At 44.2% G+C, this 72,089-nt stretch overlaps 1 protein-coding gene across 1 annotated transcript; it reads left to right on the top strand.

Annotated features, from left to right (window-relative positions):
* Positions 1-17,378: 17,378 nt before the first annotated feature.
* Positions 17,379-49,789, top strand: MTURN (maturin, neural progenitor differentiation regulator homolog). The gene is made up of 3 exons (XM_043463292.1): positions 17,379-17,937; positions 29,589-29,711; positions 44,459-49,789. Exons 1-3 carry the CDS (start codon positions 17,776-17,778, stop codon positions 44,567-44,569), a joined length of 396 nt encoding a protein of 131 aa, XP_043319227.1. The 5' UTR covers positions 17,379-17,775; the 3' UTR covers positions 44,570-49,789.
* The last annotated feature ends 22,300 nt before the right edge of the window (positions 49,790-72,089 follow it).

Here is a 72,089-nt window from a genome sequence, read left to right as displayed (position 1 = left end):
CTATGAGCTGGGAAGACAAGATGATGACTCATTCACTGTGAGGCTTATGCCTTGCTTCTGCCATTTACAAAGTAAGAGGAATAATATCTATAAATCCCTACTTCTAAATGAAGACAAAGAGAACTAACATTATTAAATTTCTCTTCCAGATACTAGACATTGTAGTAAAGTTAACCAGGTTATCCTAACTCATCCTATAAACAACCTAAGATATGGGCATTATAATTTCCATCTTTACAAATAAGGAAATTGGTGTTTACAGAGGTTAAATCTCAGCACTTGTAAGGGGCAGAGCTCAGATCTGAACCCAGACAGAACCAGCGCTGCAGCAGAGGAAAGAGCTATTAAGATTGAGATAATGTCTGAAAGCAGCACATTACATTCTCAGCTATGAATAAATTGCCTGGGACAGGATCTTGCATGGAGCAAATGCTCAGAATTAAAAGTCTCATTAATAAGAGCACCTGATTCTTCAATTACAGTGGCAGTCTTACCATCATGAAGTGTTTGGCTCACATTAATCCACCAAACACCCCTACGAAGTGGGCACCCATCTGCTTTAAGGGGATTCTGCCAAGACACGTTGTATTAAAAATGAAAAAGGAGATTAAAACAGCTGCCTATACTGATTTTAACTGTGATTGACCTTCAGCCATCGTTTGGTATGATGGATCAGAGAGCTTTTAAAGCTTCCTGTGCTGCTTCATGTTGAGGTGTGAATTTGCCAGCTTAGGGGCCTGTTGTCATAGAGTCTTTAGAACCTATCCATGTGCTCTGATCTTCTGACCTTCCAAAGCTAAATATAACTCTTTATGATTGGTGCTGAGCTCACAGAAAGTCCAGACTGTAAATATCTGCCAAATGAAATATTTGTCAACAGGTAATGATTAATCACCTACTGTATTCTCAGCCCTGAGACTATTAAATGTCTAAGATACAATCCATGCCTCTGAGAGGCGATCTTTTCTGTGCAGTCAAAAACCCAAGAGCTTAGTAATTAGGGAAATGCAACTCTAAACCACCTTGAGATCTGTCTTCATACTCACCAGGTTAGCTATAGTCAAAAGACAGAAGGGCAAGATGTGGAGAAATCATAATCCTCGCACATTGCTGGGGAGAACGTGAAATGGTGCAGCCGCTATGGAAACAGCATGGCAGTTTCTTAATAAGTTAAACATAGAATTATCATATGACCCAGCAATTCCATTCCTGGGTGTATACCCAAAAGAATTGAAAACAGGTGTTCAAACAAGAGCTCATACGCAAGTATTCACAGCAGCACTATTCACAATGGCCGAAATGTAGAAACAACCCGAATGTCCATCAGCTGATGAGTGGATGAACAAAATGGGGTATATCTGTGTGTGTGTGGGTGTATGTTCAGTCTTGTCCAACTCTTTGTGACCCCATGGACTGTGGCCCACCAGGCTTCTCTGTCCATGGAATTTTTCAGGCAAGAATACTTGAGTGGGTTGCCATTTCCTCCCCCGGGGAATCTTCCCAAATGAAGGACAGAACCCATGTCTCTTGAGTCTCCTGCACTGGCAGGCAGATTCTTTATCACTGCACCACCTGGGAAGCCTAGCACATCTGTATAATGGAATACTATTTAGTAATAAAAAGTGAGTAAGTGCTGATGAAACATTGGATCAATACTAAATGGAAGAAGCCAGACCTGAAAGACCACACATATCATATGATTCCATATTTATGAAAAGTCTAGGTTTCTCTACATATGTGATATATGTGTGCATGCTAAGTCACTTCAGTCATGTCCAGCTCTTTGCAATCCTATGGACTGTAGCCCTCCAGGCTTCTCTGTCCATGGGATTTTCCAGGCAAGAATACTGGAGTTGATTGCCATTTCCTTATCTAATATGTAATATATATTTACATATAAATAACTGTAAGAGCTATGACCAGAGATGAACATATCAATATGAAATGCCTTGTGAGTCCACCTGGGCATTCTGTCAGATGGCCTTTCTCCTAAGAGGTGGCGTGAAAACATACTAGCCTGGGAGCAGCTATTGGAAATTGGCCCATCTGGTTTCCTAATTGAGTTCAGAAGGCAAATACCACTGGATTCATAAACTGATCTATCAGTATCCTCATTGCTGAGCATATATAAATCATACAAGACCCTAAAACTATATGTATTAAACTTTTGGTTACACTTCCCACTGTTTTTTCCCCCTATTGTGTTTTTAAAATGGTGTTACTGTGACTCATGTTCAGGGTCTTATACTCTGAATCCATCCCCTTCCAAGAAGTTTTGTAAAATCATGTTCATCTATCTAAAAGTCTTATAGTTGTGAAGTTATTTTTACCCATTTAAAAATTATTGAGATATAGTTGACTTGTAACATTATATTAGTTTTCAGTGTACAACATGATTATTTGGGCTTCCCCAGTGGCTCAGCAGTAAAGAATCCATCTTTAATGCAGGAGACATGGGTTCGATCCCTGGGTCAAAAGATCCCATGGAGGCAAAGATCCCATGGCAACCCTTCTTCAGTATTCTTGCCTGGAGAATCCCATAGACAGAGGAGCCTGGTGGGCTACAGTCCATAGGGTCGCAAAGAGTCAGATATGACTGAAGTGACTGAGCATGATGGCAGAGCACATAATTATTTGATTTCTATATATGTAAGTATTATGAAATGACCACCTCAATAAGTCTAGTTAATATCCCTTCACCACACATAGCTACAATTTTTTTGTGTGTAACAAATACTTTTAAGATCTTCTCTCTTGACAACTTCTAAATATACAGTATTGTTAACTGTAGCCCCTGTGCTGTACATCCCCAGGACTTACTTATTTTATAACCAGAAGTTTGTACTTTTGACCACACTTTTACCCATCACACTCACTCCCTGCCCCCCACCCACCTCTGGCAACCACCAATCTGCTCTCAGTATCTAAGAGTCATTTTATTTATTGATTGATTGATTTTATTCTTCATATTAGTGAAGTTCTTTTTACCCCTTTAAAAATTATTGAAATATAATTGACTTGTAACATTATATGAGTGTTCAGTATACAATATAATTATTTGGGCATCCCCAGTGGCTCCATGGGCTTCCCTTATAGCTCAGTTGGTAAAGAATCTGCCTGCAGTGCAGGAGACTTCAGTTCATTTCCTGGGTTGGGAAGATCCCCTAGAGAAGGAAATGGCAACCCACTCCAGTATACTTGCCTGGAGAATCCCATGGATAGCGGAGCATTGCAGGCTACAGTCCGTGGGGTTGCAAGAGTTGGACACAACTTAGCAACCAAACCACCACCACCAGTGGCTCCATAGTGAGATACTATGGAGTTTGCCTTTCTCTGTCTGACTTATTTCACGTAGCATACTGCCCTCAGGGTCTATCCATGTTGTCACAGATGGCAAAGATTCCCTTTTCATGGTTGAATAATATTCCACTGTGTGTATATGTGTATGACATTTTCTTTTCCCATTCATCTGTTGGTGAACACCTTGATTGCCTCCATGTCTTATCTACTACAAATAATGTTACAATGAACATAAGGGTTCATATATCTTTTCAAGTTAGTGTTTTTATTTCCTTCAAATAAATAGCCCCAAATGGAGTTGCAGGATCATATTGATAGTTCTATTTTTAATTTTTTAAGGAACTTGCATGCTGTTTTCCTCAGTGGCTGCACCATTTTACACTTCCACCTACAGAGCACAAAAATTCCTTTTTCTCCACATCTTCTCCAACGTTTGGTTTTTCTTTTTTAACAATAGTACCTTGCACTGATCTGTATTAAAAAATTACCCTAAATGTTGAAATATGTACATTTTGGGGTGTCTTCCCAGTTTAATGGGCTTCTGTGGCAGCTCGGCTGATAAAGAATCCATCTGCAGTGCAGGAGACCCTGGTTCAATTCCTGGGTTGGTAAGATCCCCTGGAGAAGGGATAGGCTACCCACTCCAGTATTCTTGCCTGGAGAATGCCCATGGACAAAGGAGCCTGCAGGCTACAGTCCATGGGGCCCCAAAGAGTCAGACATGACTGAGTGACTCTAAATGTTGAAATAGGTACGTTTTGGGGTGTCTTCCCCGTTTAATACTCCCATTTCATTGAGAGCATCTCTAAGTCCATGAGACAATCATGTTCAGGATTGATGACCCTGCTTTGCTGGTGCCATGAATAGATACCTAACCTGAGGTGAGGCAATTAGACCAGAGTGGGATTTGGAGATGACTGACTATGTCTTTTAGCTGGAAAGAGGATTATGGAAAATGAAGAGCAGAAGCTGCCATCACGGAAAACCATTCTCATCCACATGCCAGGAGAAACAAAGGAAGTAGATATTTATAGAGAAGAACTGATTTTTGAATTGATGTACATAATGAAGGGAAAAGGGGGGAAATAGTCTGGCTAGAGAGAGAGAGAAAGAGGGAGGTAGGCAGGGAGAGAGAAAAAAAAAACAATAGTTCCTGTTAGTTTTCTAGTTCCTTGTTCTTGGTTTTCATGATGTCCATTCCTATCCTTGGGGTTCTATGAGATACCCTGAATTTTTGGACAAAGTTCTCTTGATTTTTTTTTTTTTTGCCTAAGATAGCTTGAATGAGTTTCTGTTATTGACTAAGACTACTAGAACCTACTTCTCCATCTTGTTTTGAGCTCCTGAACAAACAAATAAACTTTGACTCTTTCTGAATTAATTAAATACATTTATAGGCATTTATATCTGTAATCATGTAATCCAAACCATTCATTTTATACAACAAAACATTGGTGTCCAAGGAAGTGAAATCCCCTGCTCAAGGTCTCACAGTTAGGAGATGGCAGAGCCAGAAACAAAACCAAGGTCTTTTGAGTATCAGCCTAGTGTTCTTTCTGCTAAACAAGGCTCCCTTTTCATGAAAACAGTTAGCATCATGCTTGGGACAGAGAACGCCTGCTCCCTATTCTGAATGACCACTGGAGTGGTCAGGTGGTCCAGGCTGAGCATTTGAAGTATCCCAGACCTCTGGAGTCAGCTCTGAGCTCCAGCTATTGGCCCAGAGATGAGCTCCTGCCCCAAGTAGAGATACCTAGGGACTTTTCAGGGAGAATAATCAGATACTTAGAGAAAAAGGGATGATCTGAATCTCCATTTTCTGAGCTCTAATACACTAGGGATCCTGTGAGCTTAGTGCTTTCAGGGATTTTCTTTTTAGCATGAGAAGACATACAGCTCTGAAGAACAAAGCCAGCTCAGAGGAAAACAGAACCAAGAGACGAAAAGAGACAGATGCCCAGTGACTTTATTTGAGCAGCTAGAGTCAACCATGCCAAAGTTTTCAGCTCCTAAATTCTCAGTTACCTGACCCAGTATGTTTCCTCTTAGCTTAAGCTGGTTTGGCTTTCTGGTGCCTACAGCCAAGTTAGAATACCAAAATGTTGACTACTAACCACAATTTAATTTATGTACTTTGCTTCTTATTCTCATATACTACAGAGAGGATACATCTTTGGGTCATTATAAAGGGAAGTTAATTTTTGTGATTTAAAATTTAATTAATATGAGTTATTGAGACTTCCCTGGTAGTCCACTGCTCCCTAGTCAGGGAACTAAAATCCCTCATGCCACACTGCATGGCCAAAATAAAGAAATGAGTTATTGAGGCTACACTAAGAACAATAGTGACAAATAAATACAACTGTATATGTGCTTTTTAAATATTGAGGTACAGTTGATTTATAACAGTACATGTTACAGATGTATAACATAGTGATTCGCAATTTGTAAAGGTTATACTCCATTTAGAGTTATTATAAAATTTTGACTATATTCCCTGTGCTATACAATACATACCTATAGCTTACTTATTTTATACATGGTAAGTTGTACCTCTTAGCCCCCATCTCTATCTTGCCCCTCCACTCTTTCCTCTCCCCAGTGGTGGTAACCACTGGTTTGTCTCTTATCTGTTTCTTTTGTGTTATGTTCACTAGCTTATTTTTTAGCTTCCACATATAAATAATATCATTACAGTATTTGTCTTTGTCTGACTTATCTCACTAAGAATAATACCCACTAGGCCCATCCATGTTGCTGCAAATGGAAAAGTTTCATTCTTTTCTGTGGTTCAGTAGGCTTCCCTGGTGGCTCAGAGGTTAAAGCGTCTGCTTGAAACGTAGGAAACCCGGGTTAGATCCCTGGGTCAGGAAGATCCCCTGGAGAAGGAAATGGCAACCCACTCCAGTATTCTTGCTTGGAGAATCCCATGGACAGAGGAGCCTGGTAGGCTATAGTCCATGGGGTCGCAAAGAGTCGGACACGACTAAGCGACTTCACTCACTCACTCACTCACTCACTCACTCACTCACTCACTCACTCCGTATTCCATCATCTTTATCCGTTCATCTGTTGATGGACACTTAGGTTGCTTCCATATCTTGGCAATTGTAAATAATGCTGCTATGAACATTGGGGTGCTTGTATTTTTTTGAATTAGTGTTTTTGTTCCTTCAGATATATATGCAGGCGTGGAATGCTAGGTCATATGGTAGTTCTGGTTTTAGTTTTTTTTAAGAACTTCCATAATGTCGGTGACTGCACCAATTTACTTTCCTGCCAGCAGTATTCTAGGGTTCCCTTTTCTCCACATCCTCACCAATATTTGTTATTTGTAGACGTTTTAATGGTAACCATTCTGACGGATGTGAGGTGATATCTCATCGTGGTTTTGATTGGCATTCCTCTGATGATATGTGATATTGAGCAGTTTTTCATGTGCCTGTTGGCCATCTGTATGTCTTTCTTAAAATCTTATTTATCCGGCTGTGTTGAGTCTTGTGGTACACGGGCTCTTTGTTGCCGCACATGGGCTCAGTTGCCCCATGGCATGTGGGATCTTAGTTCCCTGTGGGCATGTGCATGCTCAACCATGTCTGACTCTTTGCACTCCAAGGACTGTAGCCCTCCAGGCTCCTCTGTCCATGGGGATTCTCCAGGCAAGAATACTGGAGTGGGTTACCGTTTCCTCCTCCAGGGGATCTTCCTGACCCAGAGATAGAATCTGAACCTCCTGTGTCTCCTGCATTACGGTGGATTCGTCACTGCTGAGCCACCAGGGATGCCCTTATCTCCCTGACCAGAGGTCAGACCCTTCTCCCTGGTCATGTGAGGTGCATTCTTAACCACTGGACCACCGGGAAGTCCCTTTCTGTATGTCATTTGCAAAAATTTCTGTTCAGGTCTTCTGTCCACTTTTAGATCAGGTTGTTTTTCAATGTTAGTTTGTATGAGTTGTTTATATATTTGGGTTATACGTATTGGTCATATCATTTGCAAATACCTTCTCCTACTCAGTAGATTGTCTTTTAATTTTGTCAGTGGAGTCCTTTGCTGTGCAAATGGTTTTAAGTTTAATTAGGTCCCATTTTAAAAATTTCCTTTGCTTAAAAAAAAAAAAAATTTCCTTTGCTTAACGTGACAAGTTGAAAAACATTGCTACAAATTATGTCAAAGAGTGTTATACCTATGTTTCCTTCTAGGAACTTCATGGTTTCTGGTCTCACATTTAGCTCTGTAACCCATTTTTAGTTTATTTTTGTATATGTTGTTAGAAACTATTCTAATTTTGTTCTTTTATGTGTAGAAGTCCAGTTTTTCCAGCACCACTTATTGAAGAGACTGCTTTTTCCCCACTGTGTGTTCTTGCCTCCTTTCTTATAGCTTAATTGACCAAAAGTATGTGGGTTGAACACAGTATATCTTTCCATCTGCTTGCGTCATCTTCAGTTTCTTTCATTAGTGTCTTACAGTTTTCCAAATACAGATCTTTTACCTCCTTAGGCAGGTTTATTCTTAGATATTTTATTCTTTTTGATGCAGTTGTAAATGAGATTGTTTCCTTAACTTCTCTTTTTGATAATTCTCTGTTAGTGTATAGAAACGCAACAGATTTCTGTATATTGATTTTGTATCCTGAAACTCTATTCAATTCATTGGTGAGCTCTAGTAGATTTTTTGGTGGAGTATTTAGGATTTTCCATGTATAGTCTCATGTAATCTGCTTTTTGCAATTTGTATTCCTTTTACTTCTTTCTTATCTCATTGTTGTAACTGGGACTTCCTAATACTATGTTGAATAAAAATGGTAGGAGTGGGTATCCTTGTCTTGTTCCTGATCTTAGAAGAAATGCTTTCAGCTTTTCACCATTGAGTATGTATGATGTTAGCTGTGGGCTTGGCATACATGACCTTTATTGTGCTGAGGTATGTTCCCTCTGGGGCTCCCAGGTGGCTCAGTGGTGAAGAACATGCCTGCCAATGCAGGAGACATGGGTTCAGTCACTGGGTCAGGAAGATCCCCTGGAGAAGGAAATGGCAACCTACTCTAGTATTCTTGCCTGGGAAATCCCATGGACAGAGGAGCCTGGAGGACTACAGTCCACGGGGTCACAAAAGAGTCAGACACGACTTAGTGACTAAAACAACAATGATTTTCCCTCTCTGCCCACTTTCTAGAGAGTTTCTATCATAAATAGATGTACAACTGTAAGTGTGCTTTTGTTTTCCAAAGAAAATGAATAAATTTAAATTTATCCTAAGGTAATACTTCTTGGAGTTTTTTATTAGGTTCTGGACCCCTTTACACTCACAATTTACTGAAGACTCCAAAGACATTCTGTTTATGTGGGGTATAATTATGAACATTTACTGTATTAAAAGTGGAAGTGAAAATTACTCAGTCATGTCCAACTCTTTGTGACCCCATGGACTGTAGCCCACCAGGCTCCTCTGTCTGTGGTTTTCTTCAGGCAAGAATACTGGAGTGGATTCCCATTTCCTTCTACAGGGGATCTTCCACACCCAGAGATCAAACCTGGGTCTCCAGCATTGCAGGCAGATTCTTTACTGTCTGAGCTCCCAGGGAAACCCATTAAAAGTGGAAACTAAGAATTTTTTTTTTAATTAAAAGTGAAAACTGAGAACTTTCAAAAATATATACGGATTCATTTGCCAATAGCCATGATTAATGCATTGTATGTTAATATAGATAACATCTTAGTGTTATAATAAAAATAGTTTTGACCCTGCAACCCCTGAAGATGTGTTCTAAAGTAAAATGTTAGATTGCTTCAGAATAGGAAAAAGGATAGTCAAGGACAAAACTTGGCAAGTACATTTTATTTGCCTTAGTTTATAATACTTGAGTCTGAAAAGTAGCTCTGAAATGTGTTAAAATCTTAGTAAAGTTTGCCCAATTTTGGTAAGCTTGCTGCCTTGATTTACTGAGTAATGCCTCAGCCTACAGCCTAAAAGGTTATCATTATCTGCTATGTAATCTGCCTGGGTAGCAAAGATTCTGGGTTTTACTAGAATAATTTCCTGTGCTTTATGTTGACTTTTCTATATCCTTGATTATATAAAGAAGAAAAAGAATCAAGGTTCCTCACTTGTGGAAGAGCATAGACTTTTAAAAAAAATCTATGTTTATTTTTCAGTGCTTTATTTTGACTGTAATTAAATAGGTAATCAATTGTTGTTTCTTAGGCATCCATGATCCCATCTTAAGTATCAAAATATCTTCTGACAAGTTTCTTTTATTTTCACTTTCCCAAAAAAAATTACCTGTATATGACAGAGACTTAAAATGGCTATGTTTAATAAATAAATAAATAAATAAAATGGCTATGTTTAATTTATAACTAGTAATCTTCAAATGCTAAAGTTCTGATGAGGGGGTGCCTACTACTAATACAACCCACAAGGAAATTTGGTTGTCCATTTACATTGATTATGATTACGCATACTCTGGAATCATTTACTCCATCTTATTTAGTGTATATCATTCTTTAGAATGATTTTTCTTGGCTTCTGTTTTTTCCATTCCTGCTGTCTATTGATTGGTGGGCTTTCTTTGGTCTCCATTTTCCTGTCTACCTGTTTGGAAGTTTCTCCTCCTTTCGCTAGTATTTAGTAGTTAACTTTATGGCAGAACCTGCTAGATGTCTCTGCCATAGCCATTTTCCCTTTTTTTCCCTTAGCAATAAAACTGCATTTCTGAGTTTCTCTCATAGACAGAAGGGACACAGTATCTGAGAAGTTGGTTGGTTGGAACATCTGGGAAGGCTCATTGAAAGGGTAACGACAGGGGCTTCCCTGGTGGTCCAGTAGTTGGGAATCTGCCTGCCAATGCAGCAGACATGGGTTTGATCCCTGGTCCGGGAAGATCCCACATGCCACAGGGCAACTGAGTCCATGCACCACAACTACTGAAGTCCCCATGCCCTAGAGCCCATGTTCTGCAACAAGAGAAGTCTCTGCAATGAGAAGTCCACACACCATAACTAGAGAAAGCCAGAACAGCAATGAAGACCCAGCACAGCCGAAAATAATTAATAAATTTAAAAAGGAAAAGAGTAATGACAGTTGGCCTGTGTTCCTTTATTCTTTCTTCCTTTATCCTGCTTGGAATGTGGGTATGATAATTGGAACTCCAGAAAGCATCATGCACCCTGAGGCAACTTAAAGGATGGAAGCTACACCCTCAGGATAGTAGGGCAGAAAGAACCTGAGCCCCAGTGACCAAGGAGTGGCCAAATCTGCCCTGAACTGCCCACTTCCAGATTTTATTCATATGAAATAAAGACCAATTCTGATCTTGGTCTAGTCACTTTAGTCAAGATTTTTATTATTTAGCTGAATGCAATTTCTAACTGATTCACCTGGAATTTTTAAACATGGATACTTAATGTAACAAGATCTAAGCTTAATCAGGACCTCTACACACATTGTAGACCAAGGACCACTACTATCAGAGCTTTGGATATGTTGTCATTTCTCACTTTTTAAAAAGCTTTCTGCTGATCTTTGCACCATCTTCCCCTACTACACACACACTCACATATTTATTTTCTCAGATTCTTACAAGTTCAACAAGGTGTGTACCCTTACCCCATTTTCACAGATGAAGAAATTGTGGTTCGCAGGCATTGGGTAACCTTTCCAAGGTCACACAGTTAATAAGTGGCAAAGTCTTTCTAACACCCAAACTTTTCTATCCTGTCTTAAGTCTTGAAAAGTAAAAGTGTTAGCCGCTCAGTTGTGTCCGACTTTGTGATCCCACACACCCACCAGGCTCCTCTGTCCATGGGATTCTCCAGGCAAGAATACTGGAATGGGTAGCCATTCCCTTCTCCAGGGTATCTTCCCAACCCAGGGATCAAACCTGGGTCTCCTGCATTGCAGGCAGATTATTTGCCATCTGAGCCTCCAGGGAAGTCACAAATCTTAGTTGTACTCTTTCATCAACTACTTTGCTGGCATTGTAGCTGAGGACAAGCACACCCTCAGACTGGGGCAAGGCTGGAGTAAAGCAAGCTATGCTATTACCCAGATCATCATATTTTACTAAATGGACATATATAAGAGATCAGCCTGCTAATTTAAGGACAGCAGCTTCTGGTTTAGCCAATTTCTGGAATACAGGACTTTTCCCAGAGGGAAATCTACATCCTTGTAGGAGTTCTCTAGTAATGCTCTTGGGACACCTTGCTAGAGAATGAGCTAATACAACTAGGTCCTAATAAGCCTCAGCAGACAAACAAAATAAAGGCAAAACTATAATCATGATCAGAAAGGGAAAAGAAAATAATATTAAAACAACCATTTTGTCACCATAAAATCTGTATTTCTCTTTCAGAGCCACCAAAGAGATATCACTGAAAAGGACGTTTTGTGTGTTGTAAGGGAAGAAGGCAATGAAAATGTTTAGAAGCAAGGAATTGAGAAACTATTTTAGTTGAGAGTAAGGGCAAGGATGGGGAGTGACAAAACAGAATACTGAGGTGTATTAAATGAATTTTAAAAAATAAAATAGAAATAATTTATTTTCCTTTGACATATGTAAAAGGAAAATGCTTATCTGATGAATCTGATCAGATAGACATGCTTTGAAGACAAATGTAGCCAAATTATGTAACCCAGAGCTTCCTCAAGTTCTAGATGCAAAGCTTTTAGAGGAATAACAAAAAAGAAAAGATTTTGTAGAAATTCAGATCGACAGATTCAGACACACAATTTGGAATGAATTTTTCTGGCCAGAGGGCAAGAATGCAGAAGAAAATCCTTCTCAGGTTTACGGAGTATTTGGGTCACAATGACCCATTTATGTAGATTTTAAATTTTTGCTGATCTTCCAATTTAATTTTTTTCCAAGCTCCAGTTACAATGAAACATGAACTTTAGCATGGGCTGAACTCAAGAGACTACCCTCTATTTATCTTCCCCATCCCACTGCCCAGGTGTCACCTCTCTTGACTGTATTGGGAAGGCACACACATGGCTCTCATCCCTCTTTTATTTTTAATTGGAAGACAATTGCTTTACAATTGTTTTGTTGGTTTCTGCCTCACAACACTGTGAATCAGCCATAAGTATACACATATCCCCTCCCTCCTGAGCCTCCCTCCCTCTCACCCCTCTTATGTTGACGTCTTGGGGGTTTTGTCTCCAGATCCTGGGGTCCTCTCACCTCTCCCATCATTGCTGTGACAAATCACATACCCCTCTACTGACCATCACCTCCTGGAGCTTGACGTCTGCTGTGCCTCTTGATAAAATGCAACTACCTTGAGTTCACAGGGTGAATGCAGAACCAGCCACACTTCCCGTTCTGCCTCATTCCTCATACAGCATAACCAGGAGGCTGTGTGGATGAAGCAGATTTACCAGATGGTAGGGTTAGTTAAATGGACTTACAATGTGGGAGTAAATAAAAGGTACAATTATATATTCAAGTCAGCATTGCTCACACTAGAATAAAAGCCACAGAGGACCTGGGAACAGGGGTGGGTGGAAGAGTTGGCTGGAGTAGGAGAATCTAGGGTGGGTTTTGCAGTTCTGAATTGGGTTCCTGAGAACTCCCAGCCAACGTGGGGTTTGAAGATGCCTTCTCTCCTTAACAACATCTCCAAAAGATGGCGGTTCAACAGGAGAAAAGTCTAGATTCATATACAAGAAGAGAAAGATTGCTCTAAATGCAATGAATCCTGCACAACTCTCTGCCCACTAATGGAGCTATGTTTAATTTTCCTTCTACTTCTGAATAATGGCCAGAGGCAAAACAGGAAAGGGGATTCAGCAGTCCCTGATGTCCCTTCACTCCTGGGCTACACAAAAGACCTGGCTGAAGTTCTGGAATGACCACTGCCCTGTACCTGGAGCCCGTATACATCTCTACATGGGATGCCTCACAGGACTCTCCAAGCAGGAGGGAAGCAGAGTGACTTGTCTTCCTATCTAAGAAACTGACTTAGTTGCCTTAAAGAAATCAAGGCCCAAGCAACTCCTGAAGATTCACATTGCAGGACTAATTTCCACTGCTTTTATGTGATAACCCTTTCCCTTAAAGGTGCAAGACTTCTTTCTCTAAATCTGTGGTTCTCAAGTAGGGGTGATTTTGGCTTCCAGGGAACATTTAACAATGTCTGGAGACATTTTGGGGGCTTCCCTGATGGCTCAGCGGGTAAAGAATCCTCCTGCAATGCAGGAAAACACAGGTTCAATTCCTGGGTCGGGAGGATTCTCTGGAGGAAGAAATGGCAGCCCATTCCAGTATTCTTGCCTGGAGAATCCCATGGACAGAGGAGCCTGGCGGGCTACGGTCCGAAGTGTCACAAAGAGTCAGACACAACTGAGCAATGAAGACATCTTTGGTTGTCACAACGTCAGAGAGGAGTGGGGGAAATGCTGCTGGGCATCTAGTGGGTAGATGCCAGGGATGCCACTAAACATCCTACGGTGCAAAAGATAACTCCCTACAAGAAAGAAATACCCAGCTCCAAATACCAGTAGTGCTGCTATTGAGAAACTCTGCTCCAAAGGCTTAGGAAAAAAATGAGACTTCACGTCATCTGTGACCAGTACCCATCATGCTACCATTCTCACGTCACTCATGAATTTTACTTTTAAAATTCACCAGCTGATCTTCCTACAAATCACTCCCAAGAAGTAGATTAACAATAATCATGGCATTTACTGAGTTCATACTATGTGCCAGGTTCTGGGAAAAGGACTTTATATACTTTATCTCATTTTTTGTCACCATTTTTCAGAAGAGAAAACTGAGGTTCAGGGCAATTACAGTTGGAGATTGGAGTACAGTTGGAGATGTACACGAAGCTTAAATTCACTGAGGTGGGAATCAGTGCAGAGCTCAAGTTTCTGATCTTTAACTCAATGCCTTTCTATGAAAAACAACAGTGTACATTCAATTTATTGAACAATTCCTTTATACTCAGAATTCTATTTTTCATCTTAAGAATTTTTCATCTTCTGACAAAAAGTATTTGTTAAATACCTAAAACTCTGTACTTATGGCCATCCATCACTTGGAGCAAACTTGATAGATGGATTTTGAAACACATGTATTTGTAAAACTCCCTCCTTTCCCCAAAGAAGAAAAGCTATGTCTTTTATATATTTTAGTCTCAAATTTAAAGACTCTATCTTGGGGTGTCTGTATTTAAAAGAAAGAAAGAAAAAAGCAACATTTTGTAACATTCACAACAGCAGATTGAATTTTCTTATTCATGTGCCAGTTTCCTTCTCTGTTCTCTGTATTCCTTTTCTACTGCTGTAGAACAAATTAAAGCAAACTTAGCAACTTAAGACAATACCTATTAATTATCTCACAGTTCTGTAAGTTAGAAGTTCTGTAAATCCAAAATCAGTTATGCATAGCCGAGGCATAACTGACTTCTCTGCTCAGGCTCTCCCAAGGCTGAAATCATGGAATCAAGTCAGGCTAAGTTCTCCTCTGCAGAAAATTTACTTTCAAGCTCATTGAGGCTGCTGCAGTTGTAAGACTAAAGTCTCACTTGCTGGCTGATGGTCAGGGATTGACCATCTACACTCCTCTCCAATGAAGCAGCTCCCTCCATCATCAAAGCTGTTAGGAACAAATCTCACTTGATGATGAATCTGCTTCATGGTTTGAATCTCCAAGAAAAGCCCAGTCCCCTGTAAGGGCCCATGTGATTACGTGAGGCCCACCAAGGACAAGCTCCCCATCTTGAGGTCTATTGATTTGACTCCTTAGTTACATGAGCAGAATCCCTCACAGCAGTACCTAGATTCATGTTTGTTTGAATAACTGGGAGAACGTCTATGTATAGCAAGAATCTTGGTTTACAAGGAATCTTGAAGGTCATCTTAGAACCCTTCCTAGTTCTGTCTGTAAACTCGTTGATGGCAAAATCTGGGTCTTGTGCATCTTTGTCTGGTACTCAAGAGATGCTCCATGAATGTTCACTGAACTGAATTGTTTTAAAGGGATTGAGAAATTACTGAAGTCATGAAATTGTTACATATAAGGGTTAATTTCCAGGTAAGGACAACTCCCATCAGGAAAAAGATCAAATAAGATGCAATGCCCCGGTAGCCTTTAGGGTGATCTCTATCATGACCTCTTCCTCTATCAAAAGATTAAGTGGACTTTCCACTTTCACTATGGGAATGCAGCTTTGATTTCATTAAGGGAAGTCAGGGGGAAAAGAATTCCTATCCCAGAAATGGGCAAGAGAAACAACTTTCCAGAACTGAATCAATTCTGTTGAGTAAAAGGTGTTTTCAGTGAGTTCAAGGTGTCATGAGCTTCCCTTGCCTAGTCTGCTAGCTCTTTGAGAGTGGAATTACATAATATTTATATTAAAAAAACTAAGATCGTGGCATCTGGTCCCGTGACTTCACAGCAGATAGATAGGGAAACAATGGAAACAGTGGCAGATTTTATTTTCTTGGGTTCCAGAATCACTGCAGATGGTGACTGCAGCCATGAAATTCAAAGATGCTTGTTCCTTGAAAAATAAGCTATGACAAACCTAGACAGCATATTAAAAAGCAGAGACATCACTTTCCCAACAAAGGTCTGTATAAGTTAAAGCTATGGTTTTTCCAGTAGTCATGTATGGATGTGAGAGTTGGACCAAAAAGAAAGCTGAGTGCCAAAGAATTGATGCTTTCAAACTGTGGTGCTGAGGAAGACTATTGAGAGTCCCTTGGACTGCCAGGAGATCAAACCAGTTAATCCTACAGAAACTCAACCCTGAATCTTCATTGGAAAGACTGATGCTAAAGCTGAAACTCCAATACTTTGGCCACCTGATGTGAAGAGCTGACTCATTAGAAAAGACCCTGCTGCTGGGAAAGATTGAGGGCAGGAGGAGAAGAGGGCGATAGAGGATGAGATGGTTGGATAGCATCACAGAATCAATGGACCTGAGTTTGAGCAAACTCCCGGAGATAGTGCAGGCCAGGGAAGCCTGACATGCTGCAGTCCATGGGGTTACAAAGAGATACTAGCGACTGAACAACAATACATTTATAGCCCTAGAACTAGCATGAGGCTTGCTTCGGAAGACCAACTTTAAAGATAAAAGCTGACTGAATGTTTGTATTATGGAATGAATGCTATTTGCCCTGTCTCTGCTAGTACTTAGTCACTTCCTGTGGGTCAGGGCTCTGTCCAATGCATTTTCTGCAATCCAGCAATGCCTGTCTGGTCCGGGCAGCCATCGAACATTCAACAGGTGCAATGGTTGGACCTTGTACTCTTGTTTTAAAATGTAATTTCTCCTCTCCTAAATTAGCAGTTGGTCACTTTCGGTTTTACAGTATGAATTTAAGGTGATTACTATTCAATCTAGATTTGTGGTTGTTCAGTCGCTCAGTCGTGTCCGACTCATTGCGACCGGATTGCAGCACACCAGGCTTCCCTGTCTTTTACCACCTCCCGGAGCTTGCTCAAACTCATGTCCATTGAATCGGGGATCCCATCCAACCATCTCGTCCTCTGTTGTCCCCTTCTCCTCATGCCTTCAGTCTAGACTTATGAGGCTTATTTTTAGAAATACTCAGCTTTATGTTAATGCCAAAAAACCCCTCTCAAATCCATAAACTTTCATCTTCCTTTTCAAACGGACATTCATTTCAGTGCCTAGTAAATGTATTTATGGAAAACATTTCTTTACATCATTCAGATGACAGAGCTGTGATTTCTGAAAAAGATAAGCTCTGTTTCCCTTTGGTTTTCTCAGCTCCTCCATTCCTAGTCTCAGACAAGGTACACGGTATCTGCAGTTCTGTGAATTTCTCTACACTTCAGTCTCATTGGGAAAAATGCTTTCCCGGCCTTCAAACTCCAGATAAACGCGATCCAGATAACTCCGCTTCACTTAACCTGCGAGCTGCCGTTTTCGGGCCCGCGCTGTGACGTCACCCGGCTCACAGGTCTCGGCGTTGGCCTCAGACTCCGGTGATTGGCTGGATCCCATGACGTCACGGGCCGGGGCGGCCCTAGGTTCCTGAGGGCCCCGGGATGCTCCGGGTTCGTTTTCTAAAAAAGGGGCAGGTGGAGACAGGAGAGTCCGCGGAGCACCCGGTGCCTTCAGCCGTGCTCCGTCCCGCCCCGCCACGCCCACTGTCAACCTCGCCCGGCCGGGCCGCGCCAGCCTCCGGGGCTGCCCGAAAAGGGGCGGGCGGAGAGGCGGAGCTGGGAGGAGCCGGGCGCGGCGCCGCGCAGTCCCTGGCCACCGCCCACCCGGTTACACACAGCATGTAAACAGTCCCCGCCGGGAGGAGCCCCGGGACCGGAGGGAGCCCGAGCCGCCCGGCCCCGCCGCCTGCCCGAGAGCCACAGAGCCGCGCGCTGCCCGTCCCGGAGGAGGGCGCCGGAGGAGAGGAGGGCGGGCGGCGGAGGGAGCGGGAGGCGGGCGGCGCGTGAGGAGGCTGAGGGAGCGGCGGGCGCGGCGGGCCAGGATGGATTTCCAGCAGCTGGCTGACGTTGCGGAGAAATGGTGCTCCAACACGCCCTTCGAGCTCATCGCCACCGAGGAGACCGAGCGCAGGATGGATTTCTACGCCGATCCCGGCGTCTCCTTCTACGTGTTGTGTCCGGACAACGGCTGCGGGGACAATTTTGTGAGTGCTCGGGGGAGGGACCGCCGCAGCGCGCGGGAGTGTGGACGCGCGGCCGCTACCCTGAGCCCCGGCTCACGCTCGCCGGGGAGGCGGTGGGGCGTGAGGTGGGGGGGCGTAACCGCTCGCAGGCACCCCCAAGGCTCCGCGCTCCGCCAAGCGAGCCCCTGAGCTTGGCGCGTTGGGGTCAGCACTCCGGGTGAGGCCAGTAGGAGGCAGGCAGGGGCATCCTTAGAATCCGGGAAGCTGGGCTAGGGAGGGCAGTTTCCGGGACGCGACCCCGCGGCTCGAGCGCAGTTCTCGGCTAGAGCATCTCCGAGGATGTCTCCGCCTAGCGCCAGTCCGGGCCGGGGCGCACGGACCCTTCACTCCCGCAGGATCCGGAGTCCGGAGCTTCCTCCACCCAGGCGTCCCGTCCGGGTGAGGAATCCCGTTACCCTCTCAATGCGCAGACACAACTCCTCGAGTTTCCCCGCCCGAGAGAACCCTCATCCCGACCCCTCTCCCCAGGTTATTCTCAGTGGTATTAAGACACAAAGCCTCTGTCCACACTAGCGATGCCCCATCTCCTGGACCATCTTTGCGGAATTACACCCCGGATCTTAAAAAGGCACACGCGCGTGCGCGCGCGCGTGCACACACACACACACACACACACACACTCACTCACACACAGAGGCACGCCTAGCCCCCTTTCCTCTCGTGCTTCCATTGCTCCTCTCTGAGCTTCCAACGAGATGTGTGGAGCCCGAAAGGTTCTGTCCAGCTGAGGCAGCGGCTTGGGCCCTGCCAGAGCCTTTCGATTTTTCCAGATGGGGGTGAAATTCCGCCTCCCTATCCCACCTCCCCGCCCCGCCCCGCCCCGGGCTCGGAGGGACTTGGACCTGAAACTGCGGTGACCAAATTCTCGACTTCGTATCCTGCCCTCACTTGGGATCTTAGCGCTGGCAGTTGAGGAAGGGGAGGTAGAGGGCCGGGGAATTGGGGTGGGAGGTGTGGAGACTGGGCGAGGATGGCGTTCCATGAAGTATTTGTAAGGACGGGGGAAAAAATAATGGTCCCTACATGTAAGATGGAGGCGGCTATGGGCTTAGGTTACCGGCCTGAGTTGCCGGCCTGAGCCTGGAGCTGGCGCTGCTGCCGCCCCTGGGGACGGAGGTGGGGCAGTGCAGAGGCGCGGCCTGGCGCTGGCTCTTCAGGTGGGGTAAGACGAAGCTGGTTCAAAGTCCAGGCTGTCGTGCACCCCAACTGCCACAGAAAGTTCGACAAGGAGTTAGTGTGATTGTCTTTCTTGGCCCCAGAGAGATGAAGTCCTCTATGTGACTTAACATGAAGCATGCCCCTCCCACCACTCCACTCCACTCCACAAAGGTGAGAGACTCACCAGGCCCCAGCCTCCTGACCCTCTAGAAGAGGGATAGCCTTGAGTGACGGTCAAATTTGACTTGTGACAGCAGTGACTCTGGTCAAACGCATTTTAATGTTTTAAAATGCTCAGTGTACACATCTGAAAAATGGGTATAACACCAAGCCCCAGGTGATCGGATAGATAATGCGCCTGACAGTCTCACCTGCACAGCACGGGCCCCACAAATTTGGGTCAGAGATCTGGGGTTCCCCAGAGTTTAGAACGTGTCTCTTTAAGAGCCTCAATTTCTTACCTGTAAAATGTGGTTAATCAGAATGCCTCCATCGGAGGTATTTGTAAACTGCAAGAAAGGTATAAATGTATGTAAGAACACTGTTAACTGTAGTTAAAATAAGTAAGTGTTGTTTGTCAATGTGGAAGATCATTAAAAAAGGGGATTTACTCCATAGTAAAAGCATGAATAAGTGCCAGGGATGTAGTGGAAAGGGCACCAGGATCCAAATAATTGCAGTGTTAGGGTTTGACTAGGATTCCCTTCCACCCTTGGGCTTCCTTGGTCTGCCAGTGACCTTTCACCCTCCTTACTGTGTGAGATGGGGCAGGAGTCACTCATGGCTCCAGAACTCACGGTTCCACACAGCCATCCTGTTGTCACTGCAGGAGACATTTCATAGACAATAAGTGGGTGAAGAAAAGCAAGGCTGTTCTCTTGATTTGAATATGTTTAGCAAACCATCATTCAGAAACATGAAGTCTATCTGGCCTTTTTCAAGGCCACTCATATTACATTTTAAATCTCCATCTGTATGCGTGAAATACTTAGAATTATTTCTTTTGAAAGTATTGGTTCACTGACAATTAAATGAAATAAATAGGAAAGAAAGAAAGTGGTGGTGGGGGGGGAGGGTGCGGGGAGTAACTCATTGGGCAGACTGGACCTTTTCAGTTTCTAGAGGCCATAATAAACAAGATGCCAAACACTGGAGTTTTCTTAGCCCAAAACCTTGCCTCAGATTTGCAGACCAGGTTTGTCAAGATGCTGTTTGCCTCTAGTTAAAGAAACTCAGACATGAAGAAAATGTCCTACCTCTGTTCATTTCTTTTTCCCAGGAAAATCTGCTAAGTATTAGAAGAAATTTGAGATGAATGGAATCCTTGTAATCTGAAGGATTTGTTAACAATAAGAATATTTACATAGCATTTCTCAGTTTACAAAGTGTTTTTATATCATTCATTCATTTAACAAACATTTATTGAGTGCTCACTCTGTACCTGGCCAGGGCTACGTAGAATGGGGCCATTCTCTTCATCTAAGAAACTGTGGTATAATGCCTAGGGGCACAGGCTCTAGGGCAGGCTACTCGAACTTTCATCCCAGCTCCCCACATCTAACTTTGTGCCTTGGAGGAAGTTGTTTAACCCCTCTCTGTCATGACTTCCACATCTGTAAAATAGAGATGATATTAGTACCTCCCTAGCGGACTTGTTTGAGAACAGTACCTAAAGTGGGGATGATGTTAACAACTCTCAGGCAGAGTTTCCACATAGCAGTCGCTCTGGGTCTATTTAAAATGTTGATAAAACGGCAGGTTGTGTTCTTACCACTCCCTCCCTCTCCTAAACTGACTTCCCATCACTTTTGCAATAAAACCTAAGCTTTCCCAGCTTCAAGCCCCCACATGATCTGTCTCCCGCCGCCTCTCTGACCTCATCCTGGCCCATTCTTCCCCCTTGCTGAGTGTGTTCCTGCCACACTGGCCTTTCTGGTCCTAAGAGAAACCAAGCTCATTCTTGCCTTAGGGCCTTTACGCCTGCTGTTCCCTCTGCCTAAAGCACTCTTCCCCCACATCCTTACCTAGCTCCTTTCTTTATACCATTGCAGCCTGGGAGAAACCTTTATACTCCCTTACTTCACCCTCTTTTATTCTTACCATAGCACTCACTAATACTTGATAGTCCATTGCTTATTTTCTGCCTGGCCCACTAGCCTGTAAGCTTCATTAGCACTTGTCTTACTCATCCCTGTATGGCAGCACTCGGAACATGCCAGACATGTGATAGATATTCAACCCATGTTTGTTAAGAATGAATGAATGAATAATAGCCTAGTATAGAAGACATGTTAAATTTCAAGAGTGACAGCTTCAAAGACAGCTACCACTTAAGTGTGAATTACCATGTATCAGATTTTGTATGTATGAACCCATTTAATTTTCGTAATCTCAGAAGCCACTCTCTATAATTATCTCCACTTTACAGGTGAGAAAACTGAAGCCAAGCGAGGTTTACTAACTTCCCTACATCTAATAAATGGTAGCCCTGTACTGAATACCTGGCACCACAAGGATGACAACAGGGGACCCGATTCAGACTTGGGTTCAAGGGCTACTTCTTATTGAGCCTCACAAAAATTCTGTAAGGTGGGAATTAATATACCCCTATTTTATAGGCGAGGAAACCGAGGCTAGTAACTGTAAGGACTCAGCCAGGACTATGCCAGTAAGAAGTGACAGAGTCAGGACTTGAGCCAAAGCCCAGAGGGCTGTCCCTTCCACCATGCAGAAGGTCTCCTGGACAGGATCAGGCTGGGGCCTAGGAACAAGGACTTCTTTTTGTCTGTCCTCTCTTTGGCAGCTCCTGGGCCCCTTGTGAACTCCTTCCCCTGCTTGCTTTACAGGCCATGTGGTCCCTTTGCAAACTGCTGCTCATTCAAGTCTGTCTCTACGGATGGCTGAGGAGTTCAGGTCCTGGGCTGAAATGCTGCCAGTGCTCTGTGTGCTGGGGGTTCAGGGACACGGCTGCCCTGCCTGGCTCTTCGGGTGTCACAGGGAGGGTGCTGAGAGCTTAGACAGGCGGCACGCCCCATCCTCTGCCCGCTCGAAAGGTCCCCAGGGCTCGGTCAGGCTTGAGGAATGGGGCGTTGGCAGCCACTAACATGCCAGACGGACAGAGGGGCACGTGCTCTTGGGCATGGCAGCACCAGCTGCTTTCCCTCCTCGCCTCGTCCTGGAGAAAAGAGCTCTCTGGAAACAAAGCCCACTGCCCAGCCTCTCCCTGCTGCTGACGGTGGGGGTGGGGATGGGGGCGCTCCCTTATTGTCCTGCCAACCATTCACAACATGTTTGGTTCTGCATGTATAGTTTAATCCCTCCTCAATGCAAAACAAAGATAGCCGTTGTCATAATATTAAAGAAAACTGTTTTATTTATAGAAGAACTATGTGATTTAATTTTGTGTGTGCCCCTATAACTGTGACTTTATATGTATATATATATATATAATCCCCATTTTCATTCTAGGCCTGTCTCTATTATTAACTGTGTGACTAAATAACAACCTTTTTATTTTGGAGAAAGAGGATACAACTTGTTTGAATGAGGTCGCATCATCATGTTTCCATGGTGGTATAGTGGAGAGAAGGCCCTGTCTTGTTCAATTTAAACCCTATTCTCAGTTTCCTCTTCTGTCTAATGGGTATAATCATACCTATATCACTTTATTTGCAGGTTAAATGAGCAGTAGTGGTAGACTGTAAAGCTTCCTATGGTGGCCATGTATTATTCATCTAGAGAGATTACATCAGGGAAAAAGATACGTCCTTTATCATTCATGGAGTGGTAATCCCAAGGAGAGTAAATTTCTGCTCATATAAACTCAAGTAAGGGGGAGAAGACATAAGCACTCATCGGCCTCTGCTAAATGAGAGGCAGTTTATCTCTGGGACCTTTTTTTTTTAAGATTTTTTTTTTTATGTAGACCATTTTTAAAGTCTTTATTGACTTTGTTACAATATTGCTTCTGTTTTATGTTTTGGTGTTTTGGCCAGTGTGGCATGTGGAATCTTAGGATCTTAGTTCCCCTACAGGGGATCAGACCCACACCTCCTCCCTGCATTGGAAGGCAAAGTCTTAACCACAGGACTGCCAGGGAAGTCCCTCTCTTGAAATCTGAAATCTTTATATCCACCCTGCTGTGCTTAGTAGCTCAGTCATGTCTGACTCTTTGCAACCCTGTGGACTGTAGCCCACTAGGCCCCTCTATCCATGGAATTCTCCAGGCAAGAATACTGGAGTGGGTTCCCATGCCCTCTTCCAGGGGATCTTCCCAACCCAGGGATGGAACCTGCGTCTCCTGCAGCTCCTGTTTTAGCGGTGTATTCTTTCCCACTGCGCCACCTGGGAAACCCATGTCCACCCTGGGGGTATTATTATTTTCTTTGACTTACAAAGGAAGGAGCTAAGGCTCAGGTTGAAAGCGTGACATCTCTCTTGATATCCTGGCTTTGCCCATTACTTCTTGTGTGACCACAGACAAGTTGCTTAAACTCTCTGAGTCTCAGATTCCTCCTTGATAAACCAGATCAATGTTTGACACCAAGCGCAGATTGGAGGTTTGGTCAGACATGTTCGGAAATAATGCTGGCTGTCATGAGATGGCTCGTCACTCTTACCCCACCTCTTATGTGGGTAGCAGTCAGTTTGGGGTTAAGCCGTACCAACTTAAAACGGACTCCCCAGTACTGCTGGCAGCAGAAAACCCACGTGGTGAGACTGAGGCGCTTCACAATGGCCCTTTGACACAGATAACTGAGTCCTGAGAGGACAGCGCGTGTGTTCTTAGCTCACGGCCATCCCCAACTCTGCCTAAGCACCAGAAAGTCAAGCTCCATCCCCACAAGTGTTAGAACAGTAGGGGCATACAGACTGTGATCAAAAAGGTGTTTGTCATTTTAATTACTTTAATAATCTAATTCCATTCTTGGTTAAGCTAGATATTCTTATCTCTGCTACAGAAAACAGAAAGGTGCTCATTTTCCTATTTGCAGTTGACATTGTTTTATTGTCTTAAACCAGACGAGCTTTGATAATAAACTCTGACCCAGCTTACTGACAGAAAGAAGGGCCACAGATGACATGTGCTGAAATCAGAGTTCTCACTGGGGATTTTCAGCTCCAAATGGGCAGGAATCTATAAAGAGTAGGCTGCTCAGGGCAGGCACAAGTTGGGGCTGCTTCACTGCAACCCACGCTGTCCTGAGAATCGGAAGTGGTTTTAGTCAATAATGGCATTTAGTTTTTTGTGTGTTTTTTTTAATGTAATGAGTGCATGCTATGTTGCTTCAGTTGTATCCAACTCTTTGTGATCCCATGGACTGTAACCCTCCAGGCTTCTCTGTCCATGAGATTTTGCAGACAAGAATACTGGGGTGGCTTGCCATGCCTTCCTCCAGAGGATCTTCCTGACCCAGGGGTTGAACCTGTATCTCTTGTGTCTCCTCCATTGCAGGTAGATTCTTTACTGCTGCGCCACCCGGGAAGCCCTTTTAATGTAATGTTGTTCAGTTGCTCAGTCATGTTTGACTCTTCGCGACCCATGGACTGCAGCACGCTAGGCTTCCCTGTCCTTCACCATCTCCCAGAGTTTGCTCAGACTCATGTCTATCGAGTCAGTGATGCCAGGCAACCATCTCAGCCTCTGTTGTCCCGTTCTCCTCCTGCCTTTCCCAGCATCAGGGTCTTTTTTAATGAGTCGGCTCTTTGCATCAGGTGGCCAAAGTATTGGAGCTTCAGTTTCAGCATCAGTCCTTCTAATGAATATTTAGGATTGATTTCCTTTAGGATTGACCAGTTTGATCTCCTTACAGTCCAAGGCACTCTCAGTCGTCTTTTCCAACACCACAGTTCGAAAGCATCAGTTCTTCAGTGTTCGGCCCTCTTTATGGTCCAACTCTCACATCCATTCATGACTACTGGAAAAACCATAGCTTTGACTAGACGGACCTTTGTCAGCAAAGTAACGTAATGCCCATCCTCAAATATGTGGTTAGTCACAGTTCTGCTCTGTCCTCAAATGGTGGTCCCAGAACCAGCAACATAAGCATCACCTGGAACTTGTTGGAAATGCAGTGTCAGAAACTCCCATGTGGAACCCAGTTATGGTGTTTTGATAAGCCTCCAGGTGACTGAGAGGGCTTCCCTGGTGGCTCAGACGGTAAATAATCTGCCTGCAAAGCGGGAGACCTGGGTTAGATCCCTGGGTCGGTAAGATCCCCTAGAGGAGGGCATGACAACCCACTCCTGTATTCTTACCTGAAGAATCCTATGGATAGAGGAACCTGGTGGGCTACAGTCCATGGGGCCGTAAAGAGTCAGAAGTGACTAAGCAGAGCACAGCACAGGTGACTGAGATGGACTCTAATGCTTAAGAATCACCCTTTCCCCTCCTTTGTGAAGCCTTTTCTTGGCATTTCTAATATTGTAACAGTCCATGTCTGTGATCTGCCTTGGCTCTAACTACCAGATTGGAAGTTCAGTACATTCTGTTCCCAGATGTGTGTTTGCCAAGGAGTTAACATTGTTCAGAGCCACAGGTTCTCTAATCCCTTGCTATAGTTTTTCTATGGCCAGAGCGGGTGTTTGGCTTCTCATGCTTAAGATATTTTCCAAGTGGAAGGCCTGTGGCCATGCCCCGCGGTGCTGGACTCTGGGTCAAGTTCCCGTTTGTCTTTGTACAAGGCTAGACCCCAGATATTGCTTTCAGGTGCTTTAGCCCAGCCACCACATAGTCTCTCTGCCCTCCCCTGGTTTTGGAATAGGCCTCTCTAATTTTCTAAGAGTAACCCTCCTGCCCCTGGAGAAGGAAATGGCAACCCACTCAGGTGTTCTAGCCTAGGGAATCCCAGGGACGGAGGAGCCTGACAGAGGAGTCCATGAGGTCGCAGAGTCGGACACGACTTAGCGACTGAACAACTACAGTGCTCCTGCCCCTAGTCCCATTCCTGTTAGTTCTGAAGAGTTGGTCTGTTTTGTATGTGGGCACTGTCTCGGGTTACTGGTTGCTTGTCTTTCTTTGCATAGGCCTCTGCAAAGCAGTGGCAGCCAATCTGTGTTCCATCCGTGGCATGTGCCAGGCTTGTTTACCTTGCACTGTTGTCCTGATCTCACTGGTTTTTATATGATTCTCCTGTTGTTTTCCCTTTGTCTGTTTTTTCCCAACTACAGACTTATTTTTTGGTTCATCTTACCTTGTATTCTGTAGATTTTCACTGACTGCCATGATTAGTCTTAGAAGGGGGCAGTTTCAGTAAGTAAAACTGAATAGCTTTTGTTATGAGATACAATGGATATGAAATAATTAGCATTTAGTAAGTGATGTCTTATAAGCGGCTGTGTACACCTGGTTTTGTCTCATTCCAAACCCCCTGCTCCGTCAGGTTATCATATGGGCCGGGATTCAGTTAAAACTTTTCTAAAACAAGAAAACCAACACCGCTGGAAATTTGGGATAAGTTAGAAAGCCACGGCAAGGAAATTTAGGGAGAATGGACAGAAAGTCCTTTTGTGGGTGTTAAGTCTTTCTTCTCTAGGGCTTCCCTGGTTGCTCAGCAGTGAAGAATCTGCCTGCAGTGCAGGAGCTGCAGGAGACGCAGGTTCCATCCCCGGGTCAGAAAGATCCCCTGGAGGGAGGGCATGGCAACCCACTCCAGTATTCTTGCCTAAAGAATCCCACGGACAGAGGAGCCTAGTGGGTTACAGTCCATGGTGTCACATAAGAGTCAGACATGACTGAAGTGAGTTAGGAGACATGCTTGCAAGTCTTTCTTCTCCAATGTATTCATAGATCAACAACTCCAAAAGTGGAGTAATGAAAATGGTGGCATGAAGAACCTCCCCTGCATGAGGCTGTAGATGCCCTAGAAACAGTTAAACTGAAGAAACTGATTGCCAGGCAGTGGTGGATACACTGTGATTTCTGTTACAGTTTGAGTGATACTGGAGAAGGAAATGGCAACCCACTCCACTATTCTTGGCTGGAGAATCCCATGGACAGAGGTGCCTGATGGGCTACAATCGATGGAATTGCAAAGAGTTGGATACGACTGAGCGACTAACACTTAGAGTGATATACTTTTATTAATTTATTTCCTTAATTTATAACTTAAAATATTTTTTTAAAAAAAGGATAGTTAAAAAATAAGCTATATTTGTAAAAAATACAAGGTTTTCATAGAGACACCTGCTTCTGAATTAATTCTAACCCTAGTTGCCTTGGATAGTGGTCTCAGTGAAGTCACATAGGCTGTTTGATTTCGCGTCACTGCAGGTGGAAATCCCCCACACCATGCTCCTGCAAATGCAAAAGGGTAAATAGGGGACTTAGAGTCACCATTTACTGACTATCAACTGTACTATCTGCCAGCCAGGCACTGTACTAGGTACTTAATTGACTTTTTACTTTCTCTGTAATCTTCATAACAAGTCTAGGGAAGAAGGCAGGCTTAAGATTTTCCATTGTGTGGTGCTAGGTGTTAATCCCATCTCTGACTTGGATAAGAACTTGAAATATGCCAGAACTTCTTAAAATTTGATTTTGAAATAGGTGTTGAGCCAAACTTGTATTAAAGCGGACTTTATTGTTCTTGCTGAATCCCTACTAAGAATCAAGTGCAATAATGGATTTAAAGGCACTTCCTACTATTATGCTTTTTGTACAATGCAAAAGACTATTACATGACTGTCATTTCAGTGACTGGACAACTTTAAGGGCCTCCACTTAATAGGGAATCATATTTGAGCTGTTCTCTAAAGTTAGAGACTCTAGAATGTATCTTTATTAGGTCAAGGAGGAAGCTACTCTAGAAGTCTGCTGGAAGTAGAGCAGCTTATATCAGAATTGGACTTTCACATCTGTGAAACACAGATAATTGGGCTGTAAAGATGGCATATTAGCACCATGTTATTCTCTCTTGAGTCTGAGCAGCGTTTTCAGTTCTTTCCAGTTCCTGAAGATCCTGCAGTAAAAAGGAAGACGGGGAAATTTGTTTATTGCATGTTGGGCATGTGACTTTCTGGGGTGATGCTCTAATCATTTGTATTAATAGCAGGGGTAAGTATGTGCGTGACATCGACCATTTCTCCCAATTGATCTTGTCCCTTGCTCTCATCTGCCAGACATCTTCCTCTCCTCTCCACTTTTTTCACCAGTGTTGAGCTGTCATTGATCCAGCCCCTGTAAACAGTGATGCTCGGTACCTGACTGACACCCTGATGTTATCCTGGTCTTCAGTAACCCCTACCCCCATCCTGCTGCTCAGATATGCAGAGCAGGGGGCTTCTGCATCTTCATCTCTCAAACCAGTTTCTTGGGCTTATTCCAGATCCTTGAACATTTATGGGAGAAACTAGCCAAGTCTTAAAGATGTGCTAAAATGGATATCCTCATGTGGGAAAGAAAAAAAAAAAACAACTTGTCTAGCCTAAGAAAAAATAAAGCCTAAATCAGTTTCCCCCTGGTGCATGTTAACATCACAAAGTGTTGCTTGGGTACATTGCCCTCTTTTATATATATATATATATGTATATATATATAATTTTTACTTTATTTATTTTTATTTTTTTGGCTCTGCTGGGTCTTTATTGCTACATGGGCTTTTCTCTAGTTGAGGCAAGTGGGGCTGCTCTCTAGTTGCACAGGCTTCCCTTATTGCAGAGCACAGACTCTAGGTGCAGGGGCTTTGATAGTTGCTGCACATGGGCTCTAGAGTTGCAGCTTCTGGGCTCTGGAAGATAGGTTTATTAGTTGTGGCACTGCTCCACAGCATGTGGGATCTTCCTGACCCAGGAATTGAACCCACATCTCCTGCATTGGCAGGTGGATTCTTTACCATTGCGCCTCCAGGGAAGCCCTGCGATGTCCTCTTAAAGCATTTTAAAGGAAGGTGAGATTTCAGAGAGCCTTTGTTTCCTGGTGACTAGGGATGACTTTTCCATATGTCCTCCTAAATTTTCATTTTGAAGTAAATTGACCATCGCCCCCACTCTCAGGCTAATCTGGGTGAAGAATGTTTCCGAGTAAGCAGTTACAAACTCTGCCTACTTAATCCTTCAGCCATTGCTGAAGGCAATGGTAAGGATTATGCAAGCTCTTGGTTTCTCCTCCCTCCCACTTTAAAGCCACCCTTTGCCAGCATCAGGAGAGGGACATTGGAAATCACGGGTGGGGAAATATTGATCCCCCTGCCCTTTTACTATGTATGGGCAGATCTGATGGAAAATTGAGCAGGTGAGATATGGACCAGGAGCATGGGGGGTTTCTGCAGGGTATTCATCTTCTGCCTTTGATACAAACAAATCAAGAATAACTGTATGGATTTTTACTCTGGAATGGAGGCCTTCTTCAAATTCACATAACTGAAAAAAAAATCTTCTTGGTTTTGTGTATTTCAGACTGAGTATAATAACTGTGTGTCTTTGTTTTTTCCTTTCCCTTACCGGTGGGCACGCAGCACGTGTGGAGTGAGAGTGAAGACTGCCTGCCTTTCTTGCAGCTAGCACAGGATTACATCTCCTCCTGCGGCAAGAAGACGCTCCATGAAGTCTTGGAAAAAGTCTTCAAGTCTTTCAGACCTGTAGGTGCCTGCTTGGCTTCCAAAGCTGTCTTATTGTCTCCAGTGACTGTGCTCTGAATAACACGGATTGTGGGGAAAGTGGGCAAAACCTGGAATGACTAATTGTTTTTCTCTTGTCTGCCCTGTGGCTTAAAGATAGCAGTTCGTGGAGGGAGGCTGAAGGCGGAGAGGGAGGGGGAACGGGATGTGACACAGCTGTTTGTTGCAAGGATGATGGTTATTTCTAGCATCCCTTGAGTTAAGAGTCTCTGATTGGGTGGGAAGCACACAGTCTTTTATGAGACAACCGAGTATTCCGGTTCTCATCCAGTAGACTTAAAACCAAAATGCTTGCAAGTACTATGGAGGTTCTCTTGTAATAGGAAATTGCCGGAAGGCAGTATAAAGGATGTACCCTCATGTGGATGGATGTGGAGACGAAGAAACTAGATAGTTGTTCTTTTCTCTTTTGATAAAGTCTCTTGTAGAGAGCTTGCTTCCCCACCCCCCACCCCCGCCCCCCAGCCTCCTTAGGATTTAGGAATCTGGATGTCTGTGATTAGCTGACGGCTTGTTTCATTCTAGCTGAAAAACATGTGAAATGAATACTCACCCCTAGTTTATAAACTACTTCTGTCTCTTTATTGGAAGGCAAAGTCAGATTATGTGACATTTCCCCCAAGTTCAGTTCCCTGCCCACTGTAAGCACTCTACACATTCAAGGTTATTTGCTCTAGAATTTCCATTTTTTTCCCAAATCTTTTAATATAGTCTCTACTTCTTTTTTTTTAAATTTTATTTTTGGCTGTGCTGGGTCTTTGTTGCTGCTCTGGCTTTTCTCTAGTTGCAGTAAGCAGGGGCTATTCCTCTAGTTGTGGGAGGAACTAGTCTAGCTCGGGCTTCCCATTGTGGTGGTCTCTCTTGTTGCGGAGCACAGGCTCTAGCGTGTGTGGGCTTTGGTACTTGCAGCACATGGGTTCAGTACTTGTGGTTCCCAAGCTTTAGAGCACAGGCTCAATCCTACACAGACTTAGTTGCTCTGAGGCCTGTGATTAGGCCTGAGGATCTTCCCTGATCAGGGATTGAACTCGTGTCTCCTACATTGGCAGGGGGATTCTTTACCACTGACCCATGACCCACCAGGGAAACCCCTAGTATCCATTCCTTTCTTGGAATCTTCAAACTTGTTTTTTGTTTCTCTGAACATGGTATGCTTAGCTGCATAAGAGACTTTGGGATATTCCAGTGTTTCAAAATTTTGAAGTCTGTTTTGTCATCTTTTGTTTTCACTGGGTCCCCCTCCTGGTATCTTGTTTGTTTGTGTGTTGGATTATCTCTGTGTGCTTGAAAATTTGAATATTTGTATTTGAAATTTTATATATCAGGATAAATTGAGGCCTAAGATAATGGTACTTTCCTCCAGAGAGGATTCAGTTGGAGACCACCTTCAAACAATTTAAGACTTGTAGTTCTTAGAACTCTCCAGGTGATGCAAAGCCAGGTTGCAGGCCTGGTTTCTTCTTGTTCTGAGAGCAGACTCAGTCTGTTCAGGCTGTTACAACAAAACACTAAGTGGCTTATAAACAAGAATTTATTTTTCATTGTTCTAGAGGTTAGAAATCCAAGACCAGCATGCCAGCAGACTTGGTATCTTGTGAGGGCTCACTTCCTAGACAGGTGGCCATCTTGTCATTGAACCGCATATGGTGGAAGGAGAGAGAGAGGACCCAAGAGCCTCTTTTATAAGGGCCCTCAGTCATTTATGAGGACTCTACCTTCACGACCTAATCACCTCCCTAAGGGCCCACCTTCTAATATCATCACCTGGAGGGCTAGGATTTCAGCATTTGACTTTGGAGGGGTGAACATAAATATTCGGACCATAGTATAGACTTTTGGGATCCTAGCCTAAAGCAAGGATGGTTTGTCACAGAAACTCCTTTGTTGACTTTGGTCTCCCTAGCTCTTAGCGTAGGCCAAGCAGGCAGTAGTTTCTTTGAGAACAGCAGATGTCCTCAGGACAAAAACAACTTTTTATGATAGGCTACGTCTGTGGATACTAATTCTCAATATAATTAAGAAGGCATCTTTCACATTGAATCCAGCTTTTTTAGTTCTCTATGGAAGAGTTGGTCCTGACCAGGATCACTTAATCCACCACTATAAGAAGAGGAATTTTAAATGGCCTTTTCACTGTATCTGATTAGGATCATTTGTTCAACCAATTCTTTTTGTTGTTGTTTGTTCATTTTCTAAGCCTGACTCATCCAAAATAGATTTTGGACTTACAGATACTGGTCTGCCCACTTTCATCCATTCAACTTGTATTTACTGAACACCCAGTAAGCACTTGACACTCTTGACTGCTCTGTCCCTAGCACTTGAACCAGACAGATGAAAATCTTAGATCTCATGGGGCTTGTATTCTAGTGTCAGGGAGACAAGATAAATGAGGACAACACATAACGTGTTAGTGACAAGTGCCAAGGAGAAAACAACATGAGTCAGGAAAAGGGGGTGAGAAGTGTATGAGGCACTGACAGTTTTGATTAGGGGAGCAGGCTATGCTTCACTGAGAAGGTTACCTGAGTGAAACTGAAGTGAGATGTGGGCCATGAGGTGATCCGCAGGAAGAGCTTTCCAGGTAGAGAGAACAGCAGATACAACCACAGAGGGAGAGAAAGCCAGGGTCAGGGAACAAGGGGAGGCTGGTGTGGCCCGAGTGAAGGGGGAAGGCAGGAGAGGTGAGAGATGAATCTGAGGAATTTCCGGGGCTTGCAGGTCACAGAAGGACTTGACCTGGGGAGCCTCTGAAGGGCTTGAGCACCAGAGAGATCCACCTAGTAGAGAGCAGGCTGTGAGGGGGAGAAGGGGTGCAGAGAGCCCCGTGAGGAGGCTGTGGCTGTCATCCAAACAGAAGACGAGGATGACTCCAGAGTTCCTCATCTACTCACTGAAGGGAATGGCGTTTGTTTACTGAAATGGGGAAAGCTGCAGGAAGAAACTTGGGGAGTGAGACCACCAAGACTTCAGTTGTAGACTTGTCAGTGTTTGAAATGCCTGTTAGACATCCAAGTAGACATCAAAGCAGGCAAAAGTTAAAGAAAAAAAAATGGATTCCCTTAAATCTTCCCTTCCCCTGCCCCAACCACCCCCCGCCCCCCGCCCGAAATATCTGATTAGCACATGGTACTCACTTTGCAGCTGGTTTCCACAGAGGATCCACTCATGAGCTGGCCACCTGGTTCTCTCACCTGAGGTGGCCAGCAACAGGTTACCTGCAGAATGTGCTTCACTGGGGAAGGTGAGCTCCCACCAGAGCCCCTTCTGCCATCTTGTTTTACTAAGCCTGTGTCTGTGCTTAAGCAACCAGGCAGCTGTATAGAAGGGGAAAAAAATGCAGTCCAAAAAATCCAGATATTTAGCTAAAAGTGATTGACTTGATTGAATACTTTCTTTCAGATCAAGCTGCTGTGTGTAACAGAGGCACACAGATTTTATTAAGGCTTCCTGAATTCATTTCTCAAGTGGAGACTTCTGCCAAAGTGTGCAGGATGGTGCTCCCAAGGTGGGGCCTTTGCCTGGTGCGAGGCCCCCTTTGCTAGGAAAGCTTTCGTGTGCTGGGCGCTCTAGCTGAGTTTTTTGTCTTCAGGGAAGTGCCTTCTCAGGGCTGGTGAGGGTGAAGTACACACCGGCTTGGGTTTCTCTCAGTTAGGATGTGCCCTAGATCGGATGAGAAGGGAGTGTTACAGACCTGAGTGACGGACTCCTGGAGGTCAGGAGGGAAGCTTTTACCCTCTCCCTCTCCACAGAAGAGTGCCTTTCTCCCCACTGCTATTTATCTATTTTATATAAAAGACGTTTTATATAAAGGAGGCTTAGGTTATGACTCAGGAAAGGGTCTTGTTGCTGTCATAGCTCATAGTGTTTGTTGAAGTAACACATACCGAAATGCTGCACGGTTATCAAACAGGTGAACTTGAGTCTGTCATTTCCCTGAAAATTTTTGATAATCTGATCCAATTGTGCAGCTGCTTTTTTTTTTAAAAATAGTTGGGGAAACCACAGGAGGAATATTTTACCTTCCTCTTAGAACAGCCTCATTCATGGCTTTGAATCCTTGTTTTCCCTTGGCAGGCCCATTGCCAGCCCCTATCTTGTGCAGTGTTTCCAGAAAGATAAGGACCTTTCTATTGACAGCTTTCTGCTGCCTTTGGGGGCAGCAGTCAAGCAGAGTCAGTTCACTTTGCTGAAGCCCACACATGCCTGCCTGCCTGGACCAAAAACATGGCGTCATCTCCTGGCCCTCCCCAGCATCCTGCCCAAGAGACTCAGCATGCTACGGTAGCACTGTTTACCTTTAGACCTTCCCATTTTGTAGATTTCTCCCAGCTTTCTGTTTGCCTCCCCGCCCCTCCCTTGCCAAAACAACCAATCTCACAAAGTCCATGCCCTACCAGAGAAATCTGTTGTTGGATTTGACAAGAAAAAGTAATTATTCTTTTTCTTATTCACCATCTTACCTTCTTCTTTTTCCTCTGTCTCTTCATAACATAATTAACAAAAATGCGGTATCATCTGCTGTTTGCCAAAGCAACGCTCTGGCGAGTAAGAGACAGGTGTGCATGCTCAGTCGTGTCTGACTCTTTTCGACTCCATGGTCTGTGGCCCACCAGGCTCCTCTGTCCATGGGATTTTCTAGGCAAGAATCCTGGAGTGGGTTGCCATTTCCTTCTCCAGGGGATCTTCCTGGCCCAAGAATCGAACTCACATCTCTTTGTCTCTTGTGTCTCCTGCATTGGCAGGTGGTTTCTTTACCACTGCGCCACCTGGGAAGCTCCTGTAGGAGACAGGAGTGGTGCCTAGTCCTGGTGCTCTAGGAGCTGACTTTCTGGGAGGAGAGACAACCACAGAAAAGTACAAAGAAAGCCCAGGTTACCTGACTAAGCACTGATTTTGGTCCAGACACTCTGCCTGACGCCGTGCAGATGGAGGGAGGGAGTTCCATTCCCTGTCTCCTTGCTCCACTCTGCTGGTTCTCTGGGGAAGTGTTTTCTAAGAGGATGTCAGTGAACAGACACCGACCGCAGCATGATGGTTGTGGTCCCTTGACCTAGTTATGCAGAATCAGGTTACTACAGTGATGAAGAACCCGTGCTCTGGGGGGCAGGCTGCCTGGATTCAAATCCCAGGTCTGCCACTTGCTGGCTGTGTGACCTCAGCTAAATTACTTGACGCTGTTTCTCAGTTTCCTCGTCTGTTGAAACTAGGAAACAAATGACGATAGTTACCTTAGGGTTGCTGTGAAGACTGAACGACACAATTTTTGTTGGGGACCTAGTGCAGCACAGCACACATGAGAAGCATTGATTAAAGGCTGGTATTGACATGGATGGGATGGGGACGCTTGGCAAAATACTGATGAGAGGTGAGCTTTCGTAGGACTTTTAGGTTTTTGGTGGAGAGAGAAAACCATTTGCTAAGTCATTTCGGCACATACTTAACAGAATCATCTGGCTAAGGTAAAGGATTTTCAAGGAGTAGTGTTGAGGTATTATAGCCAAAAGGTTATCAACAGTGATTTTGGCAAAATGATAATCGTCCATTCGGTACTTCATCCATGCAGCTCACTGGGGTGGAGTGCTAGTGCTACAAGAGGGATGACCAGATGCTCCTCTCCCCCAGAGGGACACAGGACCAAGGAGCCTCTGGTGACAAGGCTATGAATGATACTTATTTTCTTTTCTGGATTTTCTAAATTTTCCATGATGTTACAGAAACCATATATGATCAGGAACTATGTTGTGATTTTTTTTTTAATGTTTTCTTGTCCATGATGTGTCCAGAGGACTGGGAACCTCAGAAGTGAGTGGGCTCATCGAGGAATGAAGTATGGGCAGGGGCTTCCCGGGGAGGTGAGACTTGAAGAAAGGGCAAGATCTGGATCAGGTCAGCAGGGGAGGAGGGCTGGCCAAGAATAAAGACCAGGAAGGCCTGCCTTGGCTCCTTTACTGAGAGAACCTTAGAGATGTCTGTACGTGGGGCATGGTGGCTCAGTCCCGGCCTGGCCAGCTCCTATCCTGTGTGGCCTCTAGCAGGTTGTTCAGCCTTAGTGTTCCCATCTTTAAAATGGGGGTCATACATATTTCACTGTCTTATGGATGCATGGAGAGCTTCAGAATCAGAAGACACACAGGACTGTCAAAGCCCAGCCACCCTAGCAAGGTTAGTCTTCATTTCCAGGGGCTTCCCTGATGGCTCAGCAGTAAAGAATCCGCCTGTCAATGCAAGAGACTCCGGTTCAGTCTCTGGGTCAGGAAGATCCCCTGAAGAAGGATATGGCAACCCACTCCAGTATTCTTGCCTGGGAAATCACATGGACAGAGGAGCCTGGTGGGCTACAGTCTATGGGGTTGCAAAGAATAGGACATGAGTTAGTGACTAAACAATAACTACAGCTCCGTTTCCAGCTCATAACTGCTGTTAGGAAATGCTTATTAGGTGGATATGTGACTCCATGGATGGAGCAGGGCGGCCTCCCTCCTGGACTTACCCATACTCTGCTGCACTCCAGGGGCCTCCTAGCTTCTACCTAGTTTTTCTCCTTGCTGCCGGATTGTCGTATCCAAATGATACATGTGTTCAGTGACAACACCAAGTAGGCTGTCACTGCAGTTTGTGAGCAGATGGGTTTCTCTGTGTCCTGAGACCAGTAATGGCTTCAGAGACTCCTGTCAGTAGCTTCGATAAATGTGAGTTGGAGAATTGTTGGAGTCCTGCATTTTTCTTGTTTAAGTGGCCCTGAATTGATGGTTGCTGGTTATCACATGAGTGAGCTAGTCAATGAAAGAGTGGTTATAGGTCTAAGTAATGTTGACCATACCGTTCCTTTTTATCCCCTCCATGTTTTTGTATCTTATACTTAGTAGTGATTGACAGTCTCCCCCCTGGTTAGAGAACAGTTCACAAGAGAAGAGAGAGCTTACCATTTCCAAGTTAGCTGTAAAACCAAACCTCATCTTTGCCTTTCAGCTCTCTCAAAGCTTTACTCTATTCTCCTGGAGTGTTATTCTTCCTTCTCTTACCAGCACTGTGGACGTTAGGGTCACGAGGCACCTGTTGCTATGACAATTCTCTGTGCTGTTTTGGTTGATGTTGCTTTCATGGCCCTTCACTGAGTGAGGGCCCACGCTTTTCCAGGTTTTCTCGCTCAGATTGACCTTCATCCTCTCCCTGGGGTTGCTATGTGACTCCACGTTTTTTTCTCTTTTGAAAAGCAGAGACATTTCCACAAGAAAATTTTCCTTAATTCTGTCTTACTGACATGAGCAAGACTGGTAATTTTTTTTGCCACTAATGGCTGGGGAGCTAGGGATTAAACCCCACAGGAAAACCCTTTGTGACCCAGAAAAAGTTCATTTCTTGCTTCTACTCCTCTAGTCTGCTCAAGAGTCTGGAAGAAGAGAAAGAATCCACCTGTAGGAAGCTACCCCAGTGGGTCATAAAGTCTGATAGGAAAGCTTATGCACAAATGTGGGTTTTAATAAAGACACATTGAATTAACAATGTTATAAATTAACTATACTTCAAAAAATATGATAAGAAAAACAAACATAAAACAGCCAACCACATCCAGAAGAAAACCACATTGAATACTGACGATTTAAGTTTATCATGGCATTTGTTGTTTGCTCATGTTTTGAACGTTCAAACCCTTGTCATTTAGGGTATGATAGCCCCTAAAGTAAGGGAGTACCTATTGCTCTTGCCCATTTGGGTCTTACATCACTCTTGCCGCTTAACTATTTACTTTTCCTATTATGGAAAAGACAGATTGACCAGGATCCCGTCAGAGGTTTATTGGTAGCACCAGCGTCATGGCTTAAGATCGTTGTTTTTGTTCAGTGGCTAAGTAGTGTCTTTTTGACCCCATGGACTGCAGCACGCCTGGCCTCCCTGTCCTTCACTTCACTACCTCCTGGAGTTTGCCCAAGTTCATGTCCACTGAATCAGTGATGCCATCCAACCATCTCATGCTCTGCCGTTCTCTTCTCCCGGCTTAAGATAAACAGTGACAAATTTCCCAAATGCTTTAGAGTCTCAGTTCTCAGACTGTGGTTTCTGGATCAGCAGTATCCCCATCACCTGGGAGCTTGTTAGCAAAGCAGAATCTTGGGTCCCACCTGAGACCCACTGAATCATAGTCTCCCTTTCAGAGATCCCTAGGTGAGTCATATACACAGCAAGCTATGAGAAATGCTGCTTCAAAAAGTCCTCTGGAAGGAGCTTACAGGGACCTCAGAAGCCACAGGGCTCTTCCGGGAAGCCCCAGATGCCTAGCTGGTTGACCATGCACTCCAAGGCCTAGATACTGTCTCCTTTTATAAAAACACTATAATCTGAGTGCTTGAGTGCTACCTTTAGAGATAGCAGATGCTAAATGCCAACTGATTTCAGCCTCAGCTAGTTTATACTACCTTTAAAAAGACCTGGAGTTAGTTTTGCAGATAACCGATCCTCTCATGGGTCCAAAGAGCTTTAATTCTCAAGGATTGGCGCCTCTGCCCATTAGGTACAACTCTGTTAGGATGGGTGGGCTCCAGTAGTTCTTGTGTGCTCAGAGACACTTCCGAAGGAGCAAGACCCTGGGAATGCTATCATTGTTGTCCAGAGCAATCATAAAGGTTTTTTCCAGGCAAGCGGAAAAATTTTACTAAAAGTGAATGATTCTATCAGGAGTAATTCAATATACTTGACAGGGCTTCTTGACCTGTCTTTTTCCTTATAAGAATGTGCAGGTGCAGTTAAAAGCAAGGACTCAGGATTCTTCCCAATCTGTTTATACTCCTGTTTCTGATATGTCTTCTTGACTCTTAAAATTTTGGACCCAGTAATTAAATTTATTTATTTTTTCCAGTCTGGCTCTTCAATCTATTCTTTTTCCTCCCCAGTTTTATTGGGATGTAATTGACATAAAGCATTGTATAAGTTTATAGTGTACAGCATAGTGATTTGACTTATATACATCATGAAAAATAATTATCACAGTAAGTTTCCTGAATATCCATCATCTTATACAGATACAAAATGAAATAGAAAATAAAACCTTTCTCTCTTGTAATGAGAACTCTTAGGATTTACGGTTTTAACAACTTTCTTATATAGCATGCAGCAATGTTTAATTATATTTACCATGATGTACATTACATCCCTAGTATTTATTTATTAATAACTTATAACTGAAAGTTTGTACTTTTTGACTGTCTTCATCCAATTCTCCCTCCCCACCCCGCCCCCACCTCTGGTAACCCAGAAGTTAGACTTATCTTCCATAGATGACAGTGGAGGCAGCGGTGAGAATGCTAGATGATTACATTTCTGTATGGTGTCCTTTCTTGCTCTTTTGCTTTTTTCATTCTCCTCTGCATGCTTCCAAATTGTACATACTCATAAATGTTGATGCTAACACTGCATATTGAATTTTTTAATGTTTATTACCTAGTTGAAAACACTGAAGCCTCCAGCTATAGAAATAGCGTGGACAGCTGGAAGGGAATCTCCTGGGTAGCCTGGTGGTTAGCTGTATAAAGTCTACAACCCGGTGGCCTGGTTTTGAATCCTCCTCTAATGCTTCCTGGGTAACACTGGGCAAATTTACTCAACATCTCTTTGTAAAGGAGAGATAATAATAATACCTACCACATAGGATTATTATGAAAACCAAAGGAATTCATGTACAGAAAGCTGCTTATACCGTACCTAGCACAGTAGCCTAACCAATATTAACTCTTATGATTGAATCCAAAGTATGACAGAATTGGTTGGTTCATTGGAATGGAACCCTGGGAATCAAATAAAGAGGCTGATAGAACTGAGTTTCTTAGTTCTCGTCCTACTTCCTAGGACTGATTAGCCATGAGGGGTTCTAGAAGCAAGCCCAGCAGAAGAGAGAAGTAGTAGCCGGGGGTGGAGACAGGCTACTCATGCACCATTAGTCCCCTTGAATCACTGAACTGGCTGTGCTTTAAAATGAGAAACAGACAGTCTTTGTAACTAGATGATTCATACAAGGCTGTATGGTTTACAGACCATGGCCATGTTCACTTTCTCATTTAATCTCCGTAGTTTCTCTGGAGTAGAGCGGCTGTCCTTCGCAGAGAAGGACGCTGAGGCTCAGCAAAGGTGGGGTCCCCCAACCAGAACCCTGGCTTCCAGCTGCCAGGTCCAGTGCCTTTTCCACAGAACCTCTCAATGAATCTGCAGACCCTTTACTAAGGTACCTGAAATGTCCTGACAGCCATTGAGAGCTACTTCTTTTCTCTCTCTCTCTCTCTCTCTCTAACGATGGGGGTACATGCATGCGTGCTAAGTTGGTTCAGGTGTGTCTGACACTTTGCAACCCTATGGACTGTAGCCCACCAGGCTCCTCTGTCCATGGGATTCTCTGGGCAAGAATACTGGAATGGGTTGCTATGCCTTCCTCCAAGGGATCTTCCCTACCCAGGGATCAAACCCATGTCTCTCATGTCTCCTGCATTGGCAGTCGGATTCTTTTACCACTAGCACTCCTTGGAAGCCCAAGGATAGGGATGTTGAGCTCTCAAATTAGCATCTGAATATTTCCTGCCAAAGAGAAGGGCCTCCCAGTGTGGCTGATGCTCTGGACCTAGACCTATGTGCTTTGGATTCACACAGAAGATAAGGTGGGGAGCTGGGCAGAGGAGAGGGGAAGGGTTTCACGCTTGACTTGCTGGAACCCCTTCTACAAGGCAAAACCTAAGCTGAGAAGAGGGTGGGTAAGGGGTACCTACAGTTTGGGTCCATGTGAATTATGTAAAAGTATAATGACAAAGGATAATCAATGACATGTCACTTTAGGACAAGATGGCCAATATATAGATGCATGCCTCAGCTGCACTTTCTGTACCTGTGACAGCCATTGCTAACTGAACAGGATCTTCCCCACTGAGCCTCAGAATCGTCCTGAACCCAAGGCTCCAGGCAGCCAGTCGGATTTGTTAACTGAAAAGGAATCCAGTGACCATTCCTCTTTTAAGGGGCATCCCTTCAGTACAATGAGAAGTTACATTTCTTACTGAATTCATGAGTCGTCTTTTAGCATTTCAGTGACTCTGAGGTTCTTGGTCAGAGCAGCAATGTTTATGTTTTATCAGCTACTTCAGTGGTACCGTTCATGGGATATTTTCACCTTGCTGTGTCATCCAGCAGCTGTTAAAACTGAACACCAAAATATTAGTCAACTATGTTCGTTGTAACCAACCATCTTTTTTCCCTGCTTGGAGTCCAACTTCACCTTTTTTTCCATCCAGTAAGATACAGAAGGGAGGCAGTGGTATGAGAAAGGGGCTTCTCCCTTCTCCCCAGCACACACTGTGGAAGCAAGATGTACCCTCCCTGCCCGTCTCCACAGCCAGCAGTGTCTCTGAGACAGCTGCAGCCTTTTGAGCTCATGTCTGCAGTTGGCCGCGGTGCCTTGGCAGACCCCATGCATCATATGATCCATGATGCCCGGCAGATGATTTTTGTCCCAAGTGTGTTCAGAGAGCTCTCTGAGACCTGTAAAGAGTTGTGGTCTGAGAACTTCAGGGTAAAGGTGTTATTTTGGTCAGGACTCTGCTTACCCTTTCCTCCTGGAAGTCTTTGAGAGGGAATGGCAAGGGGGAGGATGGCAGGGTGCTGGGAGGCAGTGCAGAGTCAGTGGAACAGTCCATCTTGCTTTGTCCTAATGCATTTAGTCTTTGGATCATACGGCCATTCAGTGAAGTGGCCTGAAAATGGTTGATCCTTGCCTAAAAATGATTAACCAAGGGGCCACATGTGAGAAAGTTTCATCAAGGAGCTGAGCGTTGGCAGCCCTGGATCACAGACAAGGCCAAGATGCCCACAGTCGTGGCTTCCTGCCGGCACCAGAGCATTCATCCATATTGAACTGACCCAGCAAGGGGCATTCACAGTTTCTAACCCAGGACCAGCCAGTGCATTAAGAAAATGTTTACTGTGTATTTATTCTGAATTTCCTTGATGATAATTATAGAGCATTTGGAAAATACAGAAAGATCAAAAAGAAAAAAATTATCCATAATCACATTGCCTAAAAAACTACTCTTAAAATTTGGGCTTATTTCATTGAAGTCTTTTTTTCTTTGCATTTGTGTATAGTTAAAAAAAAATTGTATCATAATGAAAATGTAATTTTCATCATCTTTTTATACATGAGAACATTTTTTTAAAATTATTTTTATTTATTTTTGGCTGGGCTGGATCTTCATTGCTGTGCATGGGCTTTCTCTAGTTTCGGTGTGTGGGCTTCTTATTGTGGCGGCTTCTTTTGTGGGACCTGGGCTCTAGAGCACAGGCACAGTAGGTGTGACCTGTGGACTTATTTGCCCTGAGGCATGTGGGGTCTTCCCAGACAAGGGACTGAACCAGTGTCCCCTGCATTGGCAGGTGGATTCTTAATCACTGGACCACCAGGGAAGTCCAGTACATTTTCTTATATCATTAGATTATTCAAAATATTACTTTAAGTGAATATATAAGATTCCATTTTATGGATGCACCATAGTTTATTTTAACCATTTTGTTGAATGTTTTAGTAGTTTCTGTGTTTTTACATATGAATAATAGCAGCATGCATTTTTATAGGAGAAAATATAGAGGGGAATAGATATTAACATCTTGATGGGATAGTCAGCACTGTTCATTGTACTGCTGCTGACAGCCCAGATATCTGTGTGTGCATAAATATTATATGTGGGTGATACTTAAAAGTAGAGACTCTCTAGACTCTGATAAAACCTACTGGCTGTGTGAGCACCAATCCATTGAGCAATTGACATTTCCATCAAATAAGTTTATGAAAATAATTATAAAGATAGTTGACGTCCATGAGATATCCATAGCTGCTGTACTGAGTCCTGTTAAGTGCTGTTGAATTTTTTTTATTGAAGTATAGTTTATTTACAACATTTTGTTAGTTTCAGGTATGCAACATAGTGTAATGAGTCAATATTTTTATAGTTATATTCCATTTAAGTTATTACATAACAATAGCTATAATCCCCCATGCTATATAATATATTCTTGTTGCTTATTTACTTTTTTTCTCCTAATTAACTTTTTTTTTCATTTATTTTTATTAGTTGGAGGCTAATTACTTTACATTATTGTAGTGGTTTTTGTCATACATTGACATGCTTATTTACTTTATACATAGCTGTTTGTATCTCTGAATCCCCTACTCCTGTTTTGCCCCTTTCTCCTTTCCTCTCCCCACTGGTCACCACAAGTTTGTTCTCTCTCTCTGAGTCTTTTTCTGTTTTGTTATATGCATTCTTATGATTTTTTAGATTCCACATATAAGTGATAACAGAGTATTTGTCTTTCTCTATCTGACTTATTGCACTAAGCATAATACTCTCTAGGTTTATCCATGTTGTTGCAAGTGGCAGAATTTCATTCTTTTTCATGGCTGAGTAATAACTCCAGTGTATGTGTGTGTTTGTGTGTGTGTATGTGTGCCTTGCGTCTTCTTTATCCAGTCATCTGTTGGTGGACATTTAGGTTACTTCCACATCTTGGCTATTGTGAATAATGCTGCTGTGTACATTGGGGTACATGTGTCTTTTTGAGTTAGTATTTTTGTTTTCTTCAGATACATACCCAGGAGTGGAATTGCTGGGTCGTATGGTAGTTCTGTTTTTAGCTTTTTGAGGAACCTCCATCCTGTTTTTCATAGTGGCTGCACCAATTTACATTCCCATCAACAGTGTAGTTCATTTCAGTTCAGTTCAGTCACTCAGTCGTGTCTGACTCTGCGACCCCATGAATTGCAGCACACCAGGCCTTCCTGTCCATCACCAACTCCCGGAGTTTGCCTAAACTCATGTCCATCAAGTCGGTGATGCCATCCAGCCATCTCATCCCTCTGTCGTCCCCTTCTCCTCCTGTCCCCAATCCCTCCCAGCATCAGGGTCTCTTCCAGTGAGTCAACTCTTCGCATGAGGTGGCCAAAGTATTGGAGTTTCAGCTTCAGCATCAGTCCTTCCAATGAACACCCAGGACTGATCTCCTTTAGGATGGACGGGTTGGATCTCCTTGCAGTCCAAGGGACTCTCAAGAGTCTTCTCCAACACCACAGTTCAAAAGCATCAATTCTTCAGCACTCAGCTTTCTTCACAGTCCAACTCTCACATCCATACATGACCACTGGAAAAACCATAGCCTTGACTAGACAGACCTTTGTTGGCAAAGTAATGTCTCTGCTTTTTAATAGTCATATCATTTGCAAATATTTCTCCTATTCAGTAGGTTGTCTTTTTGTATTGTCAGTGGTTTCCTTTGCTGTGCAAAAGCTTTTAAGTTCCATTAGGTCCCATTTGTTTATTTTTCCTTTTATTTATTTTACCTTAGGAGATAGATCCAAAAAAAAAATTGCTACAATTTATGTTAAAGAGTGTTATGCTTATGTTTCCTTGTAGGAGTTTTATGGTTTCTGGTCTTACATTTAGATCCTTACTTCGAGTTTATTTTTGTATATGACGTGAGAGAATATTCTAATTTCATTCTTCTACATGGAGCCGTCCAGTTTTCTCAGCACGACTTATTGAAGAGAGTGTCCTTTCTCCATTGTGCCTCCTTGCCTCCCTTGTCATCAGTGCTGCTGAATCCATATCAGCCGCCTCTGGTTGTCTTCATGCCTTTTGGCCACGTGGCACTCACAGCTGCTTCTCTTCTCTCCCCTGTAGTTACTGGGGCTTCCGGATGCAGATGATGACACTTTTGAAGAGTACAGTGCAGACGTGGAAGAGGAGGAGCCAGAAGCGGACCACCCCCAGATGGGGGTCAGCCAGCAGTAGACTTCCAGGGGCTCCCGCCTGAGAAGGAGCGTGAGCCCCGTGTACCTGGGGTGGGGTCGTGAGCTCCTGGGTTAGCATTTTGCATTAGCACTTCGAAACAGGACGTCTGACTCCCAGCATCCAAATTAATATGAAATACCTTTTTAATGACCACACAATATCTGGGATGAGCTTTGCTCAGAAGTGACCTGAATTTTACTCCCGTTTCAGTGGGTCTCTATGGAGTTGTCTCGGTAGCCTTTGCCAGTTTGAATTTAGAGTCCATTCTGTGGCTGACTGTTCTATCTTGAGTTTATGTTGGAGAACTAACATTTGCTGACTCAAATGTCGAGAACTCTGAATGTATTAAGGATATGCATTGAGTCATCACAGGTGACGTTATTGAGGGAAAGCATGGCAGAGAAGAAATGCGGTCTGTACTTTTAATGTACCTTTTAAGTGTGTGTAAGTGGAAGGTTTTGCTTATAAAGCATGAGTTTTAATATCTAGTCATTAAAACTGCCCAAGTGCAAATACACGGGCAGAAAAGGAGAATTACTTAATTTTGGATTAAGAGGGTAAGAGAGGCAAAGAAGCCTTTGTTTAAGTGTTCTGCCAGTACTGAGTTACCTGGATATAGAGCAACTGGTTCATGGTTAGGTAGAAACATTACTTGCATGTTCAATTATTTTAAAACATGCTGATTCCAAAGCCACATTTAAAGTGGAGAATATAAATGGGGTGACATAAATTATTGATTTCTTGAAAATGTTTATAAGCCACCCCCATATGAAATGAAACATTTACCTTCTCTCCTTATAACAAGATGGCAACTTACTAAATTATGAAAACATCCCGAATCCAAGTGCCACTTAAACTTTGAAGCCATAGATAAATTTAAAAAGAAAATAAAGCAGGATAAAAAAATTTTTTTTAAATATGATGGAATCCTTTACTTCCTTAATTCATCTCTTATTCTTTCAAAAAAGTCAAGAAAAGGATCCCACTCTATAATTTATTTAAAAATTGTAATCAAGTGCTTTGAAGAACTCAACTGCAATGAAGTAATAAAGTGATATGAAGGTGGGACTTTCTAAATCATGGGTTAGCTTGGTTCAGTGGGGAAGTTTTAATGATCAAAATAGTCAGACAACTCACAGAAACAACTGTGATAATAACTGGAAACACTGCTGTCACCTTTTGGCCACAAACACTGAGTGGGGAAATTCTTTGCAATGCTAACACGGAATTATTTAAAACATTCATTTTTCTTAGACCCTTCTGCATCTCTGGTTTTAATAAAAGATGTGGACTGCCTCTTTTACAACACTTGACAAATCGTAACATCTGGGGTGGAACTGTTGTTAACATGCACACATGTGCCTGTTGGGTTGTCAAAGTTTTAGATTAAGAAAGCAGCGGTAGAGGCCACAGAGCTTATGGGAGTCTTGTATATCTTCCAGGCATGTCGATGTAAACTTGATTATCTCAACATTTTCTGTTTAATTGATTGGTGCTGTGAGGAGCGCAGCTGCTCGTGGTTAAAATGGTGTCCTGCAGTTTTAAGTCATCGGGTAAAATAATTTCGCGGTTTCCATCCGTGCTTCAGTGCCCACGTTTTGTCTTGATTTTTTTTTTTTCTTGGAAAGACATATTAAAGGTTAACTTGAAGTGAAATGAATTTCCTTCAGAGTAGCCTGTTAACAAACCTTGAGGTTTCATCCAGTGGGGTAAGCAGACTCCATGCCTTGCTGTCATGCCCGTGTTCTGATTGGCTGTGTACCTGAGCATAGGTGATTGGAATTGCACCTCCCAGATCCATAAGCTCCCAGGTCCGTAAGCTCCCAGATCCAGAAGCTCCATTTTCACACAGTAGGCCGAAAGGATGACTTCTGCCACCAAAATGAAGACGCTTGACTAGCTTGCTCCATTCAGAGGTAAATTGGAAATTTTGTAGTTCGAGGCTTAAAAATCTAAATTTACATATGTTCGAAAATGGAATGGACATTAATATAAAATGTATTTTATGAAAAAAGTGTTTAGGCTTTGACCAGATGCATTTTGGTATTATTATGCGAATGTTCTCTGTTTATAAAAATTGAGCTGAGATAAACTCAGCCATTCCATGCCGGGGAGAAATCTGGTCTTTGTTCTGCCCCCAGGGGTTGGGGGGAACTTCGCTGTGTGTTTCTTATTTTTGTGGCAAAACCCCAAAGAACTTTGCGAATCGGATTGTTTCCTCTAAAGCTTCGTTTTCTCTGATTGTGCATATCCGCTCCAGTGCACGCTGACACACGTGCACACATACACACACCCACCAGCGCTGTGGATTCTCTGTTTGGCACTAGAGCTTGCTCACTGTGGAGCCTCACCTGGCTGGTCAGGGACGCAGGCAGCCTGTGGTTCTCATTATGAAAGTGGTTCCCTGGCTAGACTCTCACAAACACACAATCACACTGACTGGAGAGGCGCTGTGGCTCCACGGGAGGAGCGGAGACCCAGGAGTCAGGAGAGAGGCCTGGCTTTAGTCCTGACTCTGCCAGTGACCTTGGGCCAGTCACTTCACTCACCTAAAGCAGACGATGTTTGCCTTCCTGCTTGAACCACTGCCCTTCCTTCACTGTCTTATTGTGTGTGTGTATAAAGAGCTACAGTCAAGGAAACTCTTCAAGAAATGCAAAGGAAATACCTTATGAATCTTGTTTGTGTTGGTCTGTGAGTGTTCACAGCCCCTTAGCCCCGATGCTAAGGGGCTGATGAGATTCTTTTCCTTGGGTGAGAAGGTGAAGGAGGGCCCCCAGGAATGTGGAAAACACACTTATTCCAGTTGGCGTGCTTTGCTGTGGAAGGCAAGGGTTTTCCTGGTGCCCTGACAGACTGAGGCTTTGGCAGTAGAATAAGTTTAACTTAACTGAGAAGGGGAATTCACATGAGGAATAGCTGGGAGAGAGTGAAAGATGAGTACTTTGTTGCCATGTCATCCAGGGAGAGAGAAAGAAGTAATAGGAAGTGACTGAGTGTGTATGCACAGTCATGTGTGTGAGTGTGGGTGGGTGTGTGAATAGGGGGATGGTTGATTGCTTATTGATCACTGTGGCCAAACTGTGAAGTCATGCCTGTGATAACATTACAAAACCTGGATCCCAGGTTTGAGTGAATCACAGAAACATTTTTCTGATGGTGAGACCGTTACTTTCCCTGCCTGATAATCATACTGAAGAGACTTTGGGGAGTTGAAGAACAGATTCTGGAGGGAGGTGAGACCCCATAGTATGCCTGTCATCACCCTGGAGACCCCAGTGTCCACCCAAGTCTTCCAGGCTCCCAGCAGCACATAGTGCTTTTCCCCCCATGCCTAGAACATGAAAAGTCTCTCATTTAGGAGTTCTTCTTGTGTCCTGGTGCCAGAATCAAGGTTTCCAGTGTCTGCAGGTGAAACCTCTCTCCTGTCACAGTCAGTGTCCACATAGGAGCAGAAACCTTTCCCCAGCATAAGTACATCTCTAAATACCGTTTCTGGTTCATGAGAGCACAAAGTGTTTGTACCCAGGGGAGCTGTGATACTAGAGCATTGTCAGAATTTATATTTTAGAAATCTTGCATATTAAAATGTATAGGTGGGGAAGCTGTGGTATGAACAGACCTGATTTCCCATGGTTTGAGTGAAGACACCTAAGAATAGGCAGGACTTAACCTGTGGTAGGAGGAGATGAGTGAGGTGTTCAATAGAATGACAGAGTTAGGGTCTGACTCTTTAAATAAATAAAGCCAAGAGGCAGTTATTCTATAAAGTACAAGAGAACTATTTTCCTGGCTATCTCACCAGGGTCCTGCTTCCCTGAAAAGGGACTGCTTGCCTGTTGAGAGGCAAGGCCTGAGTGGGGGGGTGGGGGGGGTGGCGTTGTGGCTTTAAAAATCCACCCCCACCCCAGCCAAGGAGACAGTGGATATCCTGCAAATTGGTGGAGTTCTGTTCCTCATTAAACCACCAGCCTGAGATGCCTGTATTTCCAAAGTGCTGTCAGATCTGAGAGGGGCCTCTGATCACCTGGCAGGCAGGAGAACCAAAATTGACCTCGCTGTCAGCTGCAGAGAAGGGTCGGTATCAGAAATGTCCCTGCTGGCCAGAGGGCAGAGCCCACCTCCTCCACCATGCTTCCGGATTGTAGAAAGAGCACAACTGAAACTCAAGTGGATCCCAGATCTAGCTTCCTTCTAGTGAGTGTTAACTCCAAAGAGATGCCATTGCCTGATGGTTTAGTCTTCAGAGTACCAGAGAAGCCTCAAATGTTTTGCATTAAAAATGAATCCTCTTCCATAGAGACACAATCAGTTATCTTGGTGATACTAGGTATGAGGTGAAAGGCTGAAGTCTTCTGGATTTTATGCAGACTAATTCTCAGACTTGCCAGAATGCCAATAGCCACTGGTATCCGTGGCAACGTGGTGTCTGTGGTAAAATATATTGCTAAAGCTCATGTTCATTGGGCAGGTTGTTAATAAGGTGTTGTCTTTGATATCTGTACTCACATTTGGATTACAAAAACAGAGGACCCGTGAGCATTTCATGTTGTAGAAAGTCCATTTAAGGCACGGTATGGTTGAATAGGCACAAGTAGTTAAAAGCCCACGCCAGGCCACACACAAATGAACATTTAATTTGCTGAGAACTGTGCGTTCAAGTTGTTCGGTACCACGGAGAAAGCTGACGGTCTGTTCTTTGTAAAAACTGCCTTTACCTGTTTTTTCCTTTTGTTTTTGTTTCTTCAGATTCATTTTTTACTTTAAATACCTTCTGATAAGTAGGCAGATAAGATACAGAGCAGTGCTTTGTATCTCCTCAGCTTTTTAGAGAGAGGAAACCGTCAGTGCTAGGGAAAACCTGAAACCATCTGTGAGCAGTCTTCATTTGTGTAGGAGAGCAACGTTGAGCTAGCCGCATCAGAAGCAAAAGCAAGGAATGGTTTGGGGCTTTTGTTTTTTAGGTGAGAAATGTTTCATGCCGGGTGTGTATGCTTTCTTTGCCTTTATATTTCTTTTCGAAGAAATCTCTTGTAAATTACAGAACTGTGAAATGGGTTGCCAAAAACTGTTGCCCTTTGTTAGATGCTTCAGCAGTGTAAACCCCAAATTGAACCCTGTCTACACCTGCTCCTTCCTCACTCCCCTACGGGTGAGGATCTCATCCAACGATGTAATTACCATACGCTTGCTATTAAAGAGCCTTCCGATCTCTGGTGACATGTGCCTCTTGTTTACCGTCTCCACCACGTTTGGTCCTAAAGGGCACCTTACTTGATCTGAAGGGGGACGGGAACTGGGGATCATCAGCCAGCTCTGTGGTTGCTGCTGTTGGGTCCTGGCTGGGGTGGGAGTGGGCAAGTGAGGACGTGATTGCAACAACCACTGATACGATTCAGATGTTAATAATTGATGTATTTGGAAACATTAATCTATTCTGATGCTGCAGCTGGTGTTTAGTAGTTTTCCACTCTTCCTTCGAACCTTAGATTTTTTTTTTTTTTTGGGGTCCTAATCAGGAATCCATTATGGCCCCAATTAGAAACCTGTGGTCATTCTGTGATGACAGGATGCTATTTCCCACTACTTTCCTCCCACGTGTTATTCAGAAACAGTGGCATTTAAAGAATAAATCTGGAAGTTGGTAATAAGTCCCATTATTTAAGAGCAAGTTTCTTTCCCCAAATGAATAGGTCTCCATAGATTGTTAAATTAGATTTGCGATTGCCTGAAATAGACACAGCCTAGAAGCTCGTGTGTGTGTTTCAGGTAACTTAACTTGTGCTGCTTCGTTTTAACATGGCTGTTGTCAGAGATTGTACTGAATGGTGGGCAGTCTGCAAGCTTGCAGACCTCACTTAGTGGCCGTGATGTGGTCTTCAAAGCCTTTCTTACAAGAGAATTCCCTTGTTACTGTTAGTCGAGCACTCTCACAGATAGACCTTTTGGTTTTTAATATTTATTTGGCTGCATCGGATCTTAGTTGATGCACGTGGGATCTAGTTCCCTGACCAGAGATCGAACGTGGACTCTCTGCATTGGGAGCATGGAGTTTTAGCCACTGGACCACAAGGGAAGTCCCTCACAGATAAGACTTTTAAAAATGCAAGCCTGCTACTCTATCCAAGTGCAGGGCCTAGTGTTCCCTTAGCAGAGACTTTTTCTCTACTTGGTTGTCCTAGGACAAGGCTCTAACCCGGTCTCCTCCCCGACTGGCTGTGTGATCACAGGCTTGTCACCTCCCCACCCCCATCTCTCTTTCCTCATCTGTAAAGATAAGAGTATGGGCTCATTTCCAAGTTCCCTTCGGGCACTAGTGTTGTGGGGACATGTCTTGGCTAGTGAGATCAGGGCAGGAGGGAAGCAAAGTTTATAAGGAAAGTGCTTTCTCAGGAAACCAGGGCTGGACGACCAACACTGGCAAAACTATTTCTCCATTTTGAACCTGTGTTCTCTAAGATCCCTTTTAGAAATAAAGAGTCCAAAAGAGAGGGATTAATAGTTGGAGCAGAGGGGATTTTTAGGACTTTTAGTAGGGAAACTACTCTGTGATACTGTAATGGTGAATCCATATCATTATAAATCTGGCCAAACCCATAGAATATACACCACCAAGTGAACTCTGATGTAAATGATGGACTCTGGGTGATAAGGTATGTCAGTGTAGGCTTCAAATGCATCACTATGTGGGGGATATTGAAATGGGGGAACTGATGCATGTGTGTGGACTGGGGATCAATGGGAAATCTGTCTTCTGCTCATATTTGCTGTGATTCTAAAGCTACTATAAAAAGTAAGCACTAATAAAACGACAAAAAAAGAAAGAGCCCAGCCAAAATAGTAGATGTGTATTAGCTCCAGTGCTGACATCCCTAGATACTTTCTCCTGCCTTCCTACATGTTCCTTCTTTTTGTGATCAAGAATACAGGAAGGGAACTTCCCTGGTAGTCCAGTGAGTGACTCAGGCTCCGTGCTCCCAATGCAGGGGTCCTGGGTTCAATACCTGGTCAAGGAACTAGATCCCACATACTACAACAAAGAATTCGCTTGCCACAACTAAAAAAAAAAAATCCCACATGCCACAAGTAAGGAACCAGTATGCAGCAACGGGGATCGAAGATGCTGTGTGCCACAACTAAGACCCGGGGCAGCCAAGTAAATAAATACTGAAAACAGAATAAAAACCTATAACAAGATGGGGAAATTTGGGGTGATTTGCTTAGGGATGTAAAGAATAGTCTTCTTTCCTTTAGAAATGGATCTCGTGTTCATAATAAAGTCAGGCCAAGTGGGACCTCCCAATGTCCCTAGTTTTCATTGTGGATGTAAATGGGTTGAAATAAAATAAACAAAACCCAGTGTTTGTACACTGCACCGGAACTGGGGCCAGTGGGCTGGCACGTATGCCGGAGGGGCTGGCAGATAGTGCCCCCCCCCACCGCGCCCTCCTGCTGACCCGGGGTGAGGGGCGATGGGTGAGGAGCAAACACTCCGGCTCCCTTAGTGGGTTTGGCCACCTGATACTTTGGAAACTCCAGAAATACGTCCCCAAAGAGCTGGCCCTCTGCTTTTCCTTTTAGTTTCGTAGTAGGCAGACACTAACTTTGAAATACTTTCCCGATTTCTAACCTACCTTTTTCCCTTTTCTGCAGCAAAAAGCAATGATGTTCCTAAAAATCTGAGCAGACTGTAATTAGGCAGCCAAAGAATAAAGTCGGCATTTCCCATTAGGCAGCATTTAAATGAGCAGAGAAATTTTCTCCTTGTTTTCCAGGAAAATATGGCAACCATGCAGGATGTAAAAAACAGGCCGTATAAGGAAGTTGGTCCTTTGGGATGCTTTTTAATTGGAAGCCTCTAGAGGTCAGCACCACATAAAGAAAGGGTTTCCTAGTGCTGGCGAGGCTCTCACTCATTTCCTTGTGGAGCCTTTGGGAAAGGGGAGAAAGCAGGCCCCCAGCGTGGCACGAGAGGAGCGAGCAGCCCAGCCATGCATAGGAGGGAAAGGTGTAGAGTCCCTTCTTTATACATGAGTCCTAGCATCTGACCCCAGTTGGTTTTCTTCCTTTCTCATCCATCTTTCTCTGCAGCTCCCCCACCCCCATGCACACACACTGTCAGCTCAATAAACACGACTTATTGACCGATCAATGGAGCATGGCATTTAGCTCCCTCTGAGAAGGGCTGGGGAAGTGCCAGAGAGGAGATGGATGGCATATTTCTTTTTGTTCTGAGCAAGGTGAAAGACCGCTCCATGTTCCGAGGTAGCCCAGGCCTTTCTGGTGATCAGCCGGCAGGCTTTGTGAAGACCTGTTGCTTCCAGCCTGACTTCAGGGTGCCGAGGATGGTGCTGGGACCACAGATCCCAGCAGGTCTCAAGTCAGGCTCCCTGAGGCCTGCACAGAACAGGAGTGGGTGGGGAAGGATTTGCACGTCTGTAGGACATCTGGCCAGAAGGTACTTGGGAGCCCCTAAAAACTGGTTGAGGCTCCTGGGAGCCCCAGGACACAAGATGCAGTAGCAGCATGGAATGTCACAGACCACCAGAAGACAAAGCCAAAACCAGGGCAGCCTTGGGTGTTCCCAGTGGCTCCCAGAATTGCCCAAGGAGGAACAGAAAGTCCTTTCCTTCCCTCCCTCCCCATTTCCCCCGCTGTTCAGGTTTTTATGGTTTCTACTGCTTTAGGTCTAACGCACCTCACGGTGGTGGGATTGACGGCTATCCTTTGCTGGGTGACTTGGCTGAGCTGGGACCCCCTCCCTGAGGAGGGGGATTGATGGAAAGGACAAAAAACATGTCATAAGCATAATGGAAGTCCCTACTGCCCTGAGAAATATTTTAACAGTGGCTTAACAACAGCCTCGCCACTTCCACTAGATCTCAGAATGATGTTCTTTGATTCTGGTGAGTGTGGCCAAGTTTTGAGGTTACCTGGCTTGCCAGTGTTGCTGCATCCTTTGTGAGTATGGAATAGCCCGAGGAGGTTTCAATCATTCTCCCATCAAGCAAACAGTTCTAAATGAATATACCCCAGCTGTGTGCACTGTTATGTGTGATAGTTTATTTTAACAAACTTTTATAAAGCCCTTTCTAAGTACTAAGCTCCTTTAGACTCCTACAATCCTTCCAACAAAAGATAGATGTTATGATTGATATCTCTCCTTTTTTTAATCTTTCTGTATCTCAAGGTTTGCTTTTTAAAAATTTTATTGAAGTATAGTTGATTTACAATATCGTGTTTAATTTCTGCTTACAGCAACATGAGTCAGTTATATACACACACATATATATGACTCAGTGGACAGGAGTTCGAGTAAACTCTGGGAGACAGTGAAGGACAGGGAAGCCTGGTGTGCTGCAGTCCTTGGGGTCAAAGAGTCAGACCCGACTTAGCAACTAAATAACAACAACAACAATACACATATAAATCCTTTTTCATACTCTTCTCCATTATGGTTTATCCCAGGATAATAAATATATTTCCCTGTGCTGTACCGTAGGGCCTTGTTTATCCATTCTATATGTACTAGTTTGCATCTGCTAAAGCCAAACTCCCGATGCTTCCCTTTCCCACACGCCCTCAGTAACCCCAGCACCACTGCGTACTTCTCAGGTGTGTGGATTGGAAAACACTTCAAAGGCAAATTCTATCGACTCTGAGTCTCACTTGCTGGTTTGGATGATCTCTGCCATTGTTTCCTGCACTAATGTGGGAAAAGAAAAGCTGGCCACATCACAACCCCTAGAAATGTTGGTGCCCCAAACCTGCTTTCCCTGCTTCTGAGGTCCCCAGTATCCTACATAATCCGTCATGGTTGGGATCTTTTGGGACCCAGCGAGCATGGGCTCACTGGTGAGGGGCTCCAGAGAAATGGTGCTGAATCCCAGGAACCGTGCTTTTCTATTTTCCAAATGATGCTGGGATCAGACGAAGGAGAGCAGAAAAGCTGAGTCAAAACCAAACTTTTGAGTGTAGGAATTCTCCAGGGAGCATGAAACTGCATGGGTTCAGAAAGACAAGGGGACAGACCGTGTCACATGGCGATGAAGATAAGAGGTGATTTGGAGGTGAGTCTTGATTCCTATGTAACCTTGGTCTTTGCAATCTTGAGTTTCTTCTGCTAAGAAGTGGTACAGGCCACTTGGGCTGCAAGGGGCTATAAAAAGACAAACTCTTGAGAATCAACTTTAAAACGGGTCTGGAAAATGTCCAGTTTAACTGTTTCTGATTCCACTAGGCCCTGTTATCAGAAATAGAAATCTAACGACTGAAGGGACACAAACTACACAGCCTCCCCCGATGTTGCTGTGCAGTGGGATTTCAGGTTGGACTCGCACTTGACCAGGGGCCCGCTACTGAGGACTTCCCCCCACCCCCACCGCACCCAGGCCTGGCTTTGACACCACACCCAACAGGCCTCCACTCCTCACCGGCCATTGGGCCCTGTATCATTCAAGTGAAAGTGCTAGTCACTCAGTTGCATCCAATTCTTGGCCACCCCGTAGACTATGGCCCACCAGGCTCCTCTGTCCATGGAATTTCCCAGGCAAGAATGCATGCCCCAATCTGCCACGGCACAGCTTAATTACCTAGCTCCATCCCACCCTGCCACACACCACTTGTCTCACATAATCCCACCCTGCAACATGCCTAGCCACCTCAGCTTGTACCTGTGCACCCACACACCTCCGCGGCTCCCATCAACCCACACGACCTATGCCTATAGCCATTACAGTGTCCCTTTCCTGACAACTGCCACCTCATCCCAGTCCATCCAGTGACATGATTATCCACCTAGCCACAACATGCCTGACCAAGCATCTGCACATCTCACTCAAAGATGCACTGGAATGGGTAGCCATTCCCTTCTCCAGAGGATCTTCCTGACCCAGGGATTGAACCCAGGTATCCCTCAATGCAAGGCAGATTCTTTACCATCGGAGCCACCAGGGAAACCCTTTATCATTCAAACTTCATCTAAATTTAACATGGGGCTATAATGCAGTCCTTCAGTAGACAACATTACTACTTCAGAAATATGTCCTTCATCTTTGCAAGTGGTCTTAACTCACAGGAAAATTCGTGTAGGAAAGTGTTATTTATATTGAACCTATGCCATTTCATAGCTTTCTTTACAGTATGGTTAAAACTGGTGATTTGGGGGACTTCTGGTGTTACAGGGCCTAAGACTATGCTTCCACTGAAGGGGGCGTAGGTTCCATCCCTGGTCAGGGAACCAAGATCCAACATGCCATGCAGCCAAAAAAAAAAAAAACCAAGCAGCCAAAAGAAATTTGGTGATGTGGCAATACTTGGTGATAGAGCTAAACTCTCCAGTTCTCTTGATTTCCTCCTTCCTTCAGAGACTATTTCTGACTCTGGCCAGCTCCCAAATTACTCCTGTGACTGGTTACAAGAAGTGCTTAGTGAGGGAATATGAGTGGCGTGGTGTAAAGCTCTTGTCGTGAAGGAAACACAAAGCAGCGCCCTTCTTGTGGTGAGTGAGAAGCATCTTCACTACCTCCACCTCCCAAGATTTTGAAAAAAGGTCTCTTATCCATCAGCAAGCCAGAGCCATCATCCAGCTCAGTGCTAATGAACTCATCCAGCCCAGCCACACAACCCAGTCCCTTCAGAACTCTGGCCAAACCTTTACTTAACGCATGAAAGCTGACTCCCTGGGGTGCATTTCAAACCTTGCTCTGACTCCACACACTCTAGATCTGAAAAAGCATAAACAAAGTTGGCCACTTGCTCTTGAAAATCCCATTTGAAAGCTAGTGTTGGCGATTGCAGACAGAATTTTGACACAGGACAACAAACACTGAGTTAGGAATGCTGCTTGCTGCTTGGATCTCCTCTTCCGGGGATGGTCCTGCCTGCTGCCCAGGGAGAGCATTACAGATGTGGAGCTGGGTAGAGCAGCTGCTGGGAGATACAATGACCTTGGTGTGTTAGTTCATCATCAAGACAATGGCACTTTTGTGGATTTTCTAGAAATAGAACTCTTCATCTGGTGCCAGAGTGTGCTATGCTTTGGAGCAGTGATGTCACAAGGAGGCAGAAACTAGGGAATTGATCCTCTTTGGCAGGGTGACTAATTGTTTCTCAACCTCTGGACGTTTACTGATGTCATCCATCTTCCCCAAACCTGCCAGCCTGCAGGTGGGGAGAGACCCACGCCTACAGATACAAGTTCTCATTTCTCTGGCTCTGATGCTCACTTTAGCAGTTCTCAGCCCTCCTCAGATTCCCCCCAAATATTCTGAGGTTGGCCCCTGGGGTGTCTCATATGTGTTTGACAAGCTCATCTTTGGTGACACCTGATGTTCTCCTTTCTGGGTGAACTTGCAGCCATCCCCGCTAATGCTGCAAGACTCCCAAGGGGGAGCTGGCGGGCCAGTGTCCACAGACAGGCCCAGTTTTCCACCAAAGGTGTCCACTTTGCTGCCACCACCTGCCAGTGTTAGCCTGAGGCTGCCAGTGCGAGGTAGTGAGACCCTGGGTGTGTGGTCCAGGGTGCTGACCCCAGGGAGGGTGCCACCCGGGTGACAGCCCTGTTTCTATTTATTTTTTGTTCCAGCCATTTGCCAAAGGGGCGGGCATGAGTCCAAAGAGCTGGACATTGCTTTGAATGACAGATTAGGAATCACCTTTTCATCCAGCCTTTCCTACTGTCACCCTGGAACCCAGTTTGTGAGCTTGACACACTTCCCAGGAGTGGGCCCATGGTACGGGTCTCTTTGCTTCTACCCCATGATCCCTGAATGATCCTCCAGGAAGTGTCATCAGTAGATAAGACAGTCATGAAGCAGCCCTGGCCCCAGACACATCCTGGTGGGAAGGCAAGGATATATGCTGTGGCCCCTTCTACTTTCTGTAAAATTTCCAAATCAGGAGAGAAGCTACCCGCCAACACAAAACACTCACTTTCTGGTGGCTGGTGCTGTTCTCCAAGGTTGCCTGGCTACACACCATCTCTGGGAAGGCTCAGAAATGGCCCCATTTGAGCAGGAAGGCTGGAGAGTAGGAAAATGGCTCATGTGCCTCCAAGCCAGTGGTGAAAGATTGATGTGACATTGTTCTATTCAAGTTTCTTAATCAGTGCAACCTGCTATAATAGGATGCTATAGACTGAGTAGCTTATAAACAACAGACATTTGTTTTTTATAGTTCTGGAGACTGGAAGTCCAAGATCAAGCAGATTCATTGTCTGAGGATAATCTGCTTGGTTCATATGTCCTCACGTGGTGAAAGGGGTGAGGAAGCTCTCTGGTCTCCTTTTAATGACACTAATCCCACACGTGAGGGCTTCACCCTCACAACCTAATCACCTTCCAGAAGCCACACCTCCAAATACCATCACACTGGGATTAGGTATCCACATATGAATTTGAGAAAACACAAACATTCAATCTATAGCATAAAGTCACCCAGGTTTCAGCATCTAGAACTATATATATTCAGCCCCCATCACCTGATTTCAGAGTCATAAGAACCCTGAAACTCTTAAGTCCTCTTTTTCCAACACTCTCTCTTTAAAAGAATCTTCCATGAATCCACACCATTCCCCACCCCCAGCCCCACAACTTAGCCGTCACCAAGGGAGTGGGGCACATTCCTGAAGTCCTCATATGGCCAGTCCACCAATGCTGGGTGACTGAATCTATGAAAGCTCTTAGCATAACTGGCCTTTGGGATTCAGTGTTCTCAGAACCCTGTTTGTTCCTTGTTCCATTTTCCTTTCCAATTGGTTCTCAATTCCTGCTCCTAGGATTGCACCCCCTTCTCAGTCCTGCACGGACGTGCTCTCCCGCTGCAGGCCTGCCCTTCTGCCTATGGCTATTGGATCAGGCTTTGGTTCCCAGGAATGGTCACTCCAGTCATAGACTTGACCCTTCTGCTTTAGACCCTGAAGAAAATTGAGTGGCATTTCCCTGCTATGTTCAAAGATGCGGAACAGGGATTTTGGTTTGAGAGAGCTGTATTAGAGCTCTGACATCTCAAAGCTGGGCCACTGGGTGGCAGAACTGGGTTCTGATTGGGACCAGGTCTACAGATAGCATCTTCTTCCAACTGGGTCTGTGTTGACCTCAGGTAGCCCCCAAGTCATGGTAACTTGTTTACAAAGACCCAACTGGAATCTCTGTCCAAGGAGATAAGTGAGTCTGAAGTGACAAAAGAATCAGATTCATTACTCGCCAGTCAAATCCAACTTCTGTGCTGCCTGGCCTCGCTGTGAAACTCAGCACAGCTGCCTGCAGCAAGGGTCTGCTCCCCGGGCTCGTCTGTGATGGCCCCAGGCTAGGGAGTTTGAACAGCTGCCCGCTGACTGCACAGGCTCCTCGCCCAAGATTATCTTTCCCACCAGGCCCGCAGCTGATTCTATGCAGAATGTATAACATGGTACAGATGCTGTTCAGGCTGCCAAGCGGTGGAAACCCTGCAAAGGACTTCTATTTATAGACAAGGCATTCCTGGGGCACTCAGAGGCTCTCGGGCCTGCTGAGAAGTAGCCAGATTCCCAGCAGGCGTTGATGGGCGGGGCTGCAGACCTCTGCCAAAGAAAGGCCTTGTTCTGCCACAGACAATGGTAGGGTGGCCCTGGCGTGATGTCAGACGAGTTGGCGGCAGCTGCTTGTGTGTTCCCGCTCCGACTTGACAGCTGAGCTCTGGCAGATTCAGGGAACTATCTCGGGTTTGGATTTAGGAGAATGAATTGCACCAAAAACCAAGGATTGTCTAGCTCCAATTGACTTAAGTAAGGAAATGGCCATAAATCATAGGTGGCTACTGAGTTCTGGCTTTGCCTGATTCTTAAGGGGCAATGTAATTGCCCTCCAGCTAAATGCTGTAGCATGGTGGCCAGGGACAGTGCAGGACAACAATTGCCATGGTTTATCAGGTAGCCTGATGGCTTTCCCCAAGACCTTCCTGAAGGCCCAGCTCCTGGAGGAAGCTGCAGCATGCAGCTGGGATGTTTCTGGTGGAAACAGCAAGGCTTCCTTAGGCAACATTCAGGATTTCATTCATTAGCTGCTGTTGTTTAGTTGCTAAGTCATGTCAGACTCTTCTGTGACACCGTGGACTGTAGCCCACCAGGCTCCTCTGTCTGTGAGATGTCCCAGGCAAGAATACTGGAGTGGGATGCCGTTTCCTTCACCAGGGGATCTTCTGACCTAGGGATGGAAACACCCTAACTATTTCTTCCCCCTGCTTCACCAGCAACTATAAATTCATTCTCTAAGTCTGAATAGAGTTTGGGTAAACTCCGGGAGTTGGTGATGGACAGGAAGGCCTGGCGTACTGCGATTCATGGGGTCACAAAGAGTCGGACAGGACTGAGCTACTGAACTGAACTGAAGTCTGAATAAGTTAGTTTGTATCATTTCTTTTTAGATTTCACATATAAGGGGCATCCTGTCTTTACACCCCTGTGCTCCAAGAGCCTCAGGGCTGAGGGTTACTCCCACTCCTGAGTAACTCCAACCACTCCACTCACCCCTTTCCTCAAACACCAGCCCAGGAAGAGCCCAGATCCCTTACTCATTCAGGAGATTTCAATATGTGCACACTTTGGGGGCACAGTTTCTCATTTACTTCCCCAAAGGCAGACATATTATCATTTTTATTATTGTCTGTGCCTTTTTGACAGATGAGAAAACTGAGGTTTATGAAGGGGAATTAACCTGTCCAGATTCTCCCAGGAGGGAAGTGTCTTAGTATCCTGTTGCCGTATGGCAGATTGCTGCAAACGTAGACTCTTACAACAACTCACCTCTCTTATCTGACAGTTCCTGTGCTTCAGGACCCTGGGCACACCTTAGCTGGTATCAGAGTGTCAGGCAGGGCTGGGGTTTCATCTGAAAGCTCAGGTGGTGAGGATCCACTTCCAAGGTACTCACTTGTGGACAGAATTCTGTTCCTTTTGAGCTGTCGAACCTCAATTCCTTACTGGTTTCTGGCTGGAGGCCACTGTTAGTTCCTTGCCGTGGGGGCCAATGTGATGTGGCTCCTCATGTCATCAATGTGTGTGGGCTGAAAAGGCCACAGAGAGTCTGCAAATGAGACAGAGCCTACAATCTCTTAGCCCTTAATCTCAGAAGTGACATCCCATTACCTTTGCTATACTTTATTGGTCAGAAGGAAGTTGCTAGGCCAGCCCACACTCAAGGCGAGACCACACAAGTGCGTCAATACTAGGAGCGGGAATGAGGGGGTCCATCTGAGTCAGTCTGCCACAGGAAGTAACGTCTGGGGGTTTAACTCAGGTCTGTCAGCCTCCAGTGTCTGGGTTTTTCTTTCTCTGCACGCCTGGATCCTCAGTGCTTGTTCCTTGCTATTGTCTAAACAAAAACATAATGGTGATATCACCTTTATCATGTGACTACCTCAACTAAAAACTCTTTTAGCCACGGATCTTGAGTAACCTGATTTTAACAAGCAAGAAATGGGAATTTTAAATGAACAACTTTTCTAAAACAGTGTTATTTAAAGTCGAGCAGCTAAAGTGATGAAGCACAGAAGTGATGAAGGGAGGAGCAAACATGATGCCTTGTGATAAAGGCAGCTGACAACTGTCATCATCTTTTAACCCCGACCTGCACTCAGAGACCACTGGTAAATAATCTCTGTATGCCTGGCCCAGCAAACTGGCTGCCTCTCTGGAGAAACAAGTGTGGTAGAGGAGCAGGAGAAAAGCAGCTAGCATGCTGTCACAGCAGCCTTCTCAGGGAGCCACCTTCTTCCACACCACTGGGGTGGACAGAGCTTCCAGTCTGTGTGATGGAGCAGCGATGGACTGATGGAACGTCCTTCTGTGATGACAGCTGGGACAGATGGTTAGTGTCTATCATTCCTATCTCCCCCCAGTCACCACTGTCACACTCTGAAAACTTCCGACATCAACAATTTGAGTTGGACTGTAAAGAAGGCTGAGCACTGAAGAATTAATGGTTTCAAACTATGGTGCTGGAGAAGACTCTTGGGAGTCCCTTAGACAGCAAGGAAATCAACCCTGAATGTTCATTGGAAGGACTGATGCTGAAGCTCCAATACTTTGGCTACCTGATATGAAGAGCTGACTCATTGGAAAAGACCCTGATGCTGGGAAAGATTGAAGGTGGCAGGAGAAGCCAGCAACAGAGGATGAGATGGTTGGATGGCATCATCAACTCAATGGACGTGAGTCCTTCGGGAGATCATGAAGGACAGGGAAGCCTGGTGTGCTGCACTCCATGGGGCCACAAAGAGTCAGACACGACTTAGCAACTGAACAACCACCACCGCAATTTCCAGCGCTGTGGCTTCTCAGCAGCTCAGACAACGGTCTGGGGCATTCCTGTTTACACCCGTATCTCAGGCCGCAGTTGGGTGGCGCCCTCTCCTCACCGCCCACACCTCCTCAAAATGCTCACCCAGTTTTCACCACCCTCATTCTTCTCAGCATTTGGGACCTCTCTCTCTAGCTTGATCCACATGGGCATATTTATTTAATGACTTTTTATTAAGAACTCATTGTAGGCCAGATAGCCTTGCAGGCACTGTAACAGAGAAATTCCTTGTATGTGGATATATATGTACGTAGACACCTATGTGATAGAAGCTAAGAGCCTTGAAGTCAGATAGATCCTGCCGTTTAGTAACAGGAGACTCTACTTTGGCAAGTTACTTAAACTTTCCGAAACTTAGTTTCCTCTCCTGTAAATTGAAGATCATTATTCCTACCTGGTAGGACTATACAGTGTGAATTAAGTGGAATAATTTGTGTGCAGCACTTAGTATGGTGCCGAGCACATAATAAATATTTAACAATACTTCTGTATGATCAACACAGGACAGACCGTTAGCGGAGGATCCCCAACCCCGCCAAACTGTAGGCTCCCTGAAGGCTGGGACCACATCAAGTCTTGCTCACAGTTGTGTTACTAGTACCTCGTACAAACTGGTACAACTACAGGCAAAAATGAGTCTTCAAAAACATTTGTGGCATGGTTTAGTCAATGAATAAATAATGCTGCAATTAATGGCAAAATATTTATGGAGTGCATCTTTCTAAGATGCTCAAAGATTTTTCAATATCATCTAATGCAGTTTCCAAGTCCAACTTGGATGCTAAGTAGTGAGTCTGGCCATTTGTTTAGGCATTTGACAAAGACCGGAAGGGGCAGACTTGCCTAAGACCTTACCGTTGAGCTTGCATGGTTATAGGGTTGGGATTCGGTTACTTATACTCTCAGCTCACAATTTCTACATACCAGTGTGATGAGATCATCTTCCCAGCTTGACTGATTTAGCAAATAGGGAAAAGCCCCTCTGAATTAGAACTTTCTAATTCCTGTGACTATGACTCACTTTGGAAGAAACAAATCAGTTGCCCCAGGCCTTGGTGTGAGCAAATGGTGGCACATAAGCCAGCTGCCTTCTATGTGTGAGTCCAAAAGTACCATCTGAACATCCCTGCAGTACCCCCATAGGTGATTCTCCTGCAGGGCGAGGTTGTCTGCTCAGGTGTGACCAGCAGTCACGCTTGGAGAATGAGAACCAATCTCAGTATCCAGTGATCTGGCCTTGAGTCCAAGCTGCTCTTGCTGCGTGACCTTGGTTGTGCTTCCTTAACTTCTTTGTGTTTTTGTTTTCTCCCTTGGAAATGAGGGAAAAGAACACCTTGTAAGGATTTAGTGATACGATGTATGACATCAGGTACCTAGCAGGCTTCCCAAAGAATGCTGGTTGCAGTCTGTACTGGAAAGCAGGGTGGGACTGGGGAACACCTTCCTATCGCCTATCTCTCCCTTACAGTCTGGCAAAATTCCTATGGGCATTTTGGATGAGGAAGTGATTTTTAAGATTTATCTCAGAGCAGAACTCTTGTGTCCAGCAAACAACACAGAACAGAGCAGAAAAGCATGAACCTGACAAAGTGGAGCTCATTCATCAGAGTGGAGCTGGGGGGACAACCTAGATCCTTGTCTGGGATCTGCTCCTCAACGGTTTCAGAGGTCACCGTGAACCCCAAAGCTTCTTAGAACTTGGTTGGAAAACAGCTGAACTAAAGTGTTCTGCATAGTCTTTGACAGAGCAATATTAGTATCAATACAATACTATGATATAAGTACTAGCATATTGCGCTTCCTAGGTGGTGCTAGTGGTAAAGAATCCGCTTGCCATTGCAGGAGACATAAGAGATGCAGGTTCAGTCCCTGGGTTGGGAAGATCCCCTGGAGGAGGGCATGGCAACCTAATCCAGTATTCTTGCCTGGAGAATCCCATGGACAGAGGAGCCAGGAGGGCTACAGCCCATGGGGTCGCAAAGTTAACCACGACTGAAGCTACTGAACGCACACACACACAAGAATATTATTATTATTCATGTAACGACTGGCCTGTGGGCTTTCCTGGCGGCTCAGATGGTAAAGAATCTGCCTGCAATGCAGGAGACCCAGGTTTGATCCCTGGGCTGGGAAGATCGCCTGGAGAAGGGAACGGCTACCCATTCCTGTACTCTTGCCTGGAGAATCCCATGGACAGTGGCATCTGGTGGCTTCTGTCCATGGGGTCGAAGACAGAGTGACTAACACACACTAATTACTGGCACTGCACTGATTCTCAGACTTAGCTTGCGTCAAAATCACCTACAAATCTTAATAAACCAAAGATTGTTGGACCCCCACACCCAGAGTTTCTGAGTCAGTACGTTGGGCTGGGACCGGGAAGGTGCAGTTGTACCAGATTCCTCGTGGTGCTGATGCTGGCATCTGGGAACGCACTTTGAGAACGACCGGTTAACTGTGGGCGTTCTGTATGACAGGTGCCAGGCCAGGCACATAATTTACCAAGACAGTTTTATGTAGTGCTCACAACGATGCTTGGAGGTTGGTGTGGTACTATTTATATCTCTTATTTATAGATGAGGAAACTAAGCCTGAAAGCATCTAAGTGACTTGCTCGAGGTCTTACAGGTATTAAGTGGCAGATTCCAATCCATGTCTGACTCCAAAGCCCTCACTCTTAACCATGGCATTAAAATGTTAACGTCTTGTAAGGGATGAATACACTTATTCTCATACATTTATTTGCATTAATTGACCCATAACAAGTTAATGGAATGAAATGGCTCTGAGGGAAAGAATTCAGCATAGGTTAAGGTTTGATGGAGAGCAGAAAGACAAGCTCTAACAGGAATTCCTGACGAACAGAGCACTGCTCACCATAGTCTGCCCATCTAGGGCATCTGGGCAGCCACATGACTTTTCATATTTGACCAAGGGAGGTAGACTTGCGACAAAGGGTAGGGAACAAATTTCACTTTAGTCATTTGTTAATTAATTTCCAAATACTTACTGAATGCCTATTCTATGCTGAGTGCTTTTTGGTGCCAGAGATATAATGGGAAGAACAAACAGACATGGTCCATGACCTTTGGAGCCTACAGACTACTTAACATTATTAAGTCTATAACAATTTTGCTAAGTCTTGAAATCTAGAAATTTAGCTTTGACCACATGATTATTTAATGTCTGAGTCCACTGGTTCTGACTCTTCCACGTCTTATTATCTTATACTTTCATTCAGTCTGTTGACCCAGTGAATTTCCATTCTGACTCATGCAGTTCATTCCGGTCCTGACATCATGATCTCAAAGGTCTTCTCAATAGATGTTTTTATTATTTTTGATTATGGACAGGATTTGGCTGGTGTTTGATAATTGGTAACTTGCAAATGTGATTAATAGGTAGAGATTTTATTTAATTGGTCTGCTCTCAGGTTCTTACTCATTATTGCTAATTACCCTTTGTGTCTGATATGCCAGATGGATGCTTAGTGAATGGTCTAATGACGAAACCTGACACACCATATTCAAGTTCAAGAGAACAACCGTCCTGGGAAGGTTCATGCAGTTCTCCATTCTGCCATCCAACACCTTTCCTTTTAGAGCAGGTTTGAGGAAGGCAGGTTAGATCCTGAAGATCATATAAGATTGCTTGATTCCAAGGAAATTTCCTCTCCATCCTGGGCTTAGCATACTTTCTGTGCAAACTCATTTTGAGGAAAACTCTGTCTTACTTGTCTCAACTTGGATTTTCTCAGTTTGGCAGTGATATGACCTATAAAAAAGTGATAATAGATACAATAAGTACTGACAACTGAAAAGCCAAATTTCAAGGAATCATGAGAAAGAAAGAAGAGAAGCAAAGAAAGGAATGCCCGGAAAGAAGGACTAGTAAGAAATCCATGACTGATGTGAAACGTGGGGTTTTCATAACAAGCTAAAGGAACCTCTAGTCTGCCTCCTAGAGATGCAATTTCCTGCTATCTAATCTATAGATTTTTTTGCATTAAAAGCAAAACTAAATTTAAGCTTCAAAGCAAACACTCAACATTCAGGGCAGACAGATGGACTGTTGGCTTTGAAGGAGTGGCAGGAGGCAGTCTGCTAGAGTTGGCCCAGAGAAAAAAATCTGAAACACAGACTGTAATGCTAGCTGGTGCATAGGACCTGTGGAATGAAATAATTTTTTTTGAAAAATGAAAAAAGAAGAAGGGGTTGGAGAAGAAGAATAAAAAGAGGAGAGAGGAGGAAGGGAAGAAGGGGAGGGGGAGGAGGAGCTACTGCCCACACATTCAATTCTTTTGGTTAATGTCACATTTTACTCATCAATCTTCATAGACTCACTAGTGATTATTCTTAATTGGGTATTTCCAGTGGAAAAGGATTCAGTCTGTGCAAAGCCTCAGTAGCTGTGTTATGAAGCTACTTTTAATTTGGGCACAAAATTAGCCTGGACTGAGTTACCCCCACCTGGATAATTCATGCAGCCTACTCATGCCCAACCCTGCCCTAGCTTTTGGCAGGGTATCTCCGGCATGACTTTCAGTCTTGGCTTTGTCCCCAGGTTGACTGGCCAGGCCCACATTGGAGTGGGGCTGTAGGGGAGGAGGTGGAGGGGGAGGAGATGGTAGAGCTGAATGTTTAAGAGCTAAGGCTCTGGAGATGGAAAGACTGGGTTCAAATCTCAAGTTTGCCACCTGCTAGGTGACCCTGGGCCTCAGGTTCCAATTCAGTCTTGATAGTAACCTGGGCTTATTTTTTTCCCCTTATTTTCAGTTGTTTTTTAAAACTGAAGTATAATTGATTTGAACGATTGTGTTAGTTTCAGGAATACAGCAAAATGACTTGGTTATACTTACATATGTATATATATGGGCTTCCCTGATGGTTCAGCAGGTAAATAATCCTCCTGCAATGCAGGAGACATAAGAGACACAGGTTCTGTCCCTGGGTGGGGAAGATCCCTTGGCGGCAGAAATGGTGACCCACTCCAGTATTGATGCCTGAAAAATCCCATGGACAGGGTCCATGGTGGGCTACAGTCCATTGGGTTACAAGGAGCTGGACACAACTGAGTGACTGAGCCCAAGTACACACACCTGTATATGTGTATACACACACTCACACGCATAAATGTGTGTTTTAAAATTCTTTTCCACTATATTTTATTGTAAGATATTGAATATAGTTCCCTGTGCTATACAATAAATCCTTATTGTTTACCTATTTTACATATGATAGTGTCCATCTGTTAATCCCGTACTCTTGATTTATCTCCCCCACCTACTTTGGCAACTACAAGTTTGTTTTTATATGTCTGTGAGTCTGTTTCCACTTTTAACTAAGTTCATGTGTACTATTTTTTAGATTTCACATGTAAGTGATGTCATAAAGTATTTTTCTTTCTCTATCTTCCTTATTTCACTTAGTATAATACTCTTCAAGTCCATCCATGTTGTTGCAAATGGCAAAATTTCATTCTTTTTAATGGCTGAGTAATATTCTATTGTATATATAAACCACATCTTCTTTATAACATGTTTTATAAAGATTTGATAAAATAGTAGCATATACTAAGGACAGTCAGTGCCTGGCAAAAGACATGGAATCAGCAAATAGAACCTGTGATCATTGGCAACCTTGGTCTTAGTTTTATATTTGTATTAATGATTTAAAAGAGGAAAGTATGTGTGGGTCAAGAGCAATTCTGAGATGAATTAGTACCAGACTATGAAGTTTGTCAAGTTAGTTTCTAAATCCATTATGCACTGCTGTCCAGTAGAATATAATGCAGGAATAGAAAAGTCCTATATCTGTGCTGCCCGGTACAGTCCAGCCATTGGCACACAAGCTATTGAGAGCACTGAATATTTGGTTAGAGGAAGTGAATTTTCAAACTTATTAAATTTAAATAACCATATGTGATCTATGGCTACCATAGTAGACAACAGAGCTTTATAAGATTAAAACTGCCAAATCTATGTGGGAAAGGACAAACACTGTCAGGGAGCAGTTACAGTCACAAAATTTGTGTCCTTTGGCAAACAACCATAGAGCACAAATGAGGCAACACCAGATCTCATCACCTAACCACACAAGTAGAGGAGAGTTTCTTAAGTGTCATTCTCAAAGTGTATGTTGATCCTGTAGGTGAGAGTCATTTTTAGGAGGGAAGATAAAAAGAGGAAGCCATGCTTATGTAACCAACTGTTGAGCTGGCAATGAATTCGCTCACTGGCAGTCGAATGAAAGAGCCCACAAGGGGAGAAATTAATAAAGTTGGCAGATTGTCTGCTCCTATTGGCACAGCCAATAGGTATAGGTATAAATGGTGTTTATTCACTAATGACTCAAAAGTGTCACAGACATTTTGGGAGAATGTCTGGTGTCTATGATAAGTTTAAGTATTGGAAGAATTATAACCCAGAGGTTCAATGATCTAAGATGAAACACGTAAAGTTTCAAATATCACTGGTTTTACCTTGCCTTTAATATTTACATGGAAGTCCCTCAGAGCTGCAGAAAAAGTGGCCCTATACTAGGAATTAAGATATATGGTTTTGAGACTTTGTTTCTATTGGTTACCAGTTAGGAGTCCTTCAACAAGTCACTTACTCTGCCTCACAATTTCAATATATGTAAAAGTGGGGTTGAGACTAATTACTTCATGAGATTCTTGCAAGGGTTTCATGAAAAATAATTTGGAAAACTATCCAGCACTTTGCAAATGAAAAATATTGTTACCATCATTATCATCATCATTGCTTTGACTTTCTCAGCAATACTCTAGGAGAGCTAGATAGAGCAAGTTAATAATTTTGTAGATAAAGAAACCAAGACTGAGAGGGATTAAAGGATTTGCCCAAGGTCATGACCACCAGCAGTCTCATCCAGGAGATGAACACAAAGTTTTCACATTTCTTCTAAATCCATTGCTTTAGAAATGCTTACATTCAAGAGACTGTAGAACTGTAACAGTCTGGGCTGCCTTTAGATTCAGGAAAGAGAGGCCCTTGTTCAGGACCGGGTGTATTAGTTAGTGTGTTAGTTAACTAGTAGCCTGCAAACTAAACCAAATCCAGCCTGTTTGGGTAAATAAGTCTCTATGAGAACACAGCCATGCTTGTTCACTTAGGCATTGTCTGTGGCCACTTTCGTACTGAAGAGTGGAATTTGGCACAGTAATTGCAATAGGTGTCTCAGTGGTAAACAATCCACCTGCTAATTCAGGAGACGCAGGAGACTTGTGTTTGATCCCTGGGTGAAGAAGATCCCCTGGAGGAGGAAATGGCAACCCACTCCAGTATTCTTGCCTGGAGAATCCCAAGGATGGTGGAGTCTGGCAGGAGACGGTCCAAAGGGTCACAAAGAATCGGACACGACTGAGCACTCATTGCAAGAGACTAAAGCCAAAAATACATACTGCATGGTCCTTTATAGAAAAAATCTGCTCACCCTTGCTTTCAAGGACCCCAATAGCACATGCGTGCGTGCCAAGTTGCTTCAGTCATGACTGACTCTTCATGACTCTGTGGACCATAGCCTGCCAGGCTCCTCTGTCCATTGGAGTCTCCAGGCAAGAAAACTGGAGTGGATTGGCATGCCCTCCTGCAGGTGATCTTCTGGACCCAGGGACTGAACCTGTGTTTCTTATGTACTCTGCATTTCCAGGCAGGTCCTTTACCACTAGCGCCACCTGGGAATTGCAAAAACCACACCAAAAAAAAAAAAAAGTATTAAAAAATATGCAGCCATCCTGTTCCTGGGGATCCGAGGATCTGTGCTGGCAGAAGGTGACCTATACCCCTCGATAGCCCCTATCATGACCAGCACACCTCAGGCCCCAGAGCTCCACGTCGGCCTTGTGTGTCCACCGAAGGAAGGCTTAGGGCTTCTGCTGTTCCCAGCTCAGGTGGGCACTGCTTTGGAGTGCTATGATTTGAGTTGCCTAAGTATAAAAATGACAAATGCATTAATTGGTGAAAGCCTTCCTCTCAGAGAGCATCAGTGCCGGTGGACTCTTGCATAACAAAGTACCAGTTCCCGGTGCAGCCAGGCATCCTGGCTTCTCTTTGAGTTTCAATTCCTAGTTCTTATTCTGGGGGTGCTCAGCTTGGCACAGTGTTTACAACAGATGCACGTGGCAACTGGAGAACATTCTGCGATATTAAACACTTACATTACTTTAAGACAATTTTTATATAGGTCTGGATAGAACATGAATGAAATGTGACACATTTCTTAAGCTGGAGACTCAATGGACCTTGAACACGAGAGAATCACGAATAGTTCTACTTTTTAAAAAAATTTTACTTAAATAATTTGACTCAAACTTTTAGCATTTCTGTATTGTAATTTGCATTTTGCCTTTGGATTTTAAAAATAAATCTTGAAGTTTCAGAAGACAAATATATATTTGAAAACATTTTCAATTTTCAATTTTTTACATTTATTTTCATTGACATTATTTGATGAAAATATCTTCAAATTTTATATCCTTTGAATACTATCTTGTCTTTATAACCATCTGAGCATTAATGTCAATGAAATAAGATCCAGCTTTCTCATTTATGATGGTAGTCACACTTTTTGGTTTTGGAAAGAGCAGAAATAACAGGCCTGTCTTTGATTTTTGTTGTTGTTACTGTTTTTAAGACAACAGATGGGAAAGTGACTGAATAGAATCATTAATATGGTTATTTGTCCTCCGTCCTCCCAACCTCCTGATGGACATTCTCTATTTGGAATTTTGTTGATTTCATTCTACCTCAATACCTCTGGGAAGGTGTTTCTCAGCAAAAAAGTTCTCTTCAGTTTTGGGACTATGCAATCCTATTGAACTGCTCTCCCAGTGGGTTTTGGATCTCTTTTTCCCCCAGACTAATTTACCAGGAGGCTGCTAGTCAGAGGTTCCCGAGCCTCCTTGAAGCCCCAGATGAGGCTGTCTTTCCCAGGGGGAGGAGGGGGACTCTAGGGCTGGCCTGGAAACTAGGAACCAGGTGGCTTTTATCCCAAAGACAGCTGCTTCCCCTGGGGTGCCATTAGGACCAGCCCTTCGGGGAGCCAACCCAAACCCCGCTTCTCTTGTAGTGAAGAAACACACACTTCCGAATCCACCCAGGGTTCTCCTGGAAAGCTGGCATGAATGGTTTTTAATTACCCGAGCCAAGGAATCCAGGGCCAAGGCTCGGTTCTGCCTCCCCAGCACCTGGGGGAGCTTCTGCCATATGTCAGAGGAAATAATGTATTCATTTGTGAGCTCATTCATTCATTGAACAAATACTGACTGCAGGCCTACTGTGTGCTAGGCATGGCACAACTGTGAACATGCTCAGCTTTTTCCTGTGGTGCAATAGGAAGTGTGTTTGGGCTTTTTTCCCCTTTGTATTGAAGTATAGTTGATGTAATGGGCATTCCTGGTGGCTCAGATGGTAAAGAATCTGCCTGCAATGTGGGAGATCTGGGGTTTGACTCCTGGGTTGAGAAGATCCCCTGGAGAAGGGAATCCAGTATTCTTGCCTGGAGAATTCCACGGACAGTGGAGCCTGGCTGGCTACAGTCCATGGGACCACAAAGAGTTGGACGTGACTGAGCGACTAATACACACACACACATAGTTGATTTACAAAGTTGTGTTATAAATAACCTAAAAAATGTCGTGTTAGTTTCAGGCGTAGAGGGAAGTGATTCAGATGTGTGTGTGTATGTATTCTCTTCCATTGTAGGTTATTATAAGATATTGAGTATAGTTCTCTGTGCTACACAGTAAGACCTTGTTGTTTATCTATTTTGTATAGTGTGTAGCTGTCGGGCATCCCTGATGGCTCAGTGGTGAAGAATCTCCTGCCATTGCAGGAGACTCCAGTTCGATCCTTGGGTTGGGAAATTTCCCTGGAGAAGGAAATGGCAACCCACTCCAGCATTTGTGCCTGGAAAATCCCATGGACAGAGGAGCCTGGCAGGCTACAGGCCATGGGGTCACAAAAGAGTTGGACGGAACTTAGCGACTAGAGAACAACAGCAGCAAGTGTGTATCTGCTAATCCCTAACTCCTAATTTATCTTTACACCACCCCTTTCCCCTTTGGTGACCATAAATTTGTTTTCTATGTCTGTGAGTCTGTTTCTGGTTTGTAAATAAGTTCATTTGGGTCATCTTTTAGATTCCACATGTAAGTGATATCCT

This window comes from Cervus canadensis, chromosome 3, assembly GCF_019320065.1.
Source record: "Cervus canadensis isolate Bull #8, Minnesota chromosome 3, ASM1932006v1, whole genome shotgun sequence".
In the NCBI taxonomy this organism is placed as follows: Eukaryota; Metazoa; Chordata; class Mammalia; order Artiodactyla; family Cervidae; genus Cervus; species Cervus canadensis.
The sequence above is the reverse complement of the archived record's forward strand: the minus strand, read 5'-3'. Positions and strand labels throughout refer to the sequence as shown.

Bases quoted from the DNA above. Each gene is read 5' to 3' on its own strand.
- MTURN (XM_043463292.1), top strand. From the start codon at position 17,776: ATGGATTTCCAGCAGCTGGCTGACGTTGCGGAGAAATGGTGCTCCAAC. The intron at 17,938-29,588 runs GTGAGTGCTCGG...GTGGGCACGCAG, and splicing joins ACGGCTGCGGGGACAATTTT to CACGTGTGGAGTGAGAGTGA. The intron at 29,712-44,458 runs GTAGGTGCCTGC...TCTCCCCTGTAG, and splicing joins TCTTCAAGTCTTTCAGACCT to TTACTGGGGCTTCCGGATGC.